The following is a 72089-nucleotide window of genomic DNA, read 5'->3' as shown; positions in this document are numbered from 1 at the left end:
TGATCACAACTAATGACCACAACTACTGACCAAAACTACTGACCAAAACCACACAACTACTGACCACAACTGCTGAACCACACACCTAATTTCCAAAACTACTGACCACAGCTACTCACCACAACTAGTGACCACAAATACTGAACTACACAACTACTGAACCACATAATTAATGACCAAAACATATAAATTCTGACCACAATCATACAACTACTGATGACAACTACTGACCACTACTGACCACAACTACTGACCACAGCTACTGACCACAACCACACAACTACTGACGACAACTAGTAATCCATAACTACTACCAAAACTACTGATCACAATTACAGACCACAACCACACAACTACTGACCACAACTACTGAACCACACACCTACTTACCAAAACTACTGAACACAACTACTGAACCACACAACTAATGACCACAACCACGCAATTGCTGACAACAACTACCGACCACAGTTACAGCATACAACCATTTTTATTTTGTTGACTCAGAACACATTCTCATTTACATCAACGACCTGGGGAATAGTTAAAGGAGAGAGGATGGGGGTTGAATGAGCCAATTGGAAGCTGGGGATGATTAGGTGCCATGATGCTATGAGGGCCAGATTGGGAATTTAGCCAGGACACCGGGGGTTAACACCCCTACTCATACAATAAGTGCCATTGGATCTGTTAGTGACCACAGAGAGTCAGGACACCCGTTTAAAGTCCCATCTGAAAACTGCACCCTACACAGGGCAAGCCCTGGGCTTTGGGCAATTATTATAGACCAGAGAAAAGAGTGCCTCCTACTTGCCCTCCAACACCACTTCCAGCAGCATCTGGTCTCCCATCCAGGGACCGACCAGTAGCAACCCTGCTTAGCTTCAGAAGCAAGCCAGCAGTGGGATGAAGGGGGGTATGCTGCTGGCCAACTACTGACCACAACTACTAAACCACAACTACTGACCACAACAACAAAACTACCGAACACAACTACTGACTACTGCTGAACACAACTATTGACCACAACTACTGAACACAACCACACAACTACTTACCAAAATTACTGACCAAAACTGCTGACCACTACTGAGCACAACTACTGACCATAACTACTGACCAAAAATACTGATCAAAACCACACAACTATTGATCACACACCTACTTACCAAAACTACTGACCACAATTACTCACCACAACTACTGACCACAACCACACAACTACTGACCACAAAACTACTGAACCACACAACTAATGACCACAACCACACAGCTATTGACCACAACTACTGACCACAACCAGAAACTACTGACCAGAACTAATGAACCACACAACTACTTACCAAAACTACTGACCACTACTGACCACAACTACTGAGCAAAACTACTAACCACAACCACACAACTACTGCCCACAACTACTGACCAAAAAACGACTTAACCACAAAACGAATGACCATAACAACACAACCACTGACCACAACTACTGCCCACAATGACACAACTGCTGACCACAACAACACAACTACTGACCACACAACTACTGACCACAACAACACAACTACTGACCACAACTACTGACCACGTCCATACTGTAGGGCCCAAAGAACCCGCAACACAACCACACAACTACTGACCACAACTACTGCTCTGGCCTGCACAAGCTCTGGTCCAGCTCTGATACTGGGCGTAGCTAGCTAGCTCTGGTACACACCAGTTCTGGTCTAGCTCTGGCCTGTACTATATATTATAACTACTTAAATGTCCATAAGTTAGCATATAATACCCTCCAACAATAATTGTTACTCTTGAACTGTTCAAGCTAGAGACACCAAACCAACTTTCACATGTTCACGCTCTCCTATCCTATCAATCAATCAATCAATTCATCAATCTCTTCATCTACCTACTTCTTCAACTATACCCAGTCTCCACCATTACTACTGCAGACACCACCACTATTGTAACGTATTTCAAAACCATACATACTTTAAAACACACCACATTTTCTTCAGGAAATGTACTTTTCAGTGATCACAGTTAGACCTACAGCTAGCTGGCGTTGGTCTACATACAAACCTATTCTACATAGTTCATCAACTACCATAAACGTATTTTTAAATAACTGTCATCACTAGATGCACCATCATATTTCTCTCCCCAAATTATAGCCTAAAACTTTCTAATCATTACATCATCATTCAACTTAAATCAATCTTCATTTACACTGAACGTTTTACAAAAGTAAATTGTGCATCTATCTGAAACCCACAGCATGAATGAATCAGAGTTGCTTTGCTTTCCTAAGAGTGTTGTCCACATGACCCTGCTTTTTATTGCCATCTTCTGAAAGAAGATCGCTTTATCTTTTGTCATTCTTCGTTTAGTTTTCACACTCAACAACTGTAGTTTAGACATTTTTGTGATCTAACTGCCCCACAATCCAAAGTAATATGGTTGATATAGTAGTCTATCAAAGTAATCAGACCAATTATTTCACATTTACATTTTAGTCATTTAGCAGACGCTCTTATCCAGAGCGACTTACAGTTAGTGAGTGCATACATTTTCATACTGGCCCCCCGTGGGAAACGAACCCACAACCCTGGCGTTGCAAGCGCCATGCTCTACCAACTGAGCTACATTTAACTTTGACTATATGTAACTGATTTGCTTTAAATAGTAAAACTTTTTAAAGTACTACTACTATCACAAAAGTTCTTACAAAGAGTTAAAGCAAGCCCCATCAATTGTACTTCATGTACAATTGTGACCGACCGGCTCGATTCGGTCTTTTGTAGCAACATTTGAAATGGTGCTATTTACATTGGATAAAAATAGAGACTCAGAGCTAGAACATTTTATTTCATACACTACAGTTGAGGAACAATGGGAAAGTAATTCTGCTTTGAAAGTTGATCAACTTGTAACATGGCTTTTGAGAAAATGGCCTTTGAATGTTTTGGTACACCCACTGGAGAGCTCCTCTTTGTCTACACCCATTCAGCATCATTCACACTCTCTTAAACTATAGGCCAGATGTTGCCAGATTGTCCATTCGTAAATTCAGAGCGTTTCGCTCTCGGAGCGTTCAGAGCGCACACTGGACGCTCTGGCCAAGGAGTAGGTTTGAGCCGAGCATTCTGTCCTAACAACAGTAGTCAAGAACCCAAGCTAACATTGGCTAGCTTGCTAGCTACTTCCAGACACAAATGAGAGAACAGCTCACTCTGACCATTTTATTCGCCCTAGCAGAGCTGGTTAGGCTGTTTTTATGTTATCCATAGCGTTGGTGACTGCAACGGTGCTGCTGCCAACAATTTAATTACACTTTTTTGCCAACGTTTACTGACACCGGCGATATTCAACGGGTTTTGAGCGTTCGTAATTTGTCAGTTATTCTGCGCTCTGGCACACTCAGACAAGTGATCTGAAATCGGAGTAGATAGCCAGAGCGAATTTACCAGCTACATCTATCAACAGTTGTCGCATTGACATCATGAACATTCTATTGAAATGGTAACTTGCAAAGTGGAGTCTTTTGTTAAGACATGTACCTACCTAGCTAGCTAGCTAAACAATGAACCATAATCCCACTCATGACGTTACTACCCTGCATGAATCTGCAGGTAGCTAACCAACAAGGTTCAATGTTAGCTCGCTAACATTAGGCTATAAGTAGCAAAGCAAAAGGCTCTGATATATGAATAATAAGATCATAGACGTAACGTTAGCTATCGAGCAAGCCAGCTAATGTTAGCTAGCTATCTAAGAGTACACTTTAACTTGAAATGAAAACGACTTTCTGTCAAAATTAGAAACGTGTAATATCTTAAAATGTAGCTAGCTGGACTATCTTACCCATATACATCATGGTTGGACGTTTCTCCCTGTCACAGATGCCATAGTTGCCCTTAGTTTGAAGATGTAATCCGGAGACAGGTGTTTTCTCCATCTCCTTAGCTATCATAATCTAATTCCACTGATTTCAAAACTCGGTCCTCCAGAAAGTGGAGAGCAACACTTATGCAGTTCTTCTAAGCGATATATATTTTTTAAAAGACGCGTTAGACAGGATTATCTACACATACTGTCCAGCTCAAATAGACAGAAGCGTGCTATATGGCAGACCAATCCGAACTCATCTCTAGGCATGTCCAGCCCACTCATTATCTCAGCCAATCATGGCTAGCGGGAAAGTTGCTGTCTTTTTCTGTGGCTAAACCAACTAGGCTCGTAATTTAACAATTTTATTCGTATTTACAGATGGCATACAAGTTTGCTATTAAGGCACATGAAAGTTCACATAGTCCAGAAGGTATTTCTGTCAATAAACGTATTTAGATTTATATTTGTTTACGTTCAAATGGCTCTCCTGTGAAGTAGCGACCCGCGACATACTCCCAGTTTCCTGAAACGAGTCACAATTACCATCTAGTTATTATTAATCAGGCTTGCAAAGCATGAGTCCCCAATCTAAATCTTCGACATATAGCACCGTCAAATGTTTGGACACACCTACTCATTCCAGGGTTTTACTTAATTTTTACTATTTTCTACATTGTAGATTAATAGTGAAGACATCAAAACTATGAAATAACACATATGGAATCATGTTCCTCTGTAGCTCAATTGGTAGAGCATGGCACTTGTAACGCCAGGGTAGTGGGTTTGATCCCCGGGACCACCCATACGTAAAAATGTATGCGCACATGACTGTAAGTCGCTTTGGATAAAAGCGTCTGCTAAATGGCATATTACAGTGGGGAAAAAAAGTATTTAGTCAGCCACCAATTGTGCAAGTTCTCCCACTTAAAAAGATGAGAGAGGCCTGTAATTTTCATCATAGGTACACGTCAACTATGACAGACAAATTGAGAATTTCTTTTTCTGAAAATCACATTGTAGGATTTTTAATGAATTTATTTGCAAATTATGGTGGAAAATAAGTATTTGGTCACCTACAAACAAGCAAGATTTCTGGCTCTCACAGACCTGTAACTTCTTCTTTAAGAGGCTACTCTGTCCTCCACTCGTTATCTGTATTAATGGCACCTGTTTGAACTTGTTATCAGTATAAAAGACACCTGTCCACAACCTCAAACAGTCACACTCCAAACTCCACTATGGCCAAGACCAAAGAGCTGTCAAAGGACACCAGAAACAAAATTGTAGACCTGCACCAGGCTGGGAAGACTGAATCTGCAATAGGTAAGCAGCTTGGTTTGAAGAAATCAACTGTGGGAGCAATTATTAGGAAATGGAAGACATACAAGACCACTGATAATCTCCCTCGATCTGGGGCTCCACGCAAGATCTCACCCCGTGGGGTCAAAATGATCACAAGCAAAAATCCCAGAACCACACGGGGGGACCTAGTGAATGACCTGCAGAGAGCTGGGACCAAAGTAACAAAGCCTACCATCAGTAACACACTACGCCGCCAGGGACTCAAATCCTGCAGTGCCAGACGTGTCCCCCTGCTTAAGCCAGTACATGTCCAGGCCCATCTGAAGTTTGCTAGAGTGCATTTGGATGATCCAGAAGAGGATTGGGAGAATGTCATATGGTCAGATGAAACCAAAATAGAACTTTTTGGTAAAAACTCAACTCGTCGTGTTTGGAGGACAAAGAATGCTGAGTTGCATCCAAAGAACACCATACCTACTGTGAAGCATGGGGATGGAAACATCATGCTTTGGGGCTGTTTTTCTGCAAAGGGACCAGGACAATTGATCCGTGTAAAGGAAAGAATGAATGGGGCCATGTATCGTGAGATTTTGAGTGAAAACCTCCTTCCATCAGCAAGGGCATTGAAGATGAAACGTGGCTGGGTCTTTCAGCATGACAATGATCCCAAACACACCGCCCGGGCAACGAAGGAGTGGCTTCGTAAGAAGCATTTCAAGGTCATGGAGTGGCCTAGCCAGTCTCCAGATCTCAACCCCATAGAAAATCTTTGGAGGGAGTTGAAAGTCCGTGTTGCCCAGCGACAGCCCCAAAACATCACTGCTCTAGAGGAGATCTGCATGGAGGAATGGGCCAAAATACCAGCAACAGTGTGTGAAAACCTTGTGAAGACTTACAGAAAACGTTTGACCTGTGTCATTGCCAACGAAGGGTATATAACAAAGTATTGAGAAACTTTTGTTATTGAACAAATACTTATTTTCCACCATAATTTGCAAATAAATTCATAAAAAATCCTACAATGTGATATTCTGGATTTTTTTCCCTCATTTTGTCTGTCATAGTTGACATGTACCTATGATGAAAATTACAGGCCTCTCTCATCTTTTTAAGTGGGAGAACTTGCACAATTGGTGGCTGACTAAATACTTTTTTTCCCCACTGTATGTAGTAACCAAAAAAGTGTTAAACAAATCAAAATATATTTGAGATTCTTCAAAGTAGCCACCCTTTGCCTTGATGTCTTGAAGGAGTTCACACATATGATGAGCACTTGTTGGCTGCTTTTCCTTCACTCTGCGGTCCAACTCATCCCAAACCATCTCAATTGGGTTGAGGTTGGGTGGTTGTGGAGGCCAGGTCATCTGATGCAGCACTCCATCACTCTCCTTGGTCAAACAGCCCTTACACAGCCTTGAGGTGTATTTTGATAGTCCCACTAAGCGCAAATCAGATGGGATGGCGTATCGCTGCAGAATGCTGTGGTAGCCATGCTGGTTAAGTGTGCCTTTTATTCTAAATAAATCACAGACAGTTTCACCAGCAAAGCACCCCCACACCATCACACCTCCTCCTCCATGCTTCACGGTGGGAACCACGCATGAAGAGATCACAAAGACACAGCGGTTGGAAACAAAAATCTCAAATTTGGACTCATCAGACCAAAGGACAGATTTCCACCGGTCTAATGTCCATTGCTTGTGTTTCTTGGCCCAAGCAAGTCTCTTCTTCTTATTGGTCTCCTTTAATTGTGCTTTCTTTGCAGCAATTCAACCATGAAGGCCTGATTCACGCAGTCTCCTTTGAACAGTTGATGTTGAGATGTGTCTGTTACTTGAACTCTGTGAAGCATTTATTTGGGCTGCAATTTCAGAGGTGCAGTTAACTCTAATGAACTTATCCTCTGCAGCAGAGGTAACTCTGGGTCTTCCTTTCCTGTGGCGGTCCTAATGAGAGCCAGTTTCATCATAGCACTTGATGGTTTTTGCGACTGCACTTGAAGAAATTTTCAAAGTTCTTGACATTTTCCGGATTGACTGACCTTCATGTCTTAAAGTCATGATGGACTGTCGTTTCTCTAATGCTTATTTGAGCTGTTCTTGCCATAATATGGACTTGGTCTTTTACCAAATAGGACTATCTTCTGTATACCACCCCTACCTCATCACTGATTGTCTCAAACACATTAAGAAGGAAAGAAATTCCAAAAATGTACTTTTAACAAGGCACACCTGTTCATTGAAATGCATTCCAGGTGACTACCTCATGAAGCTGGTTGAGAGAATGCCAAGAGTGTGCAAAGCTGTCATCAAGGCAAATGGTGGCTACTTTGAAGAATCTAAAATCTAAAATATATTTTGATTTGTTTAACACTTTTTTTGGTTACTACATGATTCCATATGTGTTAATTCATAGTTTTGATGTCTTCACTGTTATTCTACAATGTAGAAAATAGTAAAAATTAAGAAAAACCTTCGAATGAGTAGGTGTGTCCAAACTTTTGACTGGTACTGTACTTCTGACTTATTGTGGGGCTTGCGAAGCAAAAGCCCCCACTTAAACCTTCAACGTTCTTCTTCTTCTTCTTATGATTATTATTATTATTATCATTATCATTTTTATTAATTAATTTTTCAGTAATATTATTAATATTATTATTACCGTGGTAAAGTGTGTTTGAGATTCGATATTTGGCAGACATTCAGACCTTCAAACTTAAAAAGTTCACAAACTATTTGAGCTACATACCTCAGGTTGGGCTCTTTATGAAGGAAAAAAGGTGTACAACATTGCACAGGTCTTATTTTCCCCATTCTGACCAGAGTTTCATAATGACACGGCAACGGTCTAGGCTCCGACAATGGACCAAGTTAGGGACCGTCAACAATGTGCATGATCACAATATTACATTTACATTTTAGTCATTTAGCAGACGCTCTTATCCAGAGCGACTTACAGTTAGTGAGTGCATACATATTCAAATTGACACTATGTGACATAGCAACTTAATTTCAACTGGCCCTTATTCATTAAATACAGAGGCAAGTTGCAAACCCTTTAGTTTTCTCATAACATTATATGTACTTTTTCAGATATATATTTAAACAAAATAACTTTAAATTCAATAGCTCCTTGCAAATGTGACCTAGACACCTCAACCCAACTTTGGAATGTAGGGACACACATAACATACCTTTTGTCCCATCGTCCAGAATGCCACACTAAATACATTTGCCAAGAAGGTGAATTTTGATGTGGAGAATCTGTTAAAAGGGTAAAATTGACTCCAACCAAACACGACGTAACCTTTCTAAGACAGAGAGGGATGCAGTTCAATCATTGTCCAAAAATGAACGGATAGTGGTTAAAAAAGCAGACAAAGGTGACGCTACACTAGTGTGGAGTAAAGACAAATATGTGACAGAAGCCTACCATCAATTAGACAATGAAGAATTCTACCAATCTCTTACCTTCAACCCTACAGTGTTATGTGGGCAGCTTGTCTCTCCCTTTTCTGTTCCCCTTCCTCCTTGTTTTGTCCCCTCTTTGTCTGTTGTATCTCTATGTGTGTTTGTCCCCATTATGTTGGTGCGTCTGCCGGTGTGTGTCTGGAGTGGATGGGGGGGCGTGCTCAGGATCTGCCTCTCCTGTGCAGCTGCGGGTTGTTTCCAGTGATTCCTGCCTACGCAGCTGCATCCTATTCTCTCATCAACCTGCACTACTAATTCCTGGGCATGGCTCGCCACCGGCGCCAGATCGTTGTTCTTACTAGAGCGGTAACTTGGCTCACCAGTAGAGTTAAATTGTCTTTGTCTTCAGCCTGGCTCTTAACTCTCCTTAACCTGTCGTTTGTTTTGTCTTCAGTTCAGACATACCTCCCAACCTGCCTGCCTGCCTGCCTGCCTCAGCCTCTCCTTCCTCCGGAGCCGACTAGCCCACTCTGTTCCTTTTCTTCAGTTGTTTTTGGACTAAGACAAATTGAACTTTTATTAAAATAATTTTTGTTTCTTCCACTCCCTTAGTCGTGTTTTGTTTCTCTGAGTGCTGGGTTTAACCATAGCGTAACATACAGAGGACCTAAAAACTGAATTGAAAGGGATCCTCACAGAAGCTAAGGAGAATGGCTACATTTCCGACAATGAGTTCAAATTTATTTTCAATGGCAGTCCGCGTATGGCTTCTTTTGACCTTCTTCCAAAAGTACACAAAAATCTTGAAAATCCCCCAGGCAGGCCAGTCATTAGTGGTAATGAAAGTCTGACAGAACCCATCTCTAAGTACATTGATTAGTTTATTAAGCCTTTTCTGACGTCACTCCCAGCCTATTTTCAAGATACCACAGATGTGTTGAACAAAATTAAGGAATTGAATAATATAGGTACAGCTTCCTTTTTAGTCTCTATACACCACCATTGAACATGAACAAGGTTTGGTAGCTATGCACCATTTCTTGAGTCCCGACCTGAAAATGAGATGCCTCCTACAGAATTCATTGTCTCACTGACTGAATGGACTCTTAATCATAACATCTTTCAGGACCGTATTTTTAAACAGGTCAAAGGATGTGCCATGGGAGCTTGCTACAGCCCTTCCTATGCTGGTTTGTACTTGGGTAAATGGGAACTTCATTTTAGATCCTTCTAATAACCATTTCTTTGACCGGATTATATGGTGGGGACACTATATTAATGATGTTTGCCTGTTTTGGTCCGGCTCAGAAGATGAACTTATTTCCTTCCACCAATACCTTAACAGCATTAATCCTAACATCAAACTAACTATGGAGTACAGCAATGATAACTTTAATTTTTTGGACCTTGACATTAGTAAAAATGACAAAGGTGGTTTGCACACATCAATCTTTAGGAATTGGAATACCATTCTGAGGGCAGACAGCTTTCACCCCAAAAGGCTAAACGAGAATATTCCATATGGGCAATTCCAAAGAGTCTGCAGAATTTGTGATCAGGAAACAGACTACAGTGTCAAATCTGTTGAATTGAAGAATCGCTTCTTGAATCGGGGTTACAGCGTTCAGGTCCTGAAAGATACAGGTATAAGGGCTGGATTACTTGACAGAGAATGGGCAAAAATGGGCAAAAATCCCAGTGGCTAGATGTGCCAAGCTTATAGAGACATACCCCAAGAGACTTGCAGCTGTAATTGCTGCAAAAGGTGGCTCTACAAAGTATTGACTTTGGGGGGATGAATAGTTATGCACGCTCAAGTTTTCTGTTTTTTTGTCTTATTTCTTGTTTATTTCTTATTTCTTATCTTCAAAGTGGTAAGCATGTTGTGTAAATCAAATGATACAAACCCCCAAAAAATTAATTCCAGGCTGTAAGGCAACACAATAGGAAAAATGCCAAGGGGGGTGAATACTTTCGCAAGCCACTGTAATTTCAACTCTCCATTATTCCTTATATAGAGAGGCATGTTTTTTGTATAAACATTTATCAAATAAATAACTTACAATTGCATAGCTCCTGGATCACATGACATAGGCACCTTAAACAAACTTTGTATTTTTCACCACTATATTTGGTTTTCTTATAAAGCACTTACACAATTGTAAATAAATATTTGAAAATGTAAATGTTCTATAGGTTTTCAACCAAGTGACTTTCCAACCTCATTTCAACTGTCTATTATCTGTTATACAGAGAGGCATGTTGCACACCCTTTAGTTTTCTCATAAAATGATTCCTACATTTATAAAAAATATGTTTTATGAAAACTCACTTAAAATTAAATAGCTCCTTGATCATATGGCCTAGACCCCTCAAACCAACTTTGGAATGCTCAGAGGGTAGGGACAAATATTGCACACCCTTTGGTTTTCTGAACTTAAATGTTTTACTTAGAATTTCAATAGCTCCTTGATCACATAACCTAGGCACCTTAAACCAACATTGTATTGTTCAGAGGGTGGGGACAAATATTGCACACCCTTTGGTTTTCCCATAAGGCACAACATTAGAGCCCCAACTCTCTGACACACACAACAATAAGACTTTCTGCTCTGCAAAGTTGGACCACCAGGAACTCTTAACAGTATTGTGTAGTGGTCTAAGGCACTGCATCGCAGTGCTAGCTGTGCCACTAGAGATCCTGGTTTGAATCCAGGCTCTGTCGTAGCCGGCCGCGACCGGCAGACCCATGGGGCGGCGCACAATTGGCCCAGTGTTGTCCAGGGTAGGGGAGGGAATGGCCGGCAGGGATGTAGCTCAGTTGGTAGAGCATGGTGTTTGCAACGCCAGGGTTGTGGGTTCGATTCCCACGGGGGGGCCAGTATGAAAAATAAAAAAGAATGTATGCACTAACTTTAAGTCGCTCTGGATAAGAGCGTCTGCTAAATGACTAAAACGTAATGTAAATGTGTTGAACAGTTTGTCAGATTATCACCGGATTACTGCAACGCTCATCTCTATAGCCTCCCTGTCAACCCTCTTCAATATGTTCAGTGCTCAACCTGAAGGGTACACCATTTTGGTGTTACAGTTATGGCTCAATCTGTTTGCAGGCATTCGGTTAGGCTGGCAGGGGTGGGCAAAATATAGTGTTCTCCCTCCTCTGGGTCCTTATCTGATGTTATGATATAAAGTAAGGCTGCGGACCGTTGGAGAACTTTGCAGGCAGGTTGTATGCTACTTCTCATCATTGTGCACATTGTCTGAATGCTATTAAACCTTCAAAAGATCATTATTGTTCGCTCTATCCTTGGATCCTTTATTTCACACCACTGAAAACCAAAACTTCTCTACATCCTAACGAAAACCTGGGAAAACATCACATCCATTCTCCGTCAACTCCACTGCTCACCTACACATCTCTCTATGTCCTGGCTCTTTCTTACCTCTCTGACATGCAGCACACCTAAATCCCCTGTCACTCACTCTACTCATCTGGCTCCGGCTTCCTTATCACCCCCAACACCAGACTCCTGGCCAGTGGGGACCTTGTCTTCAGTGCGTTCAGCTCAGCTGCACTCCTCTGAATCTCCCGGAACATTCATCACTCCATTTGAAAAATAAACGAAATGGAGCTAAGAACAGGCAAAATCCTAAAGGAAAACCTTGTTGAGTCTGCTTTCTACCAGACACTGGGAGATAAATTTAACTTTCAGCAAGACAATTACCTACCACACAAGGCCAAATCTACACTGGAGTTGCTTACCAAACAGACAGTGAATGTTCCTGAGTGGCAGAGTTACCAGTTTTTACTTAAATCTACTTGAAAGTCTATGGCAATAAAGATGGTTGTCTAGCAATGATCAACAGCCAATTTGACAGAGCTTAAATCATTTTGAAATCATTTATTTTACCTGGTAAGTTGACTGAGAACACGTTCTCATTTACAGAATCGACCTGGGGAATGGTTACAGGGGAGAGGAGGTGGGATGAATGAACCAATTGGAAGCTGGGGATGACTAGGTGGCCATGATGGAATGAGGGCCAGATTGGGAATTTAGCCAGCAAACCGGGCTTAACACCCCTACTTTTATGATAAGTGCCATGGGATCTTTAGTGACCACAGAGAGTCAGGACACCCGTTAAACATCACACATAGGGTAATGTCCACAATCACTGCCCTGGGGTATTGGGATCAACAACAAAAACATTTGACTAGAGGAAAGAGTGCCTCCGACTGGCCCTCCAACACCAATTCCAGCAGCATCTGGTCGCCCACCCATGGACGGACCAGGACCAACCCTGCTTAGCTTCAGAGGCAAGCCAGCAGTTGGATGCAGGGTGGTATGCTGCTGGCGACTGTCCAGGTGTGGAAAGCTCTTAGAGACTTACCCAGAAAGACTCACAGCTGTAATCGCTGCCAAAGGTGCTTCTGCAAAGTATTGACTCAGAGGTGTGAATATTTATGTATATTAGATACTGTATTTCTGTATTTAATTTTCAATAAATGTGCTACAATTTCTAGAATATGTTTTCACTTTGTCATTATGGGTTATTGTGTGTAGATGGGTGAGAAGAAAAAAAATCAATATAATCCATTTTGAATTCAGGCTGTAACACAACAAAATGTGGAATAAGTCAAGGGGTATGAATACTTTCTGAAGGCACTGTATGTTACCCTCCACTCAGCACCCATTCTCACATTTCTTGTTAGATGTTTGACTAGAACCACCCCAAAAATCATATTACTCCAGTGCTAGCCTCTACACTGGCTTCCTGTTAAGGCTAGGGCTGATTTCAAGGTTTTACTGTTAACCTACAAAGCATTCCATGGACTTTCTCCTACTTATCTCTCTGATTTGTACCTACATGTACGCCACGGTCACAAGACACAGGCCTCCTTATTGTCCCTATAATTTCTAAGGGAAACAGCTGGAGGCATAGCTATCTCCTATAGAGCTCCTCTTTTATGGAATGCTGTGCCGATTCATGTGAGAGAAGCAGACTCGGCCTAAACTTTTAAGTCTTTCCCGAAGACTCATTTCTTCAGTAGGTCCTATGACGCTCAGGGGTGCGAATGTGAACGGCAAGGAACTGGTAAGAAGAACCACCCTTTCTGTCTTTAACTGGCCGGCTCCCCACTCTCTCCTGGGATTCTCTGCCTCTGCCTCTATTACAGAGGCCGAGTGACTGGCCTGCTTGCGCTCTCCCATGCTGTTCCCATGAGGGCGCATCAGGTCATGCCAGGCTTTGTTCACTATACTCGACTCCCTTGGGTGGGTTGAGTCACTGACGTAATCTTCCTGTCGGGTTTTGCGCCCCCCCTACGGCTAGTTTTTTATTTATTTTTATTTCACCTTTATTTAACCAAGTAAGCCAGTTGAGAACAAGTTCTCTCATTTACAACTGCGACCTGGCCAAGATAAAGCAAAGCAGTGCGATAAAAAAAAAACCACAGAGTTACATATGGGGTAAAACAAAACATAAAGTCAAAAATACAACAGAAAATATATATACAGTGTGTGCAAATGTAGCAAGTTATGGAGGTAAGGCAATAAATAGGCCATAGTGTGAAATAATTACAATTAGTATTAACACTGGAATGATAGATGTGCAAGAGATGATGTGCAAATAGAGATACTGGGGTGCAAATGAGCAAAATAAATAACAATATGGGGATGAGGTAGTTGGGTGGGCTAATTTCAGATGGGCTGTGTACAGGTGCAGTGATCGGTAAGGTGCTCTAACAACTGATGCTTAAAGTTAGTGAGGGAGATAAGAGTCTCCAGCTTCAGAGATTTTTGCATTTCGTTCCAGTCATTGGCAGCAGGGAACTGGAAGGAATGGCGGCCAAAGGAGGTGTTGGCTTTGGGGATGACCAGTGAGATATACCTGCTGGAACGCATACTACGGGTGGGTGTTGCTATGGTGACCAATGAGCTAAGATAAGGCGGGGATTTGCCTAGCAGTGATTTATAGATGGCCTGGAGCCAGTGGGTTTTGCGACGAATATGTAGTGAGGACCAGCCAACAAGAGTGTACAGGTCACAGTGGTGGGTAGTATATGGGGCTTTGGTGACAAAACGGATGGCACTGTGATAGACTACATCCAATTTGCTGAGTAGAGTGTTGGAGGCTATTTTGTAAACGACATCGCCGAAGTCAAGGATCGGTAGGATAGTCAGTTTTACGAGGGCATGTTTGGCAGCATGAGTGAAGGAGGCTTTGTTGCGAAATAGGAAGCCGATTCTAGATTTAACTTTGGATTGGAGATGCTTAATGTGAGTCTGGAAGGAGTGTTTACAGTCTAACCAGACACCTAGGTATTTGTAGTTGTCCACATACTCTAGATCAGACCCGCCGAGAGTAGTGATTCTAGAAAGGGTGGGCGGGTGCCAGCAGCGTTCGATTGAAGAGCATGCATTTAGTTTTACTAGTGTTTAAGAGCAGTTGGAAGCTACGGAAGGAGTGTTGTATGACATTGAAGCTCATTTGGAGGTTTGATAACAGTGTCCAATGAAGGGCCAGATGTATACAAAATGGTGTCGTCTGCGTAGAGGTGGATCTGAGAGTCACCAGCAGCAAGAGTGACATCATTGATATACACAGAGAAAAGAGTCGGCACAAGAATTTAACCCTGTGGCACCCCCATAGAAACTGCCATAGGTCCAGACAACAGGCCGTCCGATTTGACACATTGAACTCTATCTGAGAAGTAGTTGGTGAACCAGGCGAGGCAGTCATTTGAGAAACCAAGGCTATTTAGTCTGCCAATAAGAATGCGGTGGTTGACAGAGTCGAAAGCCTTGGCCAGGTCGATGAAGACGGCTGCACAGTACTGTCTATTATCGATCACGGTTATAATATCGTTTAGGACCTTGAGCGTGGCTGAGGTGCACCCATGACCAGCTCGGAAACCGGATTTCATAGCGGAGAAGTTACGATGTGATTCAAAACGGTCTGTGATCTGTTTGTTAACTTGGTGGGGTTGGGGAGATCTTCCTGGGCTATACTCAACCTTTTCTCATGTTAGTAAGTTAGTGGTCTGTTGATTTCCCTTGAGTGGTGTAGGGGCTGTGCTTTGGCAAAGATTGGGGGTGTTTATCCTGCTTGATTTGCCCTGTCCATGAGTAATTTTGGATGGTGCCACAGTGTTGCACAATCCTCCTGTCTCAATCCCAAGAATCTATGCTGCAATAGCCTATGTGCAGGGGGGCTAGGGTCAGTCTGTCCTATCTAGTGTACTGTGTGGTCTTAGGCATGCTCCCTCTGATTCTCCTCTATCCCTCTGTTTCTCCTTACACACACACACACACACACACACACACACACACACACACACACACACACACACACACACACACACACACACACACACACACACAGTATACACAGTGATTGATTGATATTAGTGTTGTATATTGTTGTAATTTGTCATTCTACAGTAGGTAGAACCCTCTGCAAAGGTTTCTACCTAGCACCAAATGTGGTTCCCCTATGGGGACAAGCACTACATGTTCTACTTAGCACCTTTTTTCCTAAGACACTTTTTGAAGAGGTAGGGTTTCAGATGTTTTCGGAAGGGACTCTGCTGTCCTAGCTTCAGAGGCAAGCTGGTACCACCATTGGGGTGCCAGGACAGAGAACAGGTTTGACTGGGCTGAGTGAGAGCTGCCCTCCCTTAGGGGTCGAAGGGCTGCACATTGTAAATATGGTATTGGAACTGACCCTGTATATAGCTTCTTACTTTTTCATGTTCTTCTTATTTCTATTTCTTGTGTGTTTTTGTTCTACCTTATATTATTTTTTGTGCTACATTGATATTGATTAATGCATTGTTGGGTTTGGAGCTTGCAAGAAAGGCATTTCACTGTACTTATGCACGTACAACTTGAAACTTGAAACTAATCCTCCACCCCCTCCGTCTTTGCGGACGACTTTGTCAACCACTTTCAAAAGAAGGTTGACGACATCTGCTCCTTATTCACTCAGCCTATTGAGTCCACTGGTCCCACTCACACAGAACTACCCTACGCTCTGACATCTTTCTCCCCTCTCTCTCCAGATGAAATCCTGTGACTCGTGAGGTCCAGCCACCCGACAACCTTCCGCGCTCGACCCCTCCCCCCATTCCCACTGAACCATCTCTGGAGACTATCTCCCATTCCTCACTTCCCTCATCAACTGATCCCTGAACACTGTCTGCATCCCCTCTGACTTCAAAATGCCCAGAGTCGCTCCCCTCCTCTACTACTGACCGGTATCCCTTCAATATTTTCTTGAGCTCTGCTGTCTCTGACCAACTCTCTCGCTATCTCTTTTATAACTATTTTCTTGACTCTAACCAGTCAGACTTCAAGACGACTCACTCAACCGAGACTGCTCTCCTTTGTGTCATGCTCTTGGATTGCATCGTACCTTGCAGGGCACTCCTACCAGGTGACGTGGAGAGGATCTGTGTCTGCACCACGTACTCTCATTACTGGTATCCCCCAGAGCTTGGTTCTAGGCCCTCTCCTCTTCTCTATGTACACCAAGTCACTCAGCTCCATTATATCCTACCTTGGTCTCGCCTATCATTGCTATGCGGATGACACTCAACTACCTTTCTCATTCTCCCCTTTTGACACCCAGGTGGTGACACGCATCTCTGTGTGCCTGGCAGATATCTCAGCTTGGATGTAGGCCCACCACCCCATCTCAACAAGACAGAGCTGCTCGTCCTCCCGGGTAAGGCCTGCCAGCTCCAAGACCTCTCCATCACAGTTGACAAATCCACGGTGTCCCCCTCCCAGAGTGCAAAGAACCTTGGCATGACCTTGGACAACACCCTGTCGTTCTCTGCAAACATCAAAGCAGTGACTCGCTCCTGCACGTTCATGCTCTACAACATCTGTAGAGTACGACCCTACCTCACACAGGAAGCGACGCAGGTCCTAATCCAGGCACTTGTCATCTCCCGTCTGGACTACTGCAACTCGCTGTTGGCTGGGCTCCCCACTTGTGCCATCAAACCCCAGCCTGCCTGGTATTCAGCCTTCCCAAGTTCTCCCATGTCACCCAGCTCCTCTGCACACTAGCTTCCAGTCGAAGCTCGCATTCACTACACGACCATGGTAGTTGTCTACGGAGCAGCAAGAGGAAATGCCCAGACCCTACATTCAGGCAATGCTCAAACCCTGCACCCCAACCTGAGTACTCGATTCTGCCACCTCTGGTCTTTTGGCCCTCAAAGGGATACTGGAGTGATAGAGGTAGATATGTATAGGGGTAAGGTGACTAGGCATCAGGATATATGATAAACAGAGTAAATGATGATTGTATGTGAGTGTGTGTGCATGTGTGTAGAGTCAGTATAAATGTGTGTGCATGTTATATGTGTGTTGGAGTGTCAGTGTGCGTGAGTGTGTAGAGTCCTGTGAGTGTGCATAGAGAAGGTGCAAAAATAAAAAATAAAATAGAAAGGTCAACTCAGATAGTCCGTGTAGCCATTCTGTTAGGTATTTAGCAGTTTAATGGCTTGGGGATAGAAGCTGTTCAGGTGCCTGTTGGTGTCAGACTTGATGCACCGGTATCGCTTGCCTTACGGAAGCAGAGAACAGTCTATGGCTTGAGTGGTGGGAGGGAGGAGAAGGAGGAAAAGGGAGAGATGAGAAGGTGGAAAAGCATTTCCTAGGGTTAGAGTGGCTTTAGCAGTAGATACAGAGGAAGAGAAGGTAGAGAGGAGGGAGTGAAAGGATGATAGGTTCTCCTTTAGTTTTCCTCCATTTTCACTCAGCTGCCCTGTTCTGTTAGAAAGGTTGCAGCCAAGGGGTGGGGAGCGTCTGTAAAGCCTACAGTGAGAGGAGCAGCCAAGGGGTGGGGAGCGTCTGTAAAGCCTACAGGGAGAGGAGCAGCCAAGGGGTGGGGAGCGTCTGTAAAGCCTACAGGGAGAGGAGCAGCCAAGGGGTGGGGAGCGTCTGTAAAGCCTACAGGGAGAGGAGCAGCCAAGGGGTGGGGAGCGTCTGTAAAGCCTACAGTGAGAGAAGCGAACAGGCATAGAAAACACACACATAGAGCTACAAAATAGCAAAATGAAATCATCTGAAAATAACTAGTTAACATCCTCAAGTGAGAGAATGATGTGGAGCCTTCCTCTATTTTCTTCCTTGAATAACTCAGCAGAACAACTCAGCAGAAGCATCTTTGTTTCAGCAACGGTCTTAGTTTTGCCCCTTAATCCGGGTTGAGCAGTCAGCAGTTTACACACCAAGTAGGATGCTGGGAAGCCAGACAGCACTTTTAAGTAGATGGCCCTAGCTAGCAAAAAGGCAGTACTAGATAACAACAGATTAAAACAAAAAATATACTCATCACTCCTGGAGATATCAGGAATCCTTTAGCTATAGCTAGAGATTGAAGCTATATTTAGGCGGTAGACATGGTAATGGGTGATAATCAGCATAGTGTCTGGAACCATGGAATAAAGTAAGAAATAAAGATGCATAATAAATAGGTAATAAACATGTGATAGACATCTAATAAGCAATGGCTTCTATTAAAGAGTTATACACCATTCATATAAGACACACAAAAAAACATAAATATGAAACATTGCAAATCACTGTGCGGAGAAAGCAAAGGAGGTCCTCTTTGACTTCAGAAAAAAGGCTGATTTCGTTACCTCAGCTGACCCTGAGAACAGGTAGAGAGGTTTAGCAGTTTCAATTACTCAGGGAATTTTACAGACAGAAGCCTCAACTTCACTGAAAACACAGTACATTTTACACTAACCTGATTTGGAGACTGAGGCACCTCGCCATACAATACCAGTCAAAAGTTTGGACACACCTACTCATTCAAGGCTTTTTCTTTATTTGTACTATTTTCTACATTGTAGAATAATAGTGAAGACATCAAAACTATGAATTAACACATATGGAATCATGTAGTAACCAAAAAAAGTGTTAAACAAATCAAAATATATTATCTATTTGAGATTCTTCAAATAGCCACCCTTTGCCTTGATGACAGCTTTGCACACTCTTGGCATTCTCTCAACCAGCTTCATGAGGTAGTCACCTGGAATGCATTTCAATTAACAGGTGTGCCTTCTTAAAAGTTAATTTGTGGAATTTATTTAATTCTTAATGCGTTTGAGACAATCAGTTGTGTTTTGACAAGGAAGATAGCCCTATTTGGAAAAGACTAAATCCATATTATGGCATGAACAGCTTTGCTGGTGACACTGTCAGTGATTTATTTATAATTCAAGGCACACTGTACCAGCATGGCTACCACAGCATTCTGCAGCAATACGCCATCCCATCTGGTTTGGGCTTAGTGGGACTATCATTTGTTTTTCAACAGGACAATGACACAAAACATCTCCAGGCTGTGTAAGGGCTATTTTACCAAGAAGGAGAGTGATGGAGTGCTGCATCAGATGACCTGGCCTCCACAATCCCCCGACCTCAACCCAATTGAGATGGTTTGGGATGAGTCGGATGGCAGAGTGAAGGAAAAGCAGCCAACAAGTGCTCAGCATATGTGGGAACTCCTTCAAGACTGTTGGAAAAGCATTCCAGGTGAAGCTGGTTGAGAGAATGACAAGAGTGTGCAAAGCTGTCATCAAGGAAAAGGGTGGCTATTTGAAATATATCGTCATTTGTTTAACACTTTTTTGGTTACTACATGATTCCATATGCGTTATTTCATAGTTTTGATGTCTTCACTATTATTCTACAATGTAAAACATTGTTAAAATAAAGATAAACCCTTGAATGAGTAGGTGTGTCCAAACTTTTGACTGGTAGTGTATGTAGACAAAATTTGAGAGAAATAAGCATATTGTGCATTTGTAACATTTCTGGGATCTTTTATTTCAGCTCATGAAACATGGGACCAACACTTTACATGTTGCATTTATATTTTGTTCAGTGTAATTATTCCTCTTCTTCCCTAAGGCAATATTTTAATGCAAATTCCTGTGAGATGGTGAGGCCTCGGAGAGCGCAACCTTGCATGATGGTAAAGGACCATGGGGTCACACCCTCACACATAATACAATGCCAACTGGCCACATGGTGGCGCTGTAACAATCGATTTAACATGCAAACTTTACAAACTTTGCATGCACACTTTACAAACTTTGCAGAGTGATGAAATTTGGCACACACGCTCAGGGAGGTGAGTCTACCTAACCTGTATTGTATTGTTGAGTTCGGTCGCATGTTGGCACTGTTAGACAGGAAAAAACATTGATGCAAGTGCATTGGCTCATAGCGGCCATATTGTTTTAGGTAGACTCTTGGAAAATGTTGAGGAGATAGAAGGATTACTTTATACTATTCCAGGTATTCCTTAAAGAGGTATGGTTTCAAGTGTCTCTGGAAGGTGGTCAGTGACTCCGCTGTCCTAGCGTCGTGGGGGAGCTTGTTCCACCATTGGGGTGCCAGAGCAGCGAATAGCTTTGACTGGGCTGAGTGGGAACTGTGCTTCCGTAGAGGTAGGGGAGCTAGCAGGCCAGAGGTGGATGAACGTAGTGCCCTCGTTTGGGTGTAGGGTCTGATCAGAGCCTGAAGGTAAGGAGGTGCCGTTCCCCTCACAGCTCCGTAGGCAAGCACCATGGTCTTGTAGTAGATGCAAGCCTCAACTGGAAGCCAGTGGAGTGTGCGGAGGAGAGGGGTGACATGAGAGAACTTGGGAAGGTCGAACACCAGACGGGCTGCGGCGTTCTGGATAAGTTGTAGGGGTTAAAACTTTAAAACGTGCAGACTCGTCTGGAATAGTGTGCTTACATACAACTTTTTGATATCTTTTACACCTTTTAACCTTAAACTATAATTTTTGTCCTTTTTTGGTCCTCCAACAACTTTAATGGGATTTCCTCAGCATTCTAAAGGTTCCATTGTAACATCATCATTCCCAACATACTATTCTATTCACTGTAAACAATGTAACATTTGACATAAATCAGTTACTTTGACCACGTTCCCAACTTCAAATTCTTTAACTTTTATCAATATAACTATATAAATGTGCATAAATTAGCATAAGATCTCCCACCAACAGTAACTATTGAACCGTTTAAGCTACATACATCAAACCAACTTTCAAATGTTCAGGTTATCCTAACTCCAAATTATATATTTTTTTGAATAACTATAACTATATAAATGGCCATAAATTAGCATAATATAACTCACCAACAGTAACTCTTAAACCATTCAAGCTAAATACACTAAACCAACTTTCACATGTTCAGGCTATCATCATTTCAAATTGTTTACAAACTGTTATGAACTATAACTATACACAGAGTATACAAAACATTAAGAACACCTGCTCTTTCCATGACATTGACTGACCAGTTGAATCCAGGTGAGTGATCCCTTATTGATGTCACTTGTTACATCCACTTCAAGAACTGTAACGCTTCTGGGTTTTTCACGCTTAACAGTTTCCTGTGTGTATCAAGAATGGTCCACCACCCAAAAGGCATCCAGCCAACTTGACACAACTGTGGGAAGCATTGGAGTCAACATTAACTTTTGAACCGTTTAAACCAACTTTCACATGTTCAGGCTATCCTATTCACTGCCACAAAAATACAGGCACAGAATATAAATGACAAAAGAATGATACACTTCTGTGCTGTATAGTTGCTAAGGTTAACATTCTAATGATATGCAGCAGCTTTTGTGCTAGCTAACCAGCCATGTGGGTGGAGGCCAGCTAGCTAGCTAGTTCTGTTTATGCTACTTGGAAAATATTTTTTTTATTTTTTCATCCAGTTTTCTCAAAAGAGCCTTCATTGATTACTTTGACACACACACAATGGATATTTATTTACCTACCATTAATCGATCCTACTTGGGAAGTTTTATAAGAGAGACACACTTAGCTAGCTCTCCCTCTGTTGAAATGGTTGCGCCAGACTGGTAAACCAAAGACACTGCTGCCCCCTGTGGGAACATAGCTGCATGCAGATTTCCCCAAGTCTCAGTGACACTAACTCAGCTGAAACTGACAAAAGTCATACTCACAAGGACTCGAGTCATTCTCACAAGGACTCGAGTCATTCTCACAAGGACACATCATCTGAAAACAAGATAGACATGATTGAGCGACATGTTATAGTTATAGTCTATATTGATTGAGTGATTGATGGACATATTATTCTTATATTCTAGAATCATTCCCATATTTTAAATGACCATAACAATAAATAAAATAAAAATACTCCTGCTGACTCAACTCCTTATGAGAATGACTCGAGTCCTTGTAATAATGACTCAACTCCTTGTGAGAATGACTTAATTCCTTGTTAGAATGAGTTGAGTCATTCTCACAAGGACTTGAGTAATTCTCGCAAGGAGTTGAGTCAGCAGGAGTAAAAATGTGTTTTATGGTCATTTAAAATATGAGCATAATTCTAGAATATAAGAATTTTAACATATCTGTCTGTCTGTCTCTGTTTCTAGACTATAACAATAATAACATCAATCACCATCAATCAATCAATGTATCTGTGATGAGGTGGTGATGAAGGAGTCAGCGTCAGGAGGGTAAATCACAGAATAACAGGCTTTAATCCGCAAAATACAGGTTTACGCAGAAATGCGTCAAACACACTCCAGGGCACAAAACAGGCGCACTGGAAAATACAAGGCACACAGGAAAAATACTCCCGTCGATACACAATACACAAGCTCCACCGAGCTTCACTAACCTCCACAAACAATCACCCACACAGACAAGGAAGCAGAGGGAACACTTATACCATGACTAATGAGGGAATAAGGACCAGGTGTGTGTGATTGAAGACAAGACAAATGGAGTGATGATAAATGGATCGCAGTAGCTAGTAAGCCGGTGACGCCGAACACCGAAACCTGCCCGTACAAGGAGGGGAGGCAGCCTCGGCGGAAGTCGTGACAGTATCTATCTACAGTATTTATCTATCTTGTTTTCAGATGATTTGTCAAGATGACGCCGGACGCTGGAGAACAATACCATTGCTTGTAATAAAGCCAACTTTTTTTTTAATATAATCTGGTCTGTTTGTCAGGTGGGCGGTCATGTGTGTTTGCTATCAGAGAGCTATTGGTTTGAGCCCAGTAAGGGGACAGGGACTGTGGAGGAAGCATAGCTGTTAGCAGCACAGTGACACCGGACACATATTGCAGCGACCTTAACCCAACACCTAGCAGCCTCTTTAGACCTCTTGGCATAATGGTTAAGGTGTTGCCTTGACAGTCGGGCCTACCCCCTGAATTCACTACTTTGTTGTGAGAAGTGGGTTGGCGCCTTTGAGGCTATCGGAGAGGCGTGTACACGTGAGAGACTTTGTATAGAGAAGTGTAGGGACATGATCTCCCAAAGGAAGGGGGTAATGTAGCGACCTTAACCCAACACCTAGGCAACCTCATCAAGGGGTTCAGACGTCTTGGTGTAACTATTAAGTTGTTGGCTTGACAATAACTGGACCAGGGTTCAAGTCCCGGTCCGGGCTACCCCCTGAATTCAATAAGGTCCGACTGCGATCCACGTCCAGGGAAACTCCAGGGAAGAACTACCCAGGGAAACCAAAGCCCCTCTTTGTCGCCACAGATGGTATGTTTATATTGCAGGTTAGGAGAACTAACGTAGTAGGTTAGGACAATTAACGTAGAAGGTTGTGATAAATAACGTAGCAAGTTAGGATAATTAACGTAGCACATTAGGATAATTAATGTAGCAGATTAGGATAATTAATGTAGCAGGTTTAGGTGAATTAATGTAGCAGTTTAGGAACATTTGATTAATAATAATATGCCATTTAGCAGACGCTTTTATCCAAAGCGACTTACAGTCATGCGTGCATACATTTTTGTGTATGGGTGGTCCCGGGGATCGAACCCACTACCTTGGCGTTACAAGCGCCGTGCTCTACCAGCTGAGCTACAGAGGACCATTAAGGTTAGGAAAAGGTTTAGGCTTAGCTACAATGCTATAGTGGTTGTCACTCGCTTCTATACCCACAAAGTCATAAACCCTGCCCATTTATACAATGTCTAACCCTACATCTAACCCTAACCTTAACCACACTGGTAACCTTTTGCCAAACTCTAACCTTAAATTAAGACAAAAAAGCAAATTTTTGTAGCCATTTTTGGCTGTGGAATCTGTCTTTGTGGGTATAGAAGCTAGTGACGACCTGCTACAGTCGACACGTAGAACGAGGAAGTAGCCAGGAGCCAATAGAAAGAGAAGCAAGAGGGGGCTTGATTTCCTTGGGAGGTTCTTCCCTGGAGTTTCCCTGGATGCGGGTTGCAGTCGGATCAAGGGATCAAAAAGAGTATTTCAGGAAATTCCTACTTAGGCAGATGCAACTCCTACTGAGGCTGACTTAACTCCTACTGAGACTAACTCAACTCCTTGTGAGACTGACTCAACTGCTGACTCAACTCCTTGCGAGAATGACTCAACTCCTTGTGAAAATGACTCAACTCCTTGCAAGAATGACTAAAATCCTTGAGAGAATGACTCAACTCCTGCTGACTCAACTCCTTGTGAGAATGACTCAACTCCTGCTAACTCAACTCCTCGTGGGAATGACTCAACTCCTTGTGATAATATATCAAATCCTTGTGTGAATGACTCAAATCTTACTGAGACTGAGAGCGTCCTAATGTGGACCACCACCAATCAGCCTACACAACTGAGCACACACCCGTCGTCACTATGACAACTAGTGTAGCCATGTCAGCAAATGACTGCTGTCTGAACACACACAAATCCGATTTGCTGTTTGGACAGTCAGTATTCCAAATCAGATTTTAAAAACAAAACTGATTTGAGCATTAAGGCCTGCACTGTGAACAAGAATTCAAGGAAAGGTTCACCCATTTAGAATGTCATATTGTTTTTGTGCATCTCTGAGTGATGTTCTATCAATTCCCTGGGTCATTTCATGTTTTCATGTGTAACTGAGTTATTGGCGTTCAAGCACGCAGAAATCCGGCCGGTATGATGTAGCACTGTAATAAAGTTGTTCTCACTACACTGGAAGTTAATAGGAATACGATTTTAGATTGCAAAAACATCTATCATACATGTTAGATTTCAATACTGGCTGATGTCATAACTCGGGAGGATGTCCTCTCGAATGAGCCATTGATCATATTTTTTGCGATATTCCTACCTCAAGATTTGTTTTATTTAACGGAGGGTCTAGCACATTTTTCCTATTTGTCTGCCTCTTTAGTCCAGGGTGCATTGCATGGTGCCGTTGCCAAAGATATTATAGAAAGGAGATAGGAATCCAATGAATGAAAGGACGTATCACACACCACCCAGCAGACTGTCGACCAATCATATTGATGTTGTCATGCTGCGTCACGCAGTTGCTAAATTAATCGTCATGCAATCCCTTCTCAAAGTCAGTGTATATGTCGAGAAACGAGCCTATTATCCTCGAAAGAACATAGTCACGATTCCAAAGATATTACAGGTAGCAAGTTAATTATCTCACATCTCTGAAAATATTTGTAATTTTGTAGTTCTTGTTAACAAAATGTGTGCTAATGTTGGGTTTTTGAGCTAGCGCCCAATAGACTCCACAGGAGGTTGGTGGAACCTTAATTGGAGAGGACAGGCTCGTGGTAATGGCTGGAGTGGAATTAGTCAAATTATGTCAAATACATCAAACACATGGGTTCCATTTGTTTGATGCCATTCCATTAGCTCCTTTCCAGCCATTATTATGAGCCGTCCTCCACTCAGCAGCCTCCACTTACAGACTCCCATTCACTCCTTGAAGGAGAGCACTCCTTGTCCCAGAATCGGCCAAAATGCACCACACGGCCCATTGACGTAGCATGGTCAACGTTTCCCATCTCCTCAAAAGTGTATCTGCTGTTTTGAATGTCAGACTCCACTCTGTGAAGCACATCGATCTGCAGGTTGAACATGGTGATTGATAGTGCAGTTTGTTTAGGCGATTTTACAGCTAACTAGCTACTTTGCTGATATTATCTTTGGTATTATTGTGTGTTGCTACATTTGCTTGCTAGCTAGCTACCAAGCTAGCTAGCCAGCCAGCCCATAGAGAGAGCATTGCATTGTGGATTTTGTAGTTGACTTGAGATGCAATAGATTTCCACAACAATTTTTCATGTTGCTATCAACCTTATTATAACGCCAAAATGAAACATGTGTTCATAGAAAATATTGTTCTCACATATTAGTATTATTTAACACTGTAAATGAAAGGAATTAGTGGTTTGTGGTGAATTTGTGCAGCTTATCATAATTATTTGGGATTAATTGAGTGTTCTATTTGAAAGGATGCTTCGACTTCAAGGCCTCTCAAAGATAAATGCATGTCTGTGCCACAAGAGGGTGCAAGGTCTTTACAGTAACAGCCCTTTTGTATGTACAGTATATACTTTAGGCTTTTCTGACATACATCATTTGCATCCAAGTCTGACTATTTCATGACTTTTCTGGCATGACTGATACACAAATCATACACCTATCTGAGACATTTTTCTTCAGCTATTGTCATGAGATGGTAGTGACAAAATTCAGGAGAGAGAAATGCAAACCATCACCGTAGGCTACTGACAAACTGGGACATCAAGTTTAATCATAGTGGTCCACACACAAACTGGCCCTGTTGGAATACTTTAGCAATGCATCCTTCCTTTATGATGGTCACTATTCTTGTGTATTTGAAAATGTGTAAGCAATAAAGAGTGAACCTGACATTCACTCACCCAGATCAGTGATGCATTGTCAGTTAAGGGCCTTACACATTAGCAGGCATTATACCCACCAGCTAGAGCCTTCTATTTACAGCATTGAATTCATTATGTTTATTTTTATATATTTTTTGAAGTTAAAATACTAATTAAAATACTAATTATCATTGTTTGTGTTATTCTATAACGTTCAGTTGAATTGACTATTTTAGCGATACTTCACACACTTCTTTTTTATCAGGGTGCTGAAGTGAGGCCAGGATAAAACCCAATTTTTGGTCGATCTGTCATCCATGGCGCAAAGGGGCCATGATGCAACTGCAGTGCACGTTGGCTGTACAGAAGATCCGTGCGTAGCTCCATGCACCTCCCAAAATTGTATAACTCTGGAGGTGACTCCCACTTGCATAACAGGTGACTCCCACTTGCATAACAGTGCAACAGTGCATACGATACACCACATTGTGTAAACAAGGAGACTTAGATGAAACATGTCTCTAGCTCTTCCGTACCTAATCTTTCTCCTTTTTGTTGGTAAGTACGTTTTGTGGGTTAGCTTACTGATAATATGTCTGATCTAAAAGTTCCCTGGGAGAAGACACAATCAATAATGACTTGAATTCAGTATTTGAGTTCAGTTAGGTTTTGTATATTATTTTCCTGTATTTACTAGGTGCCTGGGGAAACATTGGCAGAGATATAGACCGGGATTCAAGCCGATCACACTTTGTCGCTTATGCGCCGTTTAAAGATAATTTCCGACATACGTTGTGTTTACCGTGAATGAGTTCTTCACGAATGCAGGAACATTGCCTTTCAAATGTGCATAACCAACAAAGCAGAATCAGATTGAATCCCGTCCATAATCCTGAATACTGACCTTAAAACAGAATTGAAGTCGGAAGTTTACATACACCTTAGCCAAATACATTTAAACTCAGTTTTTCACAATTCCTGACATTTAATACTAGTAAAAATGCCCTGTTTTAGGTCAGTTAGGACCATACACTCAATTAGTATTGGGTAACATTGCCTTTTAAATTGTTTAACTTAGCATTCCACAAGCTTCACACAATACGTTGGGTGAATTTTGGCCCATTTCTCTTGACAGAGCTTGTGTAACTTAGTCAGGTTTGTAGGCCTCCTTGCTCGCACACGCTTTTTCAATTCTGCCCACGCATTTTCTATAGGATTGAGGTCAGGGCTTTGTGATGGCCACTCCAATACCTTGACTTTGTTGTCCTTAATGTGACGACCCTCCCATTCTGTCTGCCGTATTCTCTCTTTGCTCTTGTTTCCTTATTAGGATGCCGGTGGGCGGAGTTGGGAGGGTCGTCAGCTACATGGGAAACACCTGGGCGGGTGTGTCCCAGCATAAATGGACCTCTTCCACATTCATGAAGGAGACTCTCTCCAGGCAGATACTTTGACTTTGGTTGTGGTATTTTTGTGGCCTTTTTGGTTGTTGCTTTGGCACCTCTCAACACTTTTCCATATTACATTTATGCAAGCAAACACTCACTTACACTACTGATTACTGATTACACACCCCATTGTTATTTGAGTTAGTTTACTTTAGTTAATAAATATATACTTTAAGTATTCCTTGTCTCCACGTGTCTCCCTTTTGTTACGAACTTGAGCCGGTTCGTGACATTAAGCATTTTGCCACAAATTTGGAAGTATGCTTGGGGTCATTGTCCATTTGGAAGACTCATTTGCGACCAAGCTTTAACTTCCTGACTGATGACTTGAGATGTTGCTTCAATATATATCCACATAATCTTCCTTCCTCATGATGCCATCTATTTTGTGAAGTGCACCAGTCCCTAATGCAGCAAAGCACCTCCACAGCATGATGCTGCCACCCCCGTGCTTCACGGTTGGGATGGCGTTCTTTGGCTTGCAAGCATCCCCCTTTTTCCTCCAAACATAACGATGGTCATTATGGCCAAACAGTTCTATTTTTGTTTCATCAGACCAGAGGACATTCCTCCAAAAAGTATGATCTTTGTCCCCATGTGCAGTTGCAAACCATAGTCTGTTCCGTGTAAAGGAAAGAATGAATGGGGCCATGTATCGTGAGATTTTGAGTGAAAACCTCCTTCCATCAGCAAGGGCATTGAAGATGAAACGTGGCTGGGTCTTTCAGCATGACAATGATCCCAAACACACCGCCCGGGCAACGAAGGAGTGGCTTCGTAAGAAGCATTTCAAGGTCCTGGAGTGGCCTAGCCAGTCTCCAGATCTCAACCCCATAGAAAATCTTTGGAGGGAGTTGAAAGTCTGTGTTGCCCAGCGACAGCCCCAAAACATCACTGCTCTAGAGGAGATCTGCGTGGAGGAATGGGACAAAATACCAGCAACAGTGTGTGAAAACCTTGTGAAGACTTACAGAAAACGTTTGACCTGTGTCATTGCCAACAAAGGGTATATAACAAAGTATTGAGAAACTTTTGTTATTGACCAAATACTTATTTTCCACCATAATTTGCAAATAAATTCATTAAAAATCCTACAATGTGATTTTCTGGATTCTTTCTCTCTCAATTTGTCTGTCATAGTTGACGTGTACCTATGATGAAAATTACAGGCCTCTCTCATCTTTTTAAGTGGGAGAACATGCACAATTGGTGGCTGACTAAATCCTTTTTTTCCCCACTGTAAATTGATTTGCATTTTAAATTAGGGAAATAAATATTTGACCCCCTCTCAATCAGAAAGATTTCTGGCTCCCAGGTGTCTTTTATACAGGTAACGAGCTGAGATTAGGAGCACACTCTTAAAGGGAGTGCTCCTAATCTCAGTTTGTTACCTGTATAAAAGACACCTGTCCACAGAAGCAATCAATCAATCAGATTCCAAACTCTCCACCATGGCCAAGACCAAAGAGCTCTCCAATGATGTCAGGGACAAGATTGTAGACCTACGCAAGGCTGGAATGGGCTACAAGACCATCGCCAAGTAGCTTGGTGAGAAGGTGACAACAGTTGGTGCGATTATTCGCAAATGGAAGAAACACAAAAGAACTGTCAATCTCCCTCTGCCTGGGGCTCCATGCAAGATCTCACCTCGTCGAGTTCCAAAGATCATGAGAACGGTGAGGAATCAGCCCAGAACTACACGGGAGGATCTTGTCAATGTTCTCAAGGCAGCTGGGACCATAGTCACCAAGAAAACAATTGGTAACACACTACGCCGTGAAGGACTGAAATCCTGCAGCGCCCGCAAGGTCCCCCTGCTCAAGAAAGCACATATACAGGGCCGTCTGAAGTTTGCCAATGAACATCTGAATGATTCAGAGGAGAACTGGGTGAAAGTGTTATGGTCAAATGAGACCAAAATCTAGCTCTTTGGCATTAACTCAACTCGCCGTGTTTGGAGGAGTAGGAAGGCTGCCTATGACCCCAAGAACACCATCCCCACCGTCAAACATGGAGGTGGAAACATTATGCTTTGGGGGTGTTTTTCTGCTAAGGGGACAGGACAACTTCACTGCATCAAAGGGACGATGGACGGGGCCATGTACCGTCAAATCTTGGGTGAGAACCTCCTTCCCTCAGCCAGGGCATTGAACATGGGTCATGGATGGGTATTCCAGCATGACAATGACCCAAAACACTTGGCCAAGGCAACAAAGGAGTGGCTCAAGAAGAAGCACATTAAGGTCCTGGAGTGGCCTAGCCAGTCTCCAGACCTTAATCCCATAGAACATCTTTGGAGGGAGCTGAAGGTTCGAGTTGCCAAACATCAGCCTCGAAACCTTAATGACTTGGAGAAAATCTGCAAAGAGGAGTGGAACAAAATCCCTCCTGAGATGTGTGCAAACCTGGTGGCCAACTACAAGAAACGTCTGACCTCTGTGATTGCCAACAAGGGTTTTGCCACAAAGTACTAAGTCATGTTTTGCAGAGGGGTCAAATACTTATTTCCGTCATTAAAATGCAAATAAATTTATTACATTTTTGACATGCGTTTTTCTGGATTTTTGTTGTTGTTATTCTGTCTCTCACTGTTCAAATAAACCTACCATTAAAATGATAGACTGATCATGTCTTTGTCAGTGGACAAACATACAAAATCATCAGGGGATCAAATACTTTTTTCTCTCACTGTAGATATTGTGATGAGTGAGATGCAAGACTTCACTCTTACACAGTCACACAGTATCTGTGCACGTGCATGAGTTTGCTTCATGCTGTTACAGCATGGTAGCTGAGCATGAAAACAGTGGAGAAGTTGAGCCTCACGCTTCAAAGCTCTTAGCTGTGGAAATTGACCCACTATGCTGTTTACTTTCTGCATCTTAGATATAATGCTGAGTCTACCTTTAACTTCAAATCGAATTGACCCCAACCCTGGATATCCATTGCTTAAACATTTTGTTAGAAGATGACCAGGACACACTTTCTTGTGGATTAAAGGGATACTTTGAGATTCTGTTTTCTACTTACAAAGAGTCAGATTAACTCGTAGATACAATTTTTTGATCTCTGCGTGCAGTATGAAGGAAGTTAGAGGTAGTTTTGCGAGCCAATGCTAACTAGCATTAGCGCAGTTATTGGGAGTCTACAGGTAAGGTAGCATACTCTAGCATACCTGTAGACTTCAAGTCATTGCGCTAACTTAGTTAGCATTGGCTCGCAAAACTACCTCTAACTCCCTTCATACTACACAGAGAGATACATAAATAGAGACAAAAATGATTTTGCAGTATCCCTTTAATCGTTGCTACAAAGGTAGGACTGCAATCCTATTTTGTTTGTGCAACGTTAGCTAGCTAGGTAGGTTAGTTTTAGCTGTCTGTTGAAATATTGGCTAACAAACCGATTTTATGATAGATCATAATGGGTAACATTCTCATAATTAATTTGGGCCTAAATTGTTTTCTATGCCGTTGGTGGTTTCTATTGCAGTTGTAAATATGGCTTCTGTGAATACTCATATTCATAATCGTATCCTTAAATTGACAAATAGTCGGATCGGATGATACTCGTAATTGGAAAAATGAAAGCGTTTTAAAATGCCTAAATAGAGGTTGGCAACACCTAATCATCTACCTGCACATTTAAATAAATCAAGGAAGCTGCAGATCAGGAGCTGTTAGTCTGTGTGTTCTCAAAACTTGCAGCGGGCAGATGAGTTTGCTGTCACTGCCAGAACTCATTGGTCTTTCATCTTTGTTTTCCTACAAGCTCTGCTTGTTAGATATTATGCGCATCGATAGCTTGCTTGCAAACATCCTCACCAGCTGATTTATCATAGTAGTAATAGGCAGTAGCAAATCTAAACGATCTGAGTAAAACATGTGAGGAGAAGTGACAGGTGAAATGATCAAGTGATAAAGAGCAAGTGAACGGAGAAACAGCTTCGCTCTATCCAATCGTAGCAGCAGGATCAACCTACAGCCTGCAAAGTTCTTTACAGACAGCAGAACTAGCCAGTGGATTTATTCAGTAGGCACAACACTTCGCACTGTTTGAGTTACATTAGAAAGATAAAAAAAAAAAATATTAAACCACCGATATTAATAAAAAAATACTCATATCATAATCGTGTTCTCCATATCCGTTACTATACTCATTTTGTGAAGAAAATAACCAGCTCCCTGTTTTTAATGAGGTGCAATAACCCAACAATGCTGAATAATTTAATGATAGGTGTATAGCAGGTACCATTGCATGTAGGTTTACCAAATTCAAAGTCATGTTCAGGTAACATTGCATGTACATTTTATTTTTCATTCAACTATTGCTGATGGTTAGCAAGTAAAAAGTAGACACAAAATTAGATAGTGTACGTTAATCAAATTGGGCCTGGATCCCAAGCTTGGACACATTTGTTGCCTGGTGTGCACACTTTATTCCACGCCCACTGTGATGTGTACCACTGCCCACCGGGCGAAATGCAGTGTTTTTTAGGAGTCCCTTCTTGAGTTTGGTTCACTCTTAAAGTCACTTCCTTAAAAAGCTTTACTAGTCAAGCACAGCATCTCACACTTGCCACATAACAGGCAAGCATATCTCAGCACAATCATGCGTCAATTGTGTCTTACCTTTATCCTTTTAGTCGGTAAGTGTATAATTTGTATTTTAAGTGTCTGGTGCTGTAAATTCTCAGTTGAGTCATGAAAGTGTCTTTGAAAGATACAGTATTACCACTTTACTCACACCACCTGTCTTCTCTGTTCTATAGCAGTAGCAGAAGCTGTGAATCTGCATCAGGAGCAGTTAACAGTGACCAAAGCTTCAGGCAAATCCGGTGTTATTGAATGCAGAGCTACAGGCTTCAGCACTAGTAACATTCACTGGTATCAGCAAAGAGAGGGAGAAGCTCTGAGGTGGATCCTGTTCATGTATAAAGATGGTGGAAAACCAACCAAGGATCCTGATTTTGAGGATTACCAAGCAGAAAAGGAAGACAGTTCTGACAAATTCACACTGACAATCCCTACCCTAAATACAGATCATGAAGCCACATACTACTGTGCTAGCTTGGATAAGCACAGTGACAACTGCAATTCATTCCCTGTGTAGAAAACTACCTTACAGTTATCCTGTCCTTCTCAATGAGAAACCGTAGCTCCACCACAGGATGTGACATAAGCAGAGGGTTGAGAAGCTGTTAGAAACCACACCAAACCCAGGTGATGACGTTTTAACTCTCATCTTTATTTCTCCCCTATCTAACCACATTCTCTGATCCTTCATGGGAGGTCCTATAAAAATCTGTGAGAAATCACACTGAGGAATATATTCTTTACTCACAAATAGTTTATTGGAATACCTTTTGAATATAACGATAGTATTATATATATACAGTGGGGAGAAAAAGTATTTGATACACTGCCGATTTTTCAGGTTTTCCTACTTACAAAGCATGTAGAGGTCTGTAATTTTTATCATAGGTACACTTCAACTGTGAGAGAGGGAATCTAAAACAAAAATCCAGAAAATCACATTGTATGATTTTTAAGTAATTAATTTGCATTTTATTGCATGACATGAAACATTTTTAGATGTCACATACATATTCTGTTAAACACAATTGCAATGGCTTAGAATAGGCTTAAATAACTTTATTTTCCTAGAAATAAAAAAATGCTATGTTGTGCAAACTTTATATTAGAGAAGTTTAAAAAGAATTGTGTGGGACCGGAGACTGGTCAAGTGGTAGAGTTGAGTAATCTGGATCAGGCGTACCTCCTGGCGATGGGGGTTAAGAACCTGTCTGATCTGATAGAGATATATAATACACTATTCTATTTTATACCATGGCATTATTGAATACTCATTTCTGATGGCTTGAAAGGCTTTTTTTGTGCCCATGTTATTTCTCCTTGTGTGTGTGTGTGTTGATATTTTAGTGCTGCAATAGATTGGAAAGTGCAGTGTTTCCTTTTAGACACAAAGGTGTTCACTTTCAGACAAAGCATATTTATTCTTATAATGTGAGTTTCGATTGATTCACTTAAAAATCAGATGAGAACCAGGTCAGGAAACCCAAAGTGACCGTGTACCAGGAGTCCAAACCTGAGCTGAATGGGAACACCATTCTACTGTGTCTGGCTAGAGACATGTTTCCAGACTTAGTCAAGATCTCATGGAAGATGGAGGATGAAAACGGCCGAACCGTGGAGGTGCCCAAAGCAGAGAGGGAAGAGCTGGAGCAGAGGGAGGAAGGACAGACGACCAGTATGATCATCATTAATCAAGGAAAGGCAAATGCCAAATACATCTTTCAGTTTACTTCCTGAATTGTATTCGAATTGACCCCAACCCTGCATGTAACCCTCACATTGTCAATCAATTACTTCTTTCACATAAATACATGTTCTTTGTTACTTGTATGTTTTTCAGCAGCGCAATCTACAAATGCGATGGCACCACCCTGCATACCCGGACCAAATGAATCCAACGGTGAGATCCCTTTTATTCTCTATTTGGTTAGGTCAGGGTGTGATTTGGGTGGGCATTCTAGTTTTTCTATTTCTTTGTTGGCCTGGTATGGTTCCCAATCAGAGGCAGCTGTTTATCGTTGTCTCTGATTGGGGATCATACTTAGGCATCCTTTTTCCCACCTTAGTTTGTGGGATCTTGTTTTTGTATGGTTGCGTTGTAGCCTGCAGAACTTTACGTTTGTGTGTCTTTTGTTGTTTTGTCTGTGTTTCATTTAATACATTAATATGTTTGCCTACCACGCTGCACCTTGGTCCGAGCCTTCAATCAACGAACGTGACACATGGACTAATGAGGGGATTAGAACCAGGTGTGTGTGATTGACAAGACAAGACAAATGTGATGATGATTGGGGCTGCAGTGGTTAGTAAAATGGTGATGACGAACGCCGAAGCCTGCCCGAACAAGGAGGGGAGGCAGTCTCGGCCTAAGTCGTGACAGTTTGACTTTATTTAACCTATATTTCATAATGCCTTTTAGAGAGTGGGTCTTGAAATGGGAGGGTAGGCGTACCTGGCTATTTCTTGATGATGATTAATCAGACCAACAGATTGATGAAAAGGAATAGATTCAGATTACCACAGCAGTTCATTGTTAAACAACAGATAATTGAATGATTAACATATAATGGTTAACATATACTCTGTATACAGTGCCTTCAGAAAGAATTCACGCCCCTTGACTTTTTCTACATTTTGTTGTGTTACAGCCTGAATTTAAAATATATTAAATTGAAATGTTGTGTCACTGGCCTACACACAATACCCCATATATAAATATATATTCTTTTACAAATTAATAAAAACTGAAAATTGGAAATGTATTGAGTATTCAATCCATTTGTTAAAAATGTGCATAACAAGTCATATAATAAGTTGCATGGACTCACTCTGCGTGCAATAATAGTGTTTAACACGATTTTTGAATGACTACCTCATCTCTTTACCCCACACATAGAATTCTCTGTGAGGTCCCACAGTCGAGCAGTGAATTTCAAACACACTCAACCACAAAGTCCAGGGAGGTTTTCCAATGCCTCGCAAAGAAGGGCACCTACTGGTAGATGAGTAAAAATGAAAAAAGCAGACATTGAATATACCTTTGAGCATGGTGAAATTATTAATTACACTTTGGATGGTGTATCAATACACCCAGTCACTACAAAGATACAGGCGTCCTTCCTAACTCGATTACTTGAGTTAGGAAACCGCTCAGGGATTTCACCATGAGGCCAATGTTGACTTCAAAACATTTACAGAGTTTAATGGCTGTGATAGGAGAAAACTGAGGATGGATCAACAACATTGTAGTTACTCCACAATACTAACCTAAATGACAGTGTAAAAATAAGAAAATATATTCCAAAACATGTATCTTGTTTGCAAAAAGGCACTAAAGTAAAACTGTGGCAAAGAAATTAACTTTATGTCCTGAATACAAAGTGTTATGTTTGGGGCAAATCCAACACAACACATCACTGAGTACCACTCTTCATTTTTTCAAGCATGGGGGTGGCTGCATCATATTATGGGTATACTTTTCATCAGCAAGGACTAGGAAGATTTTTTGGGTAAAAAGAGACAGATTAGAGCTAAGCACAGGAAAAATCCTAGAGGAAAACCTGGTTCAGTCTGCTTTCGAACAGACACTGGGAGACAAATTCACCTTTCAGCAGTACAATAGCCTAAAACACAAGGCCAAATATACACTGGAGTTGCTTACCAAGACAACAGTGAATGTTCCTTGAGTGGCCTAGTTACAGTTGGACTTAAATTGGCTTGAAAATCCATGGCAAGACTTGAAAATGGCTGTCTAGACATGTTCAACAACCAACTTGACAGAGCTTGAAGAATAAAAAAATGTATAATGTGCGAATATTGTATAATCCTGGTGTGCAAAGCTCTTAGAGACTTACCCAGACTCACAGCTGTAATCGCTGCCAAAGGTGATTCTAACATGTATTGACTCATGGGTGTGAATACGATCACGCTCTCCGTAGCCGATGTGAGAAAGACCTTTAAACAGGGTAACAGTCACAGATGGCTTACCGGGACATGTACTCAGAGCATGCGCTGACGAGCTGGCAAATGTCTTCACAGACTTTTTAATTCTCTACCTGACCCAGTCTGTCATACCTACATGTTGCAAGCGGACCACCATAGTCCCTGTGCCCAAGAATGCCAAGGTAACCTGTTTGAATGACTATCGCCCCGTAGCACTCACATCTGTAGCCATGAAATGCTTTGAAAGGCTGGTCATGGCTCACATCAACACCATCATCCCAGACACCCTGGACCCACTCCAATTGGCATACTGCCCCAACAGATCCACACTGCCCTTTCCCACCTGGACAAAAGGAACACCTACATGAGAATGCTGTTCATTGACTACAGCTCAGCATTCAACACATTAGTACTCTCCATGCGAATCACTAAGCTAAGGACCCTGGGATTAAACACCTCCCTCTGCAACTGGATCCTGGACTTCCTGAAGGGCCGCCCCCAGGTGGTGAGGTAGGCAACAACACATCCGCCACGCTGACTTTCAACATGGGGGCTCCTCAAGGGTGCATGCTTAGTCTCCTCCTGTACTCCCTGTTCACCCATGACTGTGTGGCCGGGCACAACTCCCACACCATCATTAAGTTTGCCGTTGACACGATGGTGGTAGGCCTGATAACCAACGACAATGAGACAGCCTACAAGTTGGAGGTCAGAGACCTGGCAGTGTGGTGGCAGGACAACAACCTCTCCCTCGACATCAGTAAGACAAAGGAGCTTATCGTGAAGGTCGAGAGATTCAAGTTCCTCAGCGTCCACATCACTAAGGAATTTTCATGGTCCACACACACCAACACAGTCGTGAAGAGGGCACAACAACGTGTCTTCCCCCTCAGGAGGCTGAAAAGATTCGGCATGGGCCCTCAGATCCTGAACTGTTCAGCCGAGACTGCGTGAATCAGGCCTTCATGGTCGAATTGCTGCATAGAAACCACTACTAAAGGACACCTATAAGAAGAAGAGACTTGCTTGGGCCAAGAAACACGAGCAACAGACATTAGACCGGTGGAAATCTGTCCTTTGGTCTGATGAGTCCAAATGTGAGATTTTTGGTTCCAACTGCTGTGTCTTTGTGAGACGCAGAGCAGGTGAACGGATGATCTCTGCATGTGTAGTTCCCACTGTGAAGCATGGAGGAGGCGATGTGATGGTGTCGGGGTGCTTTGCTGGTGATACTGTCAGTGATTCATTTAGAATTCAAGGCACACTTAACCAGCATGGCTACCACAGCATTTACGCAGGATTGCGCTTAGTGGGACTATAATTTGTTTTTCAACAGGACAATGACCCAACACACATCCAGGCTGTGTAAGGGCTATTTGACCAAGGAGAGTGATGCAGTGCTGCATCAGATGACCTGGCATCCACAATCACCCGACCTCAACCCAAATGAGATGGTTTGGGATGAGTTGGACAGCAGAGTGAAGGAAAAGCAGCCAACAAGTGCTCAGCATATGTGGGAACTCCTTCAAGACTGTTGGAAAAGCATTCCAGGTGAAGCTAGTTGAGAGAATGCCAAGAGTGTGCAAAGCTGTCATCAAGGCAAATGGTGGCTACTTTGAAGGATCTAAAATCTAAAATCTATTCTGATTTGTTTAACACTTTTTTGGTTACCACATGATTCCATATGTGTTATTTCATAGTTTTGATGTCTTCACTATTATTCTACATGTAGAAAATAATACAAATAAAGAAAAACCCTTGAATGAGTAGGTGTGTCCAAACTTTTGACTGGTACTGTATTTCGTTCAGGTAAATTGAGTAGATTGGCTTGATAGCGGCATTGACATAGTTGGTTGGCTAGAAAGCAAAACTTGCAGTAATGATAGACAAACTTGATGTAACACATCATTCCCTTTTGGGAAACTGGCCCAGCCATTTGGTAGCTTTCTATCGTTAGTTCAAATAAAGCAAAATTCGGTACTAATATGAAAGTGCAATTGTAAACTATAAAGTATAAACCCATCATAGTGATGTCGGTGAAGAAGTTATGAACGAGGTCCCAGGCGGAGGGTTCTCGGTTGAACGTGGACGCGCATCGGACAGACCTTGCACTTTGAAACCAACGGCCATCGTGACGTTTAACATCCCCCACCGGGCGAAATGGCTTGAAAAGAGTGTGTCCCAGGCATGACCAATGATTTACTACACCAATGGTAGCGTCCTATCGTCTTTACTAATTTAAATATGTATCGCCTTTAAACCGTCATCACATGTACGCCTACGCCTTGCTTTGGTTTGTTTACAAACCGTAAGCTAGCTACTAGTATGTTGCCATTCTATTGTGTTGGTTGTTGTCTTAATCAAATCAAATCAAGCTTTATTTATACAGCACATTTCAGACATGGAATGCAACACAATGTGCTTTACAGGAAAAAATAAATAAAAAACCAAAATAAAAGCTGAAATACTACACAACAAACACAAGATAAAAAACAAAAGAATGACACAAACTGAACAACACAAAATCACCCTAAGGAAAAGCAAAGCAAAAAATATATATTTTAAATATGTCCACAGTTCCCTGGGTTACAGCAAGGTCGGTGTACTTAGAAAGCAGGTTATCCTTTTCTCGAAGCTGAGCTAACAGCCGAAGGATCTCTTCCCTAAGCTGCTTGATGGTGGTCAGAGGTGGGTAGAGTAGCCAAAAAGTGTACTCAAGTAAAAGTACTGTTACTTCAGAATAATATGACTCAAGTAAAAGTAAAAAGTAGTCATCCCAAAAATTACTTGAGTAAGAGTAAAAAATTACTTGGTAAAAAAACTACTCAAGTACTGAGTAACTGTTGAGTAACGTCTGATTTATTTTTAAACACAAGCAACAATCAAACAGACAAAAATACAAAATAATCATCTTTAGGCAAATTATAGTTCATCCAATCAATAAAATAAATTACAATTATTTACAAAATAGCTTAAATTAAAATAATTCAGGTAAATTCAAGTACTTAAAAAATAAAATAATAATACATAAAAAATAAATGAGCACAAGTAACACACATTTCCAAACCTTTATACTTTTTTTACCAGGCAGAACTAGAACGAGGCAGCCCATAAACTCTCATAAACTGTGTGTGTGTGTGTGTCTCCACAGTGTCTCCACAGTGACAGAACAACAGAAGGAAACACACAAACATTTCATACCAGGCATGCTGAACAGAAAACTGCACACCAGAAGGAAGCGGTCAACGTAAAATAATCAATAGGTGTTGATTAGGCCTACTCAGTACCTTTGTATTGCATGGCAAGCAACAGCCCCTTTTCTGTGTGCCTAGAAATTAATACTCTGATCTGTGATTAGGCCACACTGCACATCTCACTGAGCAGAGGAAAAGAGCAGCAGTACACATCAACTGAAAAAGCACCAGTCCATGATAGATGGCCAAATAAAACAATATTGCAGGCCTAGTATCCCAGAACACAAATGAAGCTGAATGCATGTTCTCTAAAAGGCATCAGAGGTGAGTGATGTAGTTGTAGATGGGGCATTATGTTTACTTCCAGTTCCAATATCTAACAAGAACAGTCAGCAAAAAAAAGTCACACTTGTCTCTCTAGCACAGCCATTACACAGTTAAGGGGATTAAATGCTTTGCTCAAAAGCACCTCAAAAGCAGCTGAGAGAGGAGCAGCTTCCCTCATCTAGACCACAGACAGACAACAGATTTGGCAATATTCTAACCTTTAGGCTGACACTGGCCCTTTGACTGGTTGACTGGAGTCAACACTCCAGGAACTCTTTGGCACAGTAACATCAAAACCCTTTTATATTGAAGGCCCCACTGGGAGTGTGTGTGTGTGTGTGTGTGTGTGTGTGTCAAAACATGCAGAAACAAACTATTTCACCAAAGAATCACTCAGTGATGTCACTATTAAGCTTCAACAGTAGCTGGCTCTCAAGGTTCTTGCTGTGAAGCTGTGATCGTTTAGCAGTGAACAGGAGTCCTGCATGACTCAAAAGTCTCTCACAGGCTGCAGATGCATGAAGACCTGTGTTGACTTTGAGTGACAGCTTCTTGATGCGAGGAAAGGTGTGGAGTAGATCCATACCTGCAGGGGACAGACATGAAAGGTACCTCTCCAGGTCTCCTACTTGTGATTTTCCCAACTCAATGGATGCAAAGAAGTCGTCTTCATCAGAGAGGCCGCTGTTTGCGCTGGTGACATCATCCAAGTCGGTGTCGAGGTGATTTCTGATGTAGTCAAGGCCTGTGGGTTTTAGGGCAAGATAAATCGTTTTTCAAACAAATTAAGTCTGCACATTATTCTTACCCTTCTACTGTATAGGCTGTCAAGCTGCTGATGTTTGACATTAAAAGCTACCTGAGCTTCTAACTATATTGCCACCCTGTGGTTTGTCACTGACACACTATAATCCTAAATGACAGTAACATTATACAGAGTTATATAGGTCAATGTCTACTGGTTCACATTTGAATTGATAAACAAGTATATTTACCAGGATTTAAGATGTTCTCCTCTGTGGTCCAGGATGTTCTGAATCTTGATAGGAGTATTGCTGCTGCAATCAGCTCAGGCTCTTTCATGACGTCTCCAAAACGTTTCTGGATCCCTTGCTGCAGGGCGTGAACAAGAGGTGTACACATTTTGCAAGTTGACTCCAACTTCTTCAGCTTGTCCCGCAACTGGTAAAGTGTTGGCAGCAGGAGGCCCATATGCACAGATGATTCCCCTTGGAGGATATTAAGGGCCATGGCAACAGGCTTCATCACAGCAGCATACTCGACCAAAAAACCAATTTCAGCTGGATTGAACCTATAAAAGACATAACGATAAAAAAATTACTTATAGCTATTTCTGGTACAATGTCTTTATTTTGCATTGTACATGTTAAATACACAAATAAATAAAAATAAAATAAATTAGTTAAATTATTTCATTCAAGTCATCCACAATTGTCACACCACCATGCAAAGAAAACTTAGTTACTTGAGACAAGTGGATTCACCCATTAATCAGCAAGGCTTATTTATTTTTATTATTCTTTAAAAACAAAATATACATTTTGTCAACTTACATCTTTATCTTTAATGCTGTGCAGACATTGCGAATTGCTTGTTCTCCTTGCTCTCGGTGAATGTGCACAATCCTTTCTACAGCGAGGAACAGGGAGCTCCAGCGTGTCTGATTGGGTCGGAGAAACTGCAGCTTGCATTCACGTTCCACTGTTTCATGAGCCATGGTTGACCTGCTGGTTTTATTCCAAAGAGCATGACATTTTGCAAAAGCAGATGAGACAGCCTCTTGTAGGTTTCGTTTGCAGCTCTTCCTGCAGCAGTGGCATCAACTGTGGATATAAGATTGAGGATGGCATGCACACTTTTGGTGCCTTGGAAGTTGGTACTCAAGGCCTGTGTTGTCATCCAGAATAGCAGACACGTCTTGATACTCCACCTCTGACTCACTCTGATCTTCTGTTGCATCATCAAGGGTGGAGTCACTCTCCTCTTGTACATTGATGGCTTCCTCCTCTTTCTCCTCACCATATAATCGAAAGGCCTTCAGGAAGTTTGAGCCACTGTCTGTTGTCGTCCTGGTCACTTTTTCCCTGATGTGGTACTCAGAATGTATTTCCTCTAATGCAGCAGCAAGGACATCAAACGTGTGCGAGCCTTTGACAGGTCTACAAGCCAATGCAGCGGAGTGCCTCTCCAGGGAGGTGTTGTCTATCCAGTGACAGGTGACACCTAAGTAGCTACGTTGTCTGGCAGACCAGCAGTCTGTTGTGGTAGCAACATAGTTCACAGCACTCAGCTTTTTGATGATTATGCTCTTCTTGTGTTTTGCAGTTTCTTGTATTCTTGTGCATAACGTTTTCCTTGTCATTACTGTATGAGGTTAGAAGGTTTCTATCAAAGTCTTGAAGGATGGCGTCTCAACCACAGAAAATGGTTGGTTGGCCTCACATACAAAATTTAGCACCAGCTTGTCAAGCGTTGCTTGTGTTATCCGCCCTGGGGCAGCGAAGGCTGTGATTTTTGCATTTTTCACAAGAGTATCACTGGAAGAGGAGGACTTACGCTTTCTGTGGTTCTTTAGTAAGTCTGTGTACTTTGCCAGTTTGTTGGGGTGAACCCTCTGTGGATAAAAACAAATCTGTGAGGCTACAGGGAGATCAAGACATTTAAAAGAGACTTATTATAACATCAAATTTGGATATATACACTGCTCAAAAAAATAAAGGGAACACTTAAACAACACATCCTAGATCTGAATGAATGAAATAATCTTATTAAATACTTTTTTCTTTACATAGTTGAATGTGCTGACAACAAAATCACACAAAAATTATCAATGGAAATCAAATGTATCAACCCATGGAGGTCACCCTCAAAATTAAAGTGGAAAACCACACTACAGGCTGATCCAACTTTGATGTAATGTCGTTAAAACAAGTCAAAATGAGGCTCAGTAGTGTGTGTGGCCTCCACGTGCCTGTATGTTCTCCCTACAACGCCTGGGCATGCTCCTGATGAGGTGACGGATGGTCTCCTGAGGGATCTCCTCCCAGACCTGGACTAAAGCATCCGCCAACTCCTGGACAGTCTGTGGTGCAACATGGCGTTGGTGGATGGAGCGAGACATGATGTCCCAGATGTGCTCAATTGGATTCAGGTCTGGGGAACGAGCGGGCCAGTCCATAGCATCAATGCCTTCCTCTTGCAGGAACTGCTGACACACTCCAGCCACATGAGGTCTAGCATTGTCTTGCATTAGGAGGAACCCAGGGCCAACCGCACCAGCATATGGTCTCACAAGGGGTCTGAGGATCTCATCTCGGTACCTAATGGCAGTCAGGCTACCTCTGGCGAGCACATGGAGGGCTGTGCGGCCCCCCAAAGAAATGCCACCCCACACCATGACTGACCCACTGCCAAACCGGTCATGCTGGAGGATGTTGCAGGCAGCAGAACGTTATCCCCGGCATCTCCAGACTCTGTCACGTCTGTCACATGTGCTCAGTGTGAACCTGCTTTCATCTGTGAAGAGCACAGGGCGCCAGTGGCGAATTTGCCAATCTTGGTGTTCTCTGGCAAATGCCAAACGCCCTGCACGGTGTTGGGCTGTAAGCACAACCCCCACCTGTGGACGTCGGGCCCTCATACCACCCTCATGGAGTCTGTTTCTGACCGTTTGAGCAGACACATGCACATTTGTGGCCTGCTGGAGGTCATTTTGCAGGGCTCTGGCAGTGCTCCTCCTGCTCCTCCTTGCACAAATGCGGAGGTAGCGGTCCTGCTGCTCGGTTGTTGCCCTCCTACGGCCTCCTCCACGTCTCCTGATGTACTGGCCTGTCTCCTGGTAGCGCCTCCATGCTCTGGACACTACGCTGACAGACACAGCAAACCTTCTTGCCACAGCTCGCATTGATGTGCCATCCTGGATGAGCTGCACTACCTGAGCCACTTGTGTGGGTTGTAGACTCCGTCTCATGCTACCACTAGAGTGAAAGCACCGCCAGCATTCAAAAGTGACCAAAACATCAGCCAGGAAGCATAGGAACTGAGAAGTGGTCTGTGGTCACCACCTGCGGAACCACTTCTTTATTGGGGGTGTCTTGCTAATTGCCTATAATTTCCACCTGTTGTCTATTCCATTTGCACAACAGCATGTGAAATGTATTGTCAATCAGTGTTGCTTCCTAAGTGGACAGTTTGATTTCACAGAAGTGTGATTGACTTGGAGTTACATTGTGTTGTTTAAGTGTTCCCTTTATTTTTTTGAGCAGTGTGTGTGTATATATATATATATATGTATATATGAGAGAAAATGTTTAAAACATATGTAACCTAAAAGACAAACATTCGCCTATCCACAGCAAAAAAAAAATGAATTTAGGAAACTTACCGCTACATGTTTCCTCAAGTTAGATGTTGAGTTCTTGAATGCTGAAATGTCAGTTTGTTTTGGTAGACACAGAAGACACCGCATGGGGCGGCGCACAATTGGCCCAGCGTCGTCCAGGGTAGGGGAGGGAATGGCCGGCAGGGATGTAGCTCAGTTGGTAGAGCATGGCGTTTGCAACGCCAGGGTTGTGGGTTCGATTCCCACGGGGGGCCAGTATGAAAAATAAATAATGTATGCACTCACTAACTGTAAGTCGCTCTGGATAAGAGCGTCTGCTAAATGACTAAAATGTAAATGTAAATGTAATAATGTAGCTGCACTTTCGCACTTTTACTAAGGTAAACATGCTTTCAATATGAGGCCAGGGGTGCGGGTGTTCCTCCTCGTCTGTGTCTGCATTGCCGACGGCTAATTCTGACATTTTTGTGTTGCTACGACTGTAAAGCTAACCCGTCCCGCCGCTGAGATTGAGTATGGTAACGTGACGAGACTGCACAACTACGTTTGATTGGTGAAACACAGTCACGTGGTAGAACCTTAGCGGAAGTCTCTCTCTCTGTCAAAATAAAACATTATAATAAGGCGTATGCTGGGGGATAAAGACAATGACGCGTAGAATACCAAAGAGGTAAACAGAAAAGTAACGACCTCATTAAAAACACTGGTGGGGTAGCACTGCACTTTTTCATGATGGCTAGCAGCTAACTGCTACCTAACAGGAATCCGGGACACAAACTTGCGGTCCCAGCCATAAAGGCTTTAGCAAACTTTAGCTATGATTTAAAAACAAATTAATTAAAACAATTTAATAAAAACAACAAACCGAATGTAGACAGTACACTGTTCTGTTGCGTGCTTTGATGACATCTGTTGCGTCAATGTACCTTGTGTCAATGGGGCTAATCATGATGATTATTTCACTTTCCTTTTGTCTTTAAACTATCATCAAGCAGTAATGATAGACATTTAAAAAATTCAACATCTACTCTGTCTGCACAGCTTCCCAGGCAACCACCGCAGCAGGAATGCTGTCATACAAAATCAGCTCTCCCAAAGGCAAAAAATGGCAAAAAATGGGGATATGCTGTGAAGCCTGTGAAGACAGACCCAACATACTGTAAGTCATAGTTATTCATTTCAAATCTGTATCAATTGAGCATTTCAGGCACACAAACATTTCACTAAAAAGTACACAACCAAATATTGCATATTACTTCAAAAACACTAGAAAAAACATTGTAGAATGAGTAGATCATTACATAAAGAATTGATAGCATCATAACTAAAATGACATTTTATTCATTACCCATTTAAAAAAACATCCCTTTTCAAAAACATTACAGGCTATGTAGACAGGCTCCTGGATCTCCGCTTCAACAAGGTCACCCTTGATCCAGCGCCGCATGTGGGAAAGCTGTGCGAGGTGTCCATCCCAGGACCCCTGCCTGCCCAGTGTGAGAGGCCTGACAAGGAGGAGGCCATAGCTGGATCTAGGGTCGGTCAAAAATTATCTGTACTACACCAAACAGTACCTATCCTGTAAGTCCCAGTAATGGATACCAAAAATATTTGGTTAACACTAGAACCGCTGGGCCTCGACGGACCCCCCTTCAAGCTAATGAGCAGTCATTCTGACTGCAACATGCTAACAGCGTAATTAATACATTTCATAAATGCTATCGCAAAAAAAAATAATTTGGTTGCGTTTATGAAGGCCCTGGGTAAAATTAGAATGCTTCATTTTTTGTATAATTTTTTATTACACAATAGCATTTTCATTAGTTTATGTTACTGTAGGATGTATGTAAAAACAAAACAAACACTATAATTTAAGTGTTCAATAATTTTTATTTGTCGAGTGCCTTTGTTACAACTATGAAACAGAAAGCATATGTGTTGGAACACGGTAACAGCTTCCTTTTATAATGCACGGTCAAGACGCGCGGTTAAATGATGAAAACATCAGTAGCCAAAACATCATTATAAGTGCCAAATGGCCTTGATAAATAGAGAAACTCAGCACAAAAGTAATAATGGCATTATAATGAATGAGTCGATATGACAGCAGTCAAAATTAGTCAATTATTGTCAGCTCGTGTTTGTGTGAATCTTCACGCAATGGCATCAGTTGGATTGTATTTAGCTGTTATCCCCTGTCCTAACAGTTGCCCCAACTTTTGTAACTTTCACTTGCTCGACACACTTTGACATACAGTATCTTTGTTTGGTTGTAGTACATAATTGTCTCTGGTTCTCTCTTTATTGTATCCTATTGTCTTGTCATTCTTCAGCACTGTTGTGGAGTACAACGGATGTGCAGGTGCCTTATTTTGGGAGGGAGCTACCGTGTCACTTTGTTCATGGTGCCGGCCAGACTTGTTTTCTTTGCAAGCAACTTGTTTGCCAATAACAGTGAAGTGAAGAAATTGTCCATGGTGACATTTCTCCCCTTGTCAACGTAAGGTTCCACAAGCCTCATCACCACATTCTCCGACACTCGCTCACCTGCTGCTCGATATGGATCTTTTCCCAGATATTGAAAGCCGTTGTACAATTACACATGCTCTCACTGTGTAGCCTACTCCAAGTAGGCCAGAGTAGACTAATAAGACTGCTTTGATTCGGTGGACTGATATAGGGTACATGCCATTTAAAGATTTTAATTAGAATGGATCAATACAATAGAATGGCCCAACCTGTTCATTACATAATTTTGCATCATTCGCTTCCCCTCGCTCATCAACTCACCTATTCTCCCCATCATACATTCATTAATTGTTATATGTGTGAAATTAGTTTAGGTTTAGGTTCAGTTTCGAGGCAATTATCGGGATTACATTTTTGTAAAAAGTGGATCCTTGACTTTTGGCGGATCCATTTGTGGTTTCAGGGTGGGTGGGAAAGGAATTGGGTGCTGTTGAATCAGTGAAGGTAACCTGTAGTGGACTTGTGATATTTGTTTGTGTTTCTTCTGACCAGAGGGAACGAGTGCTCTGTGTCACACAACTTGGGTCAAGATCTGTTTCTTGCTCTTAGGAACAGTGCACCATTGAAATGAGTGATTTCTGGGATAGCGTTAAGTGTGGAGGTGGAGTAATTGAAGTTGAAGATTCCTGGTGTTTGTGATCCTGCTGTTTGGTGCGACGCAGACCCAGTGGTAAGCGTGCTGAACCAGAGGAGTCACTGTCAGTCCTTTTGAGTTTTGAGTCTTTACCTGACAAAGTCATGTTAGTATATATCAGTTCTCTTGTTAGAGCTTTTGTGCCGAATCCACTGCGCTGTTTGAGGTGCAACGTTTATGTTCATGTCGCGGCAGTGTGTAGGAGGGAGATTTCAAGATGTGGGAAGTGTGCAGGAGGGCATGGGACAGAGGATTGTGAAGTTTTGGTGGATAGTTTGTGTGTGTCAACTGTAAGGGTGCCCATGTTGCTGGGGATCGGAAGTGTCCGGTGCGAGATAGGCAGGTTGAGGTGGCCAGAGTCAGAGTAGTGCAGAAGGTGTCATATGCTGAGGCAGTGAAGAAAGTAGAGGAGGATGGGTCAAGGGCGAGGGATCCTGAGAGGATCCCTGTGAGTAGTAGATCTGTGCCAGCAGAGAGGGTTAGGCCAACGAGTGATATACAGTGAGGGAAAAAAGTATTTGATCCCTTGCTGAATTTGTACGTTTGCCCACTGACAAAGACATGATCAGTCTATAATTTTAATGGTAGGTTTATTTGAACCGTGAGAGACAGAATCACAACAAAAAGATCCAGAAAAACACATGTCAAAAATGTTATAAATGTATTTGCATTTTAATGAGGGAAATAAGTATTTGACCCCTCTGCAAAACATGACTTAGTACTTGGTGGCAAACAGAGGTGGGTAGTAACGAGTTACATTTACTCCGTTACATTTACTTGAGTAAGTTTTTGAAAAAATTATACTTCTAGGAGTAGTTTTAAATCACTATATCTTTTACTTGAGTAGATTTGTGAAGAAGAAACTGTACTCTTACTCCGCTACATTAGGCTACAATGAGGTCGTTACTTTTCTTTTTACCTCTTTGGTATTCTACGCGTCATTGTCTTTATCCCCCCGCATACGCCTTATTTTAATGTTTTATTTTGACAGAGAGAGAGAGACTTCCGCTAAGGCTCTACCACGTGACTGTGTTTCACCAATCAAACATAGTTGTGCAGTCTCGTCACGTTACCATACTCAATCTCAGCGGGGGGACGGGTTAGCTTTACAGTCGTAGCAACACAAAAATGTCAGAATTAGCCGTCGGCAATGCAGACACAGACGAGGAGGAACACCCGCACCCCTGGCCTCATATTGAAAGCATGTTTACCTTAGTAAAAGTGCGAAAGAGGAGGTACATTATGCGGTGTCTTCTGTGTCTACCAAAACAGACGGACATTTCAGCATTCAAGAACTCAACATCTAACTTGAGGAAACATGTAGCGGTAAGTTTCCTAATTATATATTTTTTTAACCTAAAAGAATGTTTGTCTTTTAGGTTACATATGTTTTAAACATTTTCTATATATATATACACAGTGGGGGAAAAAAGTATTTAGTCAGCCACCAATTGTGCAAGTTCTCCCACTTAAAAAGATGAGAGAGGCTTGTAATTTTCATCATAGGTACACGTCAACTATGAAAGACAAATTGAGAAAAAAATTCCAGAAAATCACATTGTACGATTTTTTATGAATTTATTTGCAAATTATGGTGGAAAATAAGTATTTGGTCACCTACAAACAAGCAAGATTTCTGGCTCTCACAGACCTGTAACAGACTGTAAGAGGCTCCTCTGTCCTCCACTCGTTACCTGTATTAATGGGACCTGTTTGAACTTGTTATCAGTATAAAAGACACCTGTCCACAACCTCAAACAGTCACACTCCAAACTCCACTATGGCCAAGACCAAAGAGCTGTCAAAGGACACCAGAAACAAAATTGTAGACCTGCACCAGGCTGTGAAGACTGAATCTGCAATAGGTAAGCAGCTTGGTTTGAAGAAATCAACTGTGGGAGCAATTATTAGGAAATGGAAGACATACAAGACCACTGATAATCTCCCTCGATCTGGGGCTCCACGCAAGATCTCACCCCGTGGGGTCAAAATGATCACAAGAACGGTGAGCAAAAATCCCAGAACCACACGGGGGGACCTAGTGAATAACCTGCAGAGAGCTGGGACCAAAGTAACAAAGCCTACCATCAGTAACACACTACGCCGCCAGGGACTCAAATCCTGCAGTGCCAGACGTGTCCCCCTGCTTAAGCCAGTACATGTTCAGGCCCGTCTGAAGTTTGCTAGAGTGCATTTGGATGATCCAGAAGAGGATTGGGAGACTGTCCTATGGTCAGATGAAACCAAAATAGAACTTTTTGGTAAAACCTCAACTCGTCGTGTTTGGAGGACAAAGAATGCTGAGTTGCATCCAAAGAACACCATACCTACTGTGAAGCATGGGGGTGGAAACATCATGCTTTGGGGCTGTTTTTCTGCAAAGGGACCAGGACGACTGATCCGTGTAAAGGAAAGAATGAATGGGGCCATGTATCGTGAGATTTTGAGTGAAAACCTCCTTCCATCAGCAAGGGCATTGAAGATGAAACGTGGCTGGGTCTTTCAGCATGACAATGATCCCAAACACACCACCAGGGCAACGAAGGAGTGGCTTCGTAAGAAGCATTTCAAGGTACTGGAGTGGCCTAGCCAGTCTCCAGATCTCAACCCCATAGAAAATCTTTGGAGGGAGTTGAAAGTCTGTGTTGCTCAGCGACAGCCCCAAAACATCACTGCTCTAGAGGAGATCTGCATGGAGGAATGGGCCAAAATACTAGCAACAGTGTGTGAAAACATTGTGAAGACTTACAGAAAACGTTTGACCTGTGTCATTGCCAACAAAGGGTATATAACAAAATATTGAGAAACTTTTGTTGTTGACCAAATAGTTTTTTTTCCACCATAATTTGCAAATAAATTCATTAAAAATCCTACAATGTGATTTTCTGTATTTTTTTTTTCTCATTTTGTCTGTCATAGTTGACGTGTACCTATGATGAAAATTACAGGCCTCTCTCATCTTTTTAAGTGGGAGAACTTGCCCAATAGGTGGCTGATTAAATACTTTTTTCCCCCACTGTATATCCAAATTTGATGTGATAATAAGTCTCTTTTAATGTCTTGATCTCCCTGTAGCCTCACAGATTTTTTTTTATCCACAGAGGGTTCACCCCAACAAACTGGCAAAGTACACAGACTTACTAGAGAACCACAGAAAGCGTAAGTCCTCCTCTTCCAGTGATACTCTTGTGAAAAATACAAAAATCACAGCCTTCGCTGCTCCAGGGCGGGTAACACAAGCAACGCTTGACAAGCTGGTGCTAAATTTTGTATGTGAGGCCAACCAACCATTTTCTGTGGTTGAGACGCCATCCTTCAAGACTTTGATAGAAACCTTGCAACCTCATACAGTAATGACAAGGAAAACGTTATGCACAAGAATACAAGAAGCTGCAAAACACAAGAAGAGCATAATCATCAAAAAGCTGAGTGCTGTGAACTATGTTGCTACCACAACAGACTGCTGGTCTGCCAGACAACGTAGCTACTTAGGTGTCACCTGTCACTGGATAGACAACACCTCCCTGGAGAGGCACTCCGCTGCATTGGCTTGTAGACCTGTCAAAGGCTCGCACACGTTTGATGTCCTTGCTGCTGCATTAGAGGAAATACATTCTGAGTACCACATCAGGGAAAAAGTGACCAGGACGACAACAGACAGTGGCTCAAACTTCCTGAAGGCCTTTCGATTATATGGTGAGGAGAAAGAGGAGGAAGCCATCAATGTACAAGAGGAGAGTGACTCCACCCTTGATGATGCAACAGAAGATCAGAGTGAGTCAGAGGAGGAGTATCAAGATGTGTCTGCTATTCTGGATGACAACACAGGCCTTGAGTACCAACTTCCAAGGCACCAAAAGTGTGCATGCCATCTCCTCAATCTTATATCCACAGTTGATGCCACTGCTGCAGGAGGAGCTGCAAACGAAACCTACAAGAGGCTGTCTCGTCTGCTTTTGCTAAATGTCATGCTCTTTGGAATAAAACCAGCAGGTCAACCATGGCTCATGAAACAGTGGAACGTGAATGCAAGCTGCAGTTTCTCCGACCCAATCAGACACGCTGGAGCTCCCTGTTCCTCGCTGTAGAAAGGATTGTGCGCATTCACCGAGAGCAAGGAGAACAAGCAATCCGCAATGTCTGCACAGCATTAAAGATAAAGATGTAAGTTGACAAAATTTATATTTAGTTTTTAAATAAAAATAAATAAGCCTTGCTGATTAATGAGTGAATTCACTTGTCTCAAGTAACTAAGTTTTCTTTGCATGGTGGTGTGACAATTGTGGATGACTTGAATGAAATAATTTAACTAATTTATTTTATTTTTTATTTATTTGTGTATTTAACATGTATAATGCATAATAAAGACATTGTACCAGAAATAGCTATAAGTCATTTTTTTATCGTTACATCTTTTATAGGTTCAATCAAGCTGAAATTGGGTTTTTGGTCGAGTATGCTGCTGTGATGAAGCCTGTTGCCATGGTCCTTAATATCCTCCAAGGGGAATCATCTGTGCATATGGGCCTCCTGCAGCCAACACCTTACCAGTTGAAAGACAAGCTGAAGAGGTTGGAGTCAACTTGCAAAATGTGTACACCTCTTGTTCACGCCCTGCAGCAAGGGATCCAGAAACGTTTTGGAGACGTCATGAAAGAGCCTGAGCTGATTGCAGCAACAATACTCCTACCAAGATTCAGAACATCCTGGACCACAGAGGAGAACATCTTAAATGCTGGTAAATATACTTGTTTATCAATTCAAATGTGAACCAGTAGACATTGACCTATATAACTCTGTATAATGTTACTGTCATTTAGGATTATAGTGTGTCAGTGACAAACCACAGGGTGGCAATATAGTTAGAAGCACAGGTAGCTTTTAATGTCAAACATCAGCAGCTTGACAGCCTATACAGTAGAAGGGTAAGAATAATGTGCAGACTTAATTCGTTTGAAAAACGATTTATCTTGCCCTAAAACCCACAGGCCTTGACTACATCAGAAATCACCTCGACACCGACTTGGATAATGTCACCAGCGCAAACAGCGGCCTCTCTGATGAAGAAGACTTCTTTGCATCCATTGAGTTGGGAAAATCACAAGTAGGAGAGCTGGAGAGGTACCTTTCATGTCTGTCCCCTGCAGGTATGGATCTACTCCACACCTTTCCTCGCATCAAGAAGCTGTCACTCAAAGTCAACACAGGTCTTCCTGCATCTGCAGCCTGTGAGAGACTTTTGAGTCATGCAGGACTCCTGTTCACTGCTAAACAATCACAGCTTCACAGCAAGAACCTTGAGAGCCAGCTACTGTTGAAGCTTAATAGTGACATCACTGAGTGATTCTTTGGTGAAATAGTTTGTTTCTGCATGTTTTGACACACACACACACACACACACACACACACACACACACACACACACACACACCCTCCCAGTGGGGCCTTCAATATAAAAGGGTTTCATGTTACTGTGCCAAAGAGTTCCTGGAGTGTTGACTCCAGTCAACCAGTCAAAGGGCCAGTGTCAGCCTAAAGGTTAGAATATTGCCAAATCTGTTGTCTGTCTGTATGAGTCTAGATGGGGGAAGCTGCTCCTCTCTCAGCTGCTTTTGAGGTGCTTTTGAGCAAAGCGTTTAATCCCCTTAACTGTGTAATGGCTGTGCTAGAGAGCGCAGAGCTATGAATGTATAACTCCATTGTAAAGACACATCATACATGCTTTATACTGCTTATCTTGGGGGTGGGGGGTGGGGGGAACTTTTCTTGTTAGATATTAGAACTGGAAGTAAACATAATGCCCCATCTACAACTACATCACTCTCCTCTGATGCCTTTTAGAGAACATGCATTCAGCTTAATTTGTGTTCTGGGATACTAGGCCTGCAATATTGTTTTATTTGGCCATCTATCATGGACTGGTGCTTTTTCAGTTGATGTGTACTGCTGCTCTTTTCCTCTGCTCAGTGAGATGTGCAGCGTGGCCTAATCACAGATCAGAGTATTAATTTCTGGGCACACAGAAAAAGGGCTTAATGTGCTTCTTCTTGAGCCGCTCCTTTGTTGCCTTGGCCGTGTGTTTTGGGTCATTGTCATGCTGGAATACCCAATCACGACCCATTTTCAATGCCCTGGCTGATGGAAGGAGGTTCTCACCCAAGATTTGACGGTACATGGCGCCGTCCATCGTCCCTTTGATGCGGTGAAGTTGTCCTGTCCCCTTAGCAGAAAAACACCCCAAAGCATAATGTTTCCACCTCCATGTTTGACGGTGGGGATGGCGTTCTTGGGGTCATAGGCAGCATTCCTCCACCTCCAAACACGGCGAGTTGAGTTGATGCCAAAGAGCTCAATTTTGGTCTCATCTGACCACAACACTTTCACCCAGTTCTCCTCTGAATCATTCAGATGTTCATTGGCAAACTTCAGACGGGCCTGTATATGTGCTTTCTTGAGCAGGGGGACCTTGCGGGCACTGCAGGATTTCAGTAGTGTGTTACCAATTTTTTTCTTGGTGACTATGGTCCCAGCTGCCTTGAGAGCATTGACATTGATCCTCCCGTGTAGATCTGGGCTGATTCCTCACCGTTCTCATGATCATTGCAACTCCACGAGGTGAGATCTTGCATGGAGCCCCAGGCCGAGGGAGATTGACAGTTATTTTGTGTTTCTTCCATTTGCGAATAATCGCACCAACTGTTGTCACCTTCTCACCAAGCTACTTGGCGATGGTCTTGTAGCCCATTCCAGCCTTGTATAGGTCTACAATCTTGTCCCTGACATCTTTGGAGAGCTCTTTGGTCTTGGCCATGGTGGAGAGTTTGGAATCTGATTGATTGCTTCTGTGGACAGGTGTCTTTCATACAGGTAACAAGCTGAGATTAGGAGCACTCACTTTAAGAGTGTGTTCCTAATCTCAGCTCGTTACCTGTATAAAAGACACCTGGGAGCCAGAAATCTTTCTGATTGAGAGGGGGTCAAATACTTATTTCCCTCATTAAAATGCAAATCAATTTATAACATTTTTGACATGCGTTTTTCTGGATTTCTTTGTTGTTATTCTGTTTCTCACTGTTCAAATAAACCTACCATTAAAATTATAGACTGATAATTTCTTTGTCAGTGGGAAACGTCCAAAATCAGCAGGGGATCAAATATTTTTTTCCCTCACTGTATGCTTCAGTAAGGTTGGCTTCTTAGCATTCATAGCAATGGTTATCAACTGTACCACAGAAATGGAATGTAAATCACAGAAAATAGATGTTGTGGTGGTAGCTGCAGAGCAATATTTGGGTATAAGAGATTTGACTTCAGAAGAGTTACAGGGTATGTTGAGTGGTGGTGTCCCGTCCTCCCAGGCCGTTAGCATGGTGCAGGAGCAGATAGGGCCAAAGTAGTGAATGGGTAGTGGGTTTGTAATGAGTGTAGGGTTAGTTGGAAGGGTGTTTCATTTTTTACTTTTCCCATTTTGTTTCACAAAGTATAATGGATTTATATTATAGTCCAGCTGGGGGCGGTAGTCCAACATATTGGATGCTAACCGGCGTTAAACCCCAAAGAAGAAGAGAAAGAAGCAGACAGTTATCGCGATGATTATCAGCTGGGTACTGCACTTTCACCTGTCAGGAGAAGGAGCGGAGCAGGCCCAACTTTTGGGAGAAGGAGGGGCAATGGGGGGAAAACAATTTTTAAAAAAATATGCCTTCCTAAAACGGGTTATAACTCCTGTTCTGTTTATGATATTTAGATTCTGTTACGTTCGTTGTATAAAGGTTCGGACCAAGGTGCAGCGTGGTATGCGTACATGTTTAATTTATTAAATAGACACTTGACAAAATAACAAAAGCAACTGAACGTGAAGTTCTAAAGGCTAACAGCAACAAGCCTAAACAGAAACAAGATCCCACAACTAAGGTAGGCAAAATGGCTGCCTAAGTATGATCCCCAATCAGAGACAACGATCGACAGCTGCCTCTGATTGGGAATCACACCCGGCCAACATAGAAATATATAACATAGATCAACTAGCATTCACACCCTGACCAAACTAACTAGAGAAATAACAGGGCTCTCAAGGTCAGGGCGTGACAGATTCTAACACAGACAATGTGATATATAGACTTATTTAGGAAAAGACAAGGATGGAGGGGGGCATGACTTAAAAAACTGCAGGGTTAAATTTGAATAAAAATCATGAGCAGCATTTTGACTGCTTTAGTGGTTGTATTGTTAAATCACTTTATCTGTTGTAACAATATGTAGCTAGTCCAACTACCAACCAATTAAGAGTTTCTCCAGGAACATCAAAGTAAAGGGTTTGGTAGGACACTTTTGTTCATTCAGAATGGCAGACATTATGCTCGTTACAATTATTTTCCCTTTTCCTGATAAAACATGAGAAATGTACAGTCGTGGTCGAAAGTTTTGAGAATGACACAAGTATTTGTCAAGGCGTGCTGTAGGTGCAGTGGCGGAATCAAATGCAGGACGCAGACAGATAATCCAATAGACTTGTATTGAGCCGAAACACGGCAAACGGACAACACTTGCCCGAAGGCGAAATACGCACGAAGGCGAAATGGAAACAAAACAGCGCACAAACAGGTGCGAAAACTCCAGCGCAGTGGAGAGACGCTCAACCGAGCGAAAACACGTCTGACACAAACAATAATACACAACACCTGACACACACAACGGGAACTAAATAGGACACTAATGACACTAACTGAAAACAGGTGTGACAACACTCAGACAAAAGCAAACGAACATGAAACATACAACGGTGGCAGCTAGTACTCCGGAGACAACGAACGCCGAAGCCTGCCCGAACAAGGGAGAGAGGCAGCCTCGGCCGAAACCGTGACAGTACCCCCCCCTTGACGCGCGGCTCCAGACGTGCGCTGACTCCGGCCTCGGGGACGACCCGGAGGACGCGGAGCCGGGCGCGTCGGGTGCTCAGGATGGAATTCCGTCAGGAGAGACGGGTCCAAAATGTCTCCCCTCGGCACCCAGCACCGCTCCTCCGGACCGTACCCCTCCCACTCCACTAGATACTGGAGACCCCCCATCCGACGTCTCGAATCCAAGATGGACCTCACGGAGTACGCCGGTGCCCCCTCGATGTCCAATGGGGGCGGAGGAGTCTCCCTGATCTCACTGTCTTGGAGTGGGCCAGCTACCACCGGCCTGAGAAGGGACACATGGAACGAGGGGTTAATACTTTTATATTCAACAGGTAGCTGTAATTTATAACACACCTCGTTCAACCTTCCCAGGACTTTAAATGGCCCTACAAACCGCCGACCCAGTTTCCGACAGGGCAGGCGGAGGGGCAGGTTCCTGGTAGAGAGCCAGACTCGATCACCAGGTGCGTACACCGGTCCCTCACTGCGGTGGAGATCAGCGCTCGCCTTATGACGTCGGAGGGCCCGCTGCAGGTGGACGTGTGCAGCGTTCCATGTCTCCTCCGAGCGCCTCGCCCACTCATCCACCGCAGGAGCCTCGATCTGGCTCTGCTGCCAGGGTGCCAGAACCGGCTGGTAACCTAACACACATTGGAAAGGGGTTAGGTTAGTGGAGGAATGGCGTAGGGAATTCTGGGCCATTTCGGCCCAGGGAACGTACCTTGGCCACTCCTCCGGCCGGTCCTGGCAGTATGTTCTAAGAAACCTGCCCACATCCTGGTTTACACGTTCCACCTGCCCATTACTCTCCGGGTGGTAACCCGAGGTGAGGCTCACAGAGACCCCCAACCGCTCCATAAAGGCCCTCCAGACTCTGGAGGTAAATTGGGGACCCCGATCAGACACAATATCCTCGGGTACCCCGTAGTGCCGGAACACATGGGTGAATAGGGCTTCGGCAGTTTGCAGGGCGGTAGGAAGGCCCGGCATGGGGAGCAAACGACAGGCCTTAGAAAACCGGTCCACAACGACCAGTATAGTGGTATTCCCCTGTGACGGAGGAAGGTCAGTAAGGAAATCCACCGAGAGGTGGGACCATGGTCATTGTGGCACGGGCAGGGGTAGTAACTTTCCCCTAGGCAGATGTCTAGGCATCTTACACTGGGCGCACACCGAGCAGGAGGAAACATAAACCCTCACATCCCTTGCCAACGTGGGCCACCAGTACTTGGCACTAAGACAGTGCACTGTCCGGCCGATACCCGGATGTCCAGAGGAGGGTGACGTGTGAGCCCAATAGATCAATCGATCCCGAACCTCGAGCGGAACGTACTTCCGACCCTCCGGGCACTGTGGTGGACTAGGGTCGGTGCGTAACGCCCGCTCGAGTTCAGCATCGACCTCCCACACTACCGGTGCCACCAGACACGACTCCGGCAGTATGGGAGTGGGCTCCACGGACCTCTCCTCCGTGTCATACCGCCGAGACAGCGCATCTGCCTTACCATTCTGTGACCCAGGGATGTACGTGATCTTAAAAGTAAACCTGGTCAAGAACATATTCCATCTTGCCTGGCGAGGGTTCAGCCTCCTCGCCGCCCGGATGTACTCCAGGTTACGGTGGTCCGTCAAAATGAGGAAAGGGTGTTGAGCCCCCTCAAGCCAGTGCCTCCACACCTTTAGAGCCTGTACCACGGCTAACAGCTCCCTGTCCCCTACGTCATAGTTCCGCTCCACCGGACTGAGCTTCTTAGAATAAAAAGCACAGGGGCGGAGTTTAGGTGGCGCGCCAGACCGTTGTGAAAGCACGGCTCCTAGACCGGCCTCTGACGCGTCCACCTCTACCTGGAACGGCAAAGAGGGATCCGGATGCGCCAGCACCGGGGCCGAGGTAAACAGGTCCTTCAGCCTCCCAAACGCCCTGTCCGCCTCGGCCGACCACTGCAGACGTACCGGACCCCCCTTCAAAAGAGACGTGATGGGAGCTGCCACCTGTCCAAAACCCCGGATAAACCTCCGGTAGTAATTCGCAAACCCCAAAAACTGCTGCACCTCCTTCACAGTGGTTGGTGTTTGCCAATTACGCACGGCCGACACCCGGTCTACCTCCATCTTCACCCCTGACGCAGACAACTGATACCCCAAAAAGGAGACCGACTCCTGGAAAAACAGACACTTCTCTGCCTTCACATACAGGTCGTGCTCCACCAGCCTCCGCAACACTCTACGCACCAGGGCCACATGCTCGACACGGGTAGGCGAGTACACGAGAATGTCATCAATGTACACAACCACCCCCTGCCCCTGCATGTCCCTGAAGATCTCATCCACGAATGATTGGAAAACTGACGGAGCGTTCATCAACCCGTATGGCATGACCAGATACTCGTAATGGCCCGAGGTGGTACTAAAGGCTGTCTTCCATTCATCGCCCTCCCTGATGCGCACCAAGTTGTACGCGCTCCTGAGATCTAATTTAGTGAAGAAACGCGCCCCATGCAACGACTCAGTCATGGTCGCAATCAGCGGGAGTGGATAACTGTACTTCACCGTAATCTGATTGAGACCACGGTAATCGATGCACGGGCGCAAACCACCATCCTTTTTCTTCACAAAAAAGAAACTCGAGGACGCAGGGGAAGTGGAAGGCCGTATGTATCCTTGTCTCAGAGATTCGTCTATGTAAGTCTCCATAGCTTTCTTCTCCTCTTGAGACAGAGGATACACATGGCTCCGTGGGAGCGCAGCTCCTGCCTGGAGGTCTATCGCACAATCTCCCTGCCTATGGGGCGGCAACTGCGTCGCCCTCGCCTTACTAAACGCAATAGCCAAATCCCCATACTCAGGGGGAACGTGCAATGCGGGCACCTGGTTTGGACTCTCCACCGAGGTAGCCCCTACGGAAACGCCCAAACATCTACCCACACACTGAGCAGACCACTCCATCAGAGCCCTCTCCTGCCACGAAATGGATGGGTTATGGGTACTCAACCAGGGCATGCCCAGCACCACCGGATACGCAGGAGAGTCAATCAGGAATAGCTGAATCATCTCCTGATGACCCCCCTGCGCACACATCCTAAGTGGCGCCGTGACCTCCCTGATCAAGCCCGTACCCAACGGACGGCTATCTAGGGCATGAACGGGGAAAGGAACATCAACAGGAAGAAGGGGAATCCCTAACGCTAAACAAAACTTTTATCAATAAAATTCCCAGCCGCGCCTGAATCTACCAGCGCCTTATGCTGGGAATGAGGTGCTACCTGTGGAAAACGCACAGGCATACAAAAATGTGCAACAGAGAGCTCTGGGTGAGTGGGGCGCCTACTCACCTGGAGGGAATCCCCAGTGCGGGACCTGTCGTCCTCTCCCCTAGGAGGCCATCCCCAGCACCTAGCCGCGGTGTGTCCTCCCCGACCATAGTTGGTGCAAGGGATGGACCCCCTAGTAAGCCGACCCCTCCTCTCTCTAGTGCCAGCGCCCCCGAGCTCCATGGGGCACGGCTCGGAAGCGCTGGAGGGTGAAATGGACGGACCCCCCTCGGAACGCCCGCGGGTAGCTAGCAGGTTATCCAGCCTGATGGACATGTCGACCAACTGGTCGAACGTGAGGCTGGTGTCCCTACAGGCCAGCTCCCGACGGACGTCCTCTCGTAGACTACACCTGTAGTGATCGACGAGGGCCCGATCATTCCACCCTGCATCTGCCGCTAGAGTACGGAATTCGAGGGCGAACTCCTGAGCACTCCTCCTCCCCTGCCGGAGAAAGACCAGACGCTCCCCCGCCGCTTTCCCTTCCGGGGGATGGTCAAACACCGCCTTGAAGCGGCGGGAGAACTCGTTGTACGTGATGGTGTCCGCGTCGATCCTCCTCCACTCCGCGTTGGCCCATTCCAACGCCTTCCCGGACAGGCAGGAGATCAGGGCGGACACGCTCTCATGTCCCGAGGGCGCCGGATGCACGGTGGCCAGGTACAGCTCCACCTGGAGAAGGAAACCCTGGCACCCGGCCGCGGTCCCCTCATAAGCCCTCGGGAGCGAGAGTCGGACTCCTCGGGGTTCTGGTGCGGGACTAGGCTGACTGGCCGATGGTGCTGGCACGGAGGGTGGCGGTGGAGGCGTCCCCCAGCCTCGGATGGTGGTGATCACCTCCTGCAGTGCGGTCCCCATCTGCAGGATCTGGTCCCCTTGCTCCCGGACCCTGTCCTCCAGAGTCGCCTGGGCTGCTGCGGCTCCTGCTGATTCCATAGGTGGTGTATTATTCTGTCAAGGCGTGCTGTAGGTGCAGTGGCGGAATCAAATGCAGGACGCAGACGGATAATCCAATAGACTTGTATTGAGCCGAAACACGGCAAACGGACAACACTTGCCCGAAGGCGAAATACGCACGAAGGCGAAATGGAAACAAAACAGCGCACAAATAGGTGCGAAAACTCCAGCGCAGTGGAGAGAAGCTCAACCGAGCGAAAACACGTCTGACACAAACAATAATACACAACACCTGACACACACAACGGGAACTAAATAGGACACTAATGACACTAACTGAAAACAGGTGTGACAACACTCAGACAAAAGCAAACGAACATGAAACATACAACGGTGGCAGCTAGTACTCCGGAGACAACGAACGCCGAAGCCTGCCCGAACAAGGGAGAGAGGCAGCCTCGGCCGAAACCGTGACAGTATTGCTCTTCACAAAGTTTGCTGCTTCAGTGTTTTTAGATATTTTTGTCAGATGTTACTATGGTATACTGAAGTATAATTTCAAGCATTCCATAAGTGTCAAAGGCTTTTATTGACAATTACATTAAGTTTATGCAAAGAGTCAATATTTGCAGTGTTGACCCTTTTTCAAGACCTCTGCAATCCGCCCTGGCATGCTGTCAATTAACTTCTGGGCCACATCCTGACTGATACAAGCCCATTCTTGCATAATCAATACTTGGAGTTTGTTAGAATTTGTGGGTTTTTGTTTGTCCACCCGCCTCTTGAGGATTGACCACAAGTTCTCAATGGGATTAAGGCCTGGGGAGTTTCCTGGCCATGGACCCAAAATGTCTATGTTTTGTTCCCCGAGCCACTTAGTTATCACTTTTGCCTTATGGCAAGCTGTTCCATCATGCTGGAAAAGGCATTGTTCGTCACCAAACTGTTCTTGGATGGTTGGGAGAAGTTGCTCTCGGAAAATGTGTTGGTACCATTCTTTATTCATGGCTGTGTTCTTAGGCAAAATTGAGAGTGAGCCCACTCCCTTGGCTGAGAAGCAACCCCACACATGAATGGTCTCAGGATGCTTTACTGTTGGAATGACACAGGACTGATGGTAGCGCTCACCTTGTCTTCTCCGGACAAGCTTTTTTCCGGATGCCCCAAACAATCGGAAAGGGGATTCATCAGAGAAAATGACTTTACCCCAGTCCTCAGCAGTCCAATCCCTGTACCTTTTGCACAATATCAGTGTCACGTTCGTTCAAGGACGGGTCAGACCAAGGCGCAGCATGATATGCGTACATGTTTATTTAACTTATAAACACACGACAAAACAACAAACGAAACGAAACGTGAAGTCCAAAGGTTGAACACACAACAAACCTTACACGGAACAAGATCCCACAACTAAACAGTGCCAATCAGCTGCCTAAGTATGATCCCCAATCAGAGAAAACGAGCGACAGCTGCCTCTGATTGGGAACCACACCGGCCAACATAGATCTATACATACTAGATAAACCACATAGAATATACACACCCTGACTCAACATATAAGAGTTCCCTGAGTCAGGGCGTGACAGTACCCCCCCCCCCCAAGAGCAGGAACAGGCCAGGCCGGACTGGAGACGCGCACCACTGGCTTGGTGCGAGGAGCAGGAACAGGCCGGGCCGGACTGGGAACACGCACCACTGGCTTGGTGAGGGGAGCAGGTACGGGGCGTACCGGGCTGGCGACACGCACCACTAGCTTGGTGCGAGGAGCAGGACTGGTTTCCTTTATTAACCCCCGCTCCTGATTCCTGATTCTGCCTAACCAGCTCCTCTCGCCGTGCCTCTACTTCCTCCTTCTCCCTACGCGCCTCCTGCAGTGCCTCCTCCTGAATGGATCTCTCCCGCTCTATTCTATCTAACAGCCCCCGTAATATGGTGGCCTCCTCTCTTACCCGGCACTCCTCCTCCCGTGAGGACTCCTCCGTAAGCCCCCACGAGTTAGGGAACAGAAACTCATCGTCGTCGTCATCCTCCGACTCCTCAGTATAATACTGTTCCCACTCCTCTTCCCATGGTCGTAGGGACCCAATTTGGAAACCAACCGGGTGCAGTGGTCGGGGCTCTTCTCTCTCGCTCCCCGACCACCCCTTTAGCCCCCCCAAAAAAATATATTGGGGCTGCTTCTCGGGCTTCCTCCTCGGCCGGCTTCCGTGTTGCCATTGCTCCTCTCCTGCCTGGGCTTCCTTCTTCGCCCAGGGTCCTTTTCCCGCAAGTATCTCCTCCCATGACCAAATCTTCCCCACCTGTGTCCAGGGTGTTCGGTCCTCCTGGGCACGCTGCTTGGTCCGTGTTTGGTAGGATCTTCTGTCACGTTCGTTCAAGGACGGGTCAGACCAAGGCGCAGCGTGATATGCGTACATGTTTATTTAACTTATAAACACACTACAAAACAACAAACGAAACGAAACGTGAAGTCCAAAGGTTGAACACACAACAAACCTTACACGGAACAAGATCCCACAACTAAACAGTGCCAATCGGCTGCCTAAGTATGATCCCCAATCAGAGACAACGAGCGACAGATGCCTCTGATTTGGAACCACACCGGCCAACATAGATCTATACAGTGGGGAAAATAAGTATTTAGTCAGCCACCAATTGTGCAAGTTCTCCCACTTAAAAAGATGAGAGAGGCCTGTAATTTTCATCATAGGTACACGTCAACTATGACAGACAAATTGAGAAAAGAAAATCCAGAAAATCACATTGTAGGATTTTTAATAAATGTATTTGCAAATTATGGTGGAAAATAAGTATTTGGTCACCTACAAACAAGCAAGATTTCTGGCTCTCACAGACCTGTAACTTCTTCTTTAAGAGGCTCCTCTGTCCTCCACTCGTTACCTGTATTAATGGCACCTGTTTGAACTTGTTATCAGTATAAAAGACACCTGTCCACAACCTCAAACAGTCACACTCCAAACTCCACTATGGCCAAGACCAAAGAGCTGTCAAAGGACACCAGAAACAAAATTGTAGACCTGCACCAGGCTGGGAAGACTGAATCTGCAATAGGTAAGCAGCTTGGTTTGAAGAAATCAACTGTGGGAGCAATTATTAGGAAATGGAAGACATACAAGACCACTGATAATCTCCCTCGATCTGGGGCTCCACGCAAGATCTCACCCCGTGGGGTCAAAATGATAACAAGAACGGTGAGCAAAAATCCCAGAACCACACGGGGGGACCTAGTGAATGACCTGCAGAGAGCTGGGACCAAAGTAACAAACCTACCATCAGTAACACACTACGCCGCCAGGGATTCAAATCCTGCAGTGCTAGACGTGTCCCCCTGCTTAAGCCAGTACATGTCCAGGCCCGTCTGAAGTTTGCTAGAGTGCATCCAGAAGAGGATTGGGAGAATGTCATATGGTCAGATGAAACCAAAATATAACTTTTTGGTAAAAACTCAACTCGTCGTGTTTGGAGGACAAAGAATGCTGAGTTGCATCCAAAGAACACCATACCTACTGTGAAGCATGGGAGTGAAAACATCATACTTTGGGGCTGTTTTTCTGCAAAGGGACCAGGACGACTGATCCGTGTAAAGGAAAGAATGAATGGGGCCATGTATCTTGAGATTTTGAGTGAAAACCTCCTTCCATCAGCAAGGGCATTGAAAATGAAACGTGGCTGGGTCTTTCAGCATGACAATGATCCCAAACACACCGCCCGGGCAACGAAGGAGTGGCTTCGTAAGAAGCATTTCAAGGTCCTGGAGTCTCCAGATCTCAACCCCATAGAAAATCTTTGGAGGGAGTTGAAAGTCCGTGTTGCCCAGCGACAGCCCCAAAACATCACTGCTCTAGAGGAGATCTGCATGGAGGAATGGGCCAAAATACCAGCAACAGTGTGTGAAAACCTTGTGAAGACTTACAGAAAACGTTTGACCTGTGTCATTGCCAACAAAGGGTATATAACAAAGTACTGAGAAACTTTTGTTATTGACCAAATACTTATTTTCCACTATAATTTGCAAATAAATTCATTAAAAATCCTACAATGTGATTTTCTGGATTTTTTTTCTCTCATTTTGTCTGTCATTGTTGACGTGTACCTATGATGAAAATTACAGGCCTCTCTCATCTTTTTAAGTGGGAGAACTTGCACAATTGGTGGCTGACTAAATACTTTTTTTCCCCACTGTACATACTAGATAAACCACATAGAATATACACACCCTGACTCAACATATAAGAGTCCCCTGAGTCAGGGCGTGACAATCAGTCTGTCCCTGATGTTTTTCCTGGAGACAAGTGGCTTCCTCGCTGCCCTTCTTGACACCAGGCCATCCTCCAAAGGTCTTTGCCTCACTGTGCGTGCAGATGCACTCACACCTGCCTGCTGCCATTCCTGAGCAAGCTCTGCACTGGTGGTGCCCCGATCCCGCAGCTGAATCAACTTTAGGAGACGGTCCTGGCGCTTGCTGGACTTCCTTGGGCGCCCTGAAGCCTTCTTCACAACAATTGAACCTCTCTCCTTGAAGTTCTTGATGATCCGATAAATGGTTGATTTAGGTGCAATCTTACTAGCAGCAATATCCTTGCCTGTGAAGCCCTTTTTGTGCAAAGCAATGATGACGGCACTTGTTTCCTTGCAGGTAACCATGGTTAACAGAGGAAGAACAATGATTTCAAGCACCACCCTCCTTTTAAAGCTTCCAGTCTGTTATTCTAACTCAATCAGCATAACAGAGTGATCTCCAGCCTTGTTCTCGTCAACACTATTACCTGTGTTAATGAGAGAATCACTGACATGATGTCAGCTGGTCCTTTTGTGGCAGGGCTGAAATGCAGTGGAAATGAAAGTTCATTTTCATGGCAAAGAGGGACTTTGCAATTAATTGCAATTCATCTGATCACTCTTCATAACATTCTGGAGTATATGCAAATTGCCATCATAAAAACTGAGGAAGCAGACTTTGTGAAAATTAATATTTGTGTCATTCTCAAAACTTTTGACCACGACTGTATATATAATTACATTAAGTTAGAATCAATGCTATGAAAAAGAGCAGGTGGTGGAGTAGAGGTGTCATGTGACGGGATTTGAAAACATTTGAGGGTAAAAAGTGAGGGAAGAAGAGGAAGAACAAAATTATGTAGGAGCAAGCAGCAAGAAAGGAAAACCAGATAAGTTTAATATTGCTAGCTTTTAATTTTGTTCTTAATTTAGCACATTATTGTCCTGTTTTCAGCTAGTCTAAATAATTGACTAAATACTAAATATGATGCAAGCTAAATTGTGTTAGCTAAAATGTTTTTTCTAGCTAATGTTATGTAGCCAACTGTTGGGCTGGCTTGCTAGCTTGTTAACTAAGGCTAAACTGTTACAGTGTATCCTTAATTACCAAGCTAGCTAGCTCAACAGTTTTGGTCTTAGGTTACCAAGCTAGCTTGCTAGAAAACTATTTAAGCCTGCAGGCTCACTAGCCAGATAAATATGTTGCTGTTCTAGTAGCAGCATACATGATCAGGGAGTGCTGCTGTGCTTGGAACAGAACTGTGTTAACCACAGTAGATATTGCTCTTCTAAGAGCAGTTTGAGTCAACTGGTTCTCCTGCTGCTCTAAGAGCAGAACTGTACTGTGTTATCTTGATGTTGCTGCTCTAGGAGCAGCTTGGGTAAAATATCAGTGCTGCTGCTCTTAGAACAGAACTGTGTAAACTCAATTTTGCTGCTCCAAGAGCAGATTGAGCAAACTGGGTATTCTGCTGCTCTAAAAGCTGAACTGTACTTTATATTTTGTTGCTGAGCTAGGAGCAGCACAAGTAACCTGTGACATCTGCTGCTCTTAGAACAGAGCTGTGTCACCTACATATTGTATCACTGCTTTAAGTGTCCAGAGTCCACTGGGTCTTCTGCTGCTCTAAGAGAAGAACTGTACTGTGCTATTGTGATGTTGCTGCTCTAGGAGCAGCTAAGGAAAACTAGCAGTGCTGTGCTCAACTAGGCCTACATTTTGCTGATCTAAGAGTAGTTTCAGTCAACTGGGTCTTCTGCTGCTCCAAGAGCAGAACTGTACTGTGTTGTCTTATGCTGCTGTTCTTGGAGCAGCACAAGTCAAATGGGACAGCTGCTGCTCTTAAAACGGAACTGTGTCAACTACATATTGCTGCTCTAAGACCATTTTGAGTCAACTGGGTATTCTGCTACTTTAAGAGCATAGTTGTACCATGTACAATTTTTCAGTGAGAATCTATTGACTGCTTGGTCTGTCACTAGAATTTGCCTAGAAAACATTTAGGGGGTGTGGTATATGGCCAATATACCACGGCGAAGTGGTGCCTGGATACAGCCCTTAGCCTTGGTATATTTGTCATATACCACAAACCCTGTGCCTTATTGGGTGTGCCTTATTGCTTTTATAAAATGGTTAACAACATATTAAAACCACCATATATCCTTCCAACAGAGGATATAGTCCGGACAGAAATCAGGTTGCTAATTCTATTTCTGTATTTTGCTAGACAAAAACATTGGTCGCTCACTCGATTAAAATAAAATCAAATGTTATTTATCATATACACGTGTTTAGCAGATGTTATTGCGGGTGTAGCGAAATGCTTGTGCTTCTAGCTCCAACAGTGCAGTAATATCTAAGAAGTAATGTCTAAAAATTCCACAACATATATCCATTACACACAAATCTAAGTAAGGAATGGAATTAAAGAATATATACATATATGGACAAGCAATGACAGAGCGGCATGGACTAAGATACAGTAGAATATTATAGAATACAGTATATACATATGAGATGAGTAATGCAAAATATATAAACATTATTAAAGTGACTAGTGTTCCATTTCTTAAAGTGGCCAGTGATTTCAATAGCCAGCAGCAGCCTCTAATGTGCTAGTGATGGCTATTTAACAGTCTGATGGCCTTTTGATAGAAGCTGTTTTTCATTCTCTCTGTCCCAGCTTTGATGCACCTGTACTGACCTCGCCTTCTGGATGATAGCTGGGTGAACAGGCAGTGGCTCGGGTGGTTGATGTCCTTGATGAACTTTTTGGCCTTCCTGTGACATCGGGTGCTGTAGGTGTCCTGGAGGGCGGGTAGTTTGTCCCCGATAATGCGTTCGGCAGACCGCACCACCCTCTGGAGAGCCCTGCGGTTGCGGGAGGTGCAGTTGCCGTACCAGGCGGTGATACAGCCTGCCAGGATGCTCTCAAAGTTTGTGATGGTTTTAAGTGCCAAGCCAAATTTCTTCAGCCTCCTGAGGTTGAAGAGGCTCTGTTGCGCCTTCTTCACCACACTGTCTGGGGCCCCAGCGCCTTCTGCACGCAACCATGTGGGGCCCCAGTGTTGAGGATCAGCGAAGTGGAGATGTTGTTTCCTACCTTCACCACCTGGGGGCAGCCCGTCAGGAAGTCCAGGACCCAGTTGCACAGGGCGGGGTTCAGACCCAGGGCCTTGAACTTAATGATGAGCTTGGAGGGTGCTATGGTGTTGAATGCTGAGCTATAGTCAATGAACAGCATTCTTACAAAGGTATTCCTCTTGTTCAGATGGGATAGGGCAGTGTGCAGTGTGATGTCGATTACATCGTCTGTGGATATATTGGGATGGTAAGCAAATTGAAGTGGGTGTAGGGTGACAGGTAAGATATAGGTGATATGATCCTTGGTAGATTTTGGCATGGTTGCTATGACAAACAAAAATGGTTGCTATACAGGCTGGCTAACGTGCCAACAACAGCATGTTTGACTACGCATGTTCCATTTATTTGTGATGGCTGACCATTATAAGAGAATGGAAGTGTTATGGTAGTTTTGAGTAGCTGATTGGCTGTTTCAAGTAGGTGTTTTGCTGATACTAGATTAATCTAGGACATGCCTCACATCTGATCTTCCAAATTCTTCTTACATCTAAGAAAATTATTGTGGCGCCATAGAGCACCCAGGAGCCCGTCAAACCTATCAAAGCAGTCTTATCACTATATGATAGCTACCATAAATAGGAAAATGTACTTTTGTTTTTGGACATGCAAACAAATCATCTGGTAGTTGAAGTTTGTCCTGTGTGCCTAGCAAATTCACAGACCTAGTTAGCTAGAATCATTCTGTGTGTATACCAGGGTTGGGGTCAATTCAAATGAGATGCAGTCAAATCAGGAAACAATCTGAAATTACAATGTAATAATTAATTTATTTTCAATGACTTCTGAATAAACTGAAAAGTAGAAGCTACTTATTAAAAAAAAAAAATATTTTCAGAACATTAAAGGTAGACTCAGCTAAATGACGTTGCCACGAGGAGTACCGTTGATAATGAGATGAGTGAGATGCAAGACTTCTCTCTTACACAGTCGCACACAGTATCTTTGCACGTTCATGAGTTTGCTTCATGCTGTTACAACATGGTAGCTGAGCATCAAAACAGTGGAGAAGTTGAGCCTCGCGCTTCAAAGGTCTTAGTTGTGGAAATTGACCCACTATGCTGTTTACTTTCTGCAACTTAGACAAAATGCTGAGTCTACCTTTAACGTCAAATTGCTTTCTGAATTGACTTCTTTCAATACGAATTGACCCCAACCCTGGATATCCATTGCGTAAACATTTTGTTGGAAGATGACCAGGACACACTTATTTTGTGGATTAAAGGGATACTTTGAGATTCTGGCAAATGCAAAAAAATATATACTTACAAAGAGTCAGATGAACTCGTAGATACAATTTTTAGATCTCTGCGTGTAGAATGAAGGGAGTTAGAGGTAGTTTTGCGAGCCAATGCTAACTAGCGTTAGCGCAGTTACTGGGAGTCTACAGGTAAGGTAGCATACGCTAGCATACCTGTAGACTTCAAGTATTGCGCTAACTTAGTTAGCATTGGCTCGCAAAACTACCTCTAACTCCCTTCATTCTGCACAGAGAGATACATAAATGGAGACAAAAATAATCTTGCAGTATCCCTTTAATCGTTGCTACAAAGGTAGGACTGCAATCCTATTTTGTTTGTGCAACGTTAGCTAGCTAGGTAGGTTAGTTTTAGCTGTCTGTTGAAATATTGGCTACAAACCGATTTTATGATAGATCATAATGGGCAACATATTCTCATAATTAATTTGGGCCTAAATTGTTTTCTATGCCATTGGTGGTTTCTATTGGAGTTGTAAATATAGCTTCTGTGAATACTCATTCATAATCGTATCCTTAAATTGACAAATAGTCGGATCGGATGATACTCGTAATCGGAAAAATGAAAGCGTTTTAAAATGCCTAAATAGAGGTTGGCAACACCTAATCGTCTACCTGCACATTTATATAAATCAAGGAAGCTGCAGATCAGGAGCTGTGTGTCTGTGTGTTCTCAAAACTTGCAGTGGGCAGATGAGTTTGCTGTCACTGCCAGAACTCATTGGTCTTTCATCTTTGTTTCCCTACAAGCTCTGCTTGTTAGATATTATGTGCATTGATAGCTTGCTTGCAAACATCCTCACCAGCTGATTTATCATAGTAGTAATAGGCAGTAGCAAATTTAAACGATCTGAGTAAAACATGTGAGGAGAAGTGACAGGTGAAATGATCATGTGATAAAGAGCAAGTGAACGGAGAAACAGCTTCGCTCTATCCAATCGTAGCAGCAGGATCAACCTACAGCCTGCAAAGTTCTTTACAGACAGCAGAACTAGCCAGTGGATTTATTCAGTAGGCACAAAACTTTGCACTGTTTGAGTTACATTAGAAAGATTTTTTTTTAAAATTAACCCACCGATATTAATAAAAAAAATACTCATATCATAATCATGTTCTCCATATCCGTTACTATACTCATTTTGTGAAGAAAATAACCAGCTCCCTGTTTTTAATGAGGTGCAATAACCCAACAATGCTGAATAATTTAATGATAGGTGTACAGCAGGTAACATTGCATGTACATTTTATTTTTCATTCAACTATTGCCGATGGTTAGCAAGTAAAGTAGACACAAAGTTAGATAGTGTACGTTAATCAAATTGGGCCTGGATCCCAAGCTTGGACACATTTGTTGCCTGGTGTGCACACTTTATTCCACGCCCACTGTGATGTGTACCACTGCCCACCGGGCGAAATTCACTGTTTTTTAGGAGTCCCTTCTTGAGTTTGGTTCACTCCTCTTAAAGTCACTTCCTTAAAAAGCTTTACTAGTGAAGCACAGCATCTCACACTTGCCACATAACAGGCCAGCATATCTCAGCACAATCATGCGTCAACTGTGTCTTAACTTTATCCTTTTAGTCGGTAAGTGTATAATTTGTATTTTAAGTGTCTGGTGCTGTAGATTTTAAATACTCAGTTGAGTCATGAAAGTGTCTTTGAAAAATACAGTATTTCCACTTTACTCACACCACCTGTCTTCTCTGTTCTATATCAGCAGCAGAAGCTGTGAATCTGCATCAGGAGCAGTTAACAGTGACCAAAGCCACAGACAAATCCGCTGTTATTGAATGCATAGCTACAGGCTTCAGCACTGGTAACATTCACTGGTATCAGCAAAGAGACGGAGAAGCTCTGAGGCGGATCCTGTTCATGCATAAAGGTGGTGGAAAACCAACCAAGGATCCTGGTTTTGAGGATTACCGAGCAGAAAAGGCAGACAG

Source organism: Coregonus lavaretus, assembly GCF_964263955.1.
Source record: "Coregonus lavaretus genome assembly, chromosome: 17".
NCBI lineage: Eukaryota > Metazoa > Chordata > Actinopteri > Salmoniformes > Salmonidae > Coregonus > Coregonus lavaretus.
Note: the sequence above shows the minus strand (reverse complement) of the source record.